The 72,089-nt window shown below is 36.8% G+C and overlaps 1 protein-coding gene across 3 annotated transcripts; it reads right to left on the bottom strand.

Moving 5' to 3' along the window:
- Positions 1–54,774: 54,774 nt before the first annotated feature.
- Mterf1 (mitochondrial transcription termination factor 1) lies at positions 54,775–66,817 on the bottom strand. Of its 3 annotated transcripts, XM_047562924.1 has the most exons (3): positions 66,714–66,804; positions 63,170–63,269; positions 54,775–61,259 (listed from the first exon to the last, which is right to left on the bottom strand). In XM_047562924.1, exon 3 carries the CDS (start codon positions 61,227–61,229, stop codon positions 60,096–60,098), a length of 1,134 nt encoding a protein of 377 aa, XP_047418880.1. In that variant the 5' UTR covers positions 61,230–61,259; positions 63,170–63,269; positions 66,714–66,804; the 3' UTR covers positions 54,775–60,095. The 3 variants fall into 3 exon arrangements, with proteins under 3 accessions (XP_047418880.1, XP_047418881.1, XP_047418878.1); XM_047562925.1 differs by lacking the exon at positions 63,170–63,269 and having other exon boundaries at positions 66,751–66,817; XM_047562922.1 differs by lacking the exon at positions 63,170–63,269 and having other exon boundaries at positions 66,714–66,778.
- Positions 66,818–72,089: the final 5,272 nt, after the last annotated feature.

Raw genomic sequence — 72,089 nt, 5'->3', positions numbered from 1 at the left:
CGAGTTTTGGGGGATACCTCACATCCAAACCCTAACAGAATCTTCCCTCCATATTGCCTCATTTGCTATAGGTAGGATTACCAAATAAAATACAGGACACTCAGTTGATTTCAACAAATGTTTCAGTATAAAATGTCTCAAATACTGCAAAGGACATAGTTATACCAAAACTTGTTAATTATTTGTCTGAAATTCAAATTTAACTGTACAGTTTATATTTTCATAATGAAATCTGACAACTCTAGCTGCAGGGGAGGAAGAAAACACAGAGAAGTAAGTGATCAGGTGACAATGGCAAGTCTTTAGGTACCTGTGGGACTGCAGTGAGGACCATCTACATGTCAGAACACCCAGACTCAAATTCCTCAGGACATCTCACTGCAGGAGCATAGGTTCTGCTAGAGATGGAATAGAGCCTCCCAAAACTACAGATGAGACCAGTTTTGAGGCAGTCTAGAAGGGAGAGCAGAGGAGGAAATGAGAGAAGAGGAGAGGGGAGGGGAACAGAGAATAGAGAAAATACCAGAGTGTACCATATGTAGTAGAGGTAATTATTGTTTCCTTAACAACAGGTTTGAAATTTTTGTGTTTGTAATAAGTACTGGTATTGAACCACCCCATAAATTGTATTTTTTATTTTTTATTTAAAGGTTGATAAAGTTTTCTGTGGGCCACCTTGCAAAGGTGGCTGTCCTCAGTGCCTGACTGTAAGGGACCTATGTGAGTTGGGAAATATCTACAGGAACTACTTGAGCAGTTTCTACTCCCTAGTACATATCTTTGACATAAGTGATCTTGAAGAATCATCTACTGTGACAGAGACTGGCTCTATTCTTTCCTGACAAATTATTAGCTACCAGATGCCCTGCAGCTCAGTGGGATCATGTCACTGGTTCTCACCAGTGTAATGTAGAGGAGGGGTGACGTATGTCACCTGCAGTGAGATGGTTAAGAGAACGGGTAACTTCATGCTCTCTCTCCACCTTGTCCAACGGTTACATTCAAGCTAAATGTTAAGGCTATAGAGAATAGTGGAATGATTTATTGCAAAAGGTCTGGATCCGTGCCTAGAGTATAGTTCCAACCTGCTTCCAAAAACCTGTATTGTCTGTGATATAAATGAGAAACCATCTTTTATTGGGTTGAGTCACATTTAGAGTTGTTCATTTCAACATCTAACTTGACTACCACAATTTTTTATTTATACAGAAGGCAGATAACACAATTGCAATTATACTCAAGTCAGTATAGCTTGTTACCTGAATGGATTCTGTAAATGTACAAAAGCTTTGAACAAGTTGCAGCAATACTGTTTGTCATTTCATTAGCATAATGACTTCATTGACAGTTACTCATTACCTGTTATTCTATAATTGTGAATGTATATTAATAATATTACCAGTTTGTTCCTGAATTTCTTTTTCCACACTTCAATTTTTATATGAATCATAATAGGAAAATAAAGGCAGTCTATATTGGTTATCATTCACACACACACACACACACACACACACACACACACACACACAGAAATGAAACCATCCATGCCAGAATAGTGAAGAATAAATTATATATATCTAACAATCTTCAAAATAACCTTACACAAAAATACAATTCTAGAGGTATTTAACCTCACTATCTTTCTTTGTTTTTAATATTTTGTAGTTGTAGATGGACAACATGCTTCTATTCTACTTGTTTATTTTATGTGGTGCTGAGGATCGAACCCAGTGCCTCACACAATCTAGGCAAGTGCTCTACCACTGAGCTACAACCCAGCCCCTAAAATTCTAAAAATTTGTTAAGAATTTTTGCATCCATTTTCATTTGGGTGTTGATCTGTACATTTCTTGCATTAATTTACAAATGTTTTGATAATCATGGTAATTCTGACTTCAGATATAGACGTTTTCATACCTCTTTAATTTTCTAGAAGTGTTTGTAGAGAATTCTGATATTTTTTTTTCTTTAAGTGTTTGTTAGATTTTACCAACAAAATTATCTCAACTTGCTATAAAATGCTACTTAAATGCCATTGCATATAGCACTGTGATTCTAAACCTATATTCCAGATTGATCCTATTTGTGTCTGTTTAATACCTTGCTGTCTTATTTCTGTAGCTTTAATAATAGACTGTGATCTTTGACAGAATAACTTCATTAACTCTGACCTTGGTCATTAAATGCACCTTTGATATTGTTTCCATTATTTTATATATTTTTTATTTTATTTTTCCATATTCATTATTGGTGTACTATAGTACATAATGATGGGGGTTTTGTTACATATTCATGCATGCACACAATATAACTATATAATTATGATTCATATAAAAATTAAAATGTATCCTTGCAACTTCCTAGTCTCCTCACCTTGAAATCACCCAAAATCTTAATTAGAATATAGATTTCTGGGCCCCAGTGTTAAGAATCTTGTTCAGTAGATTTGGGGTGAGACTCTGGTCTCTGAATTGCAATAAACATCTTCAGTGCCTCTAATGCAGGTGAATTGCAGTTTAATAGTTTCATAGGAGTGATAAAAATATCTAAATCTTCAAGGTATTTTAGCTTTTTGTTTTTCTCAGTTCTAGGTTACTGAACCCAGAGCCTTGCACATGCTAGGCAAATGCTCTACAACTGAGCTACACCCCTCAGCCCTGGAGATATTTTACATGACAGAATTTTAACAAGGAAAGGATACAAATTTCATTCTTTCTATATTTTAAATATAATAGACAATTTTCTCATTTTATTCATGCTTGAAACTATAAGAATAAATAGGTGGTACATTTCTAAAATATCTATGAATTATTTCCAAAAGGACTACTGAAGTCATTTCCTACTGTAAATACTAACAACTAGTCTAACTTAAAAAAATATGAATCTATATATTAAGAAACAAAATACTGGGTCAGTTTCTATAAAATTAAGCTGATTTTAAAAAAGTAGATAGCAGCAATATAAAGGGATAATATTACCCTCTGACTCATCAGGAATGAACAACCACAGGTAAAATTCAATGGGGAGAAAAAGCAGCCTCTACCTGCCAGAACTCACATGTTTTTTCAAAAGAAAAATTCACTTTCCAAAATTAAAGTTTGGTCCAGAGGACAATTCTATACATGTGAGCTATCCATGCCATATTACAACTTCTTGACCACTGGTTTAGTTCCAAAGCTAGTGAAACTTGGAAACAGAGACCTTAACTTTTATTCCTGACTTTACTTTGATCCACTGTAACAATTTTTGTAAATCAATTTCCCTTTCCTTTTATAGTCCCCATCTATCAAATAAGACTAATATTTGCCAATAACCTTAAGATTTAAAAAAATTAACATAATCATGTTTCTAACAAAATTTGAGACTCTAGGAAATAAATCACTAGATATATCTGCAAAATATAATTATTCTGCAAGTTTTCCCTGTTGCAGAATTGGCAGAGTACATATTTCAAATATAAATATTGAAAAGGCTTGTTCTTATCATTAACATTAATAAATATTTATTGAGGTGCCTATTGGGTATTTGGCAATACACCAGTCAGAGTCTTACATCAATATTGAAATAGATTCACGTGGCAAAGAAATAACCTAAATTAGAGGGTTCAAAACTGGAGACTGGCCACATTCTCCTCTGGGAAAAAAGAATTCAAGCACATGAAGACTGACTGGCTACTTGAGAACTGGACACAAATCTCAATGGCTGAGCTGAACCACTTCAGTCAATCCTACCAGCAACACTTTCAGACTTCTCCTATAAAGTGATGCAGCCATAATTCCCAGGGGACCTGAACAAACATCTCCTTGAAGTCTAGGGCTTCCTTCTCTGTGAACCACATCAGCTCTTCACCACAATCCTCTAAACCTTGTAGCCCAAAGAAATCTCAGTTTTTCTAAAACCTCAAGCCTCCCCACTGAGTATCCTCTGTTTACAATTCTAGATTTGGCTTCTTAGATTAAGAATTCTTTTCACCAATTTGTAGAGATTTAGTCAAGACAAGAAATAACATGTTACCAAGCAATTATGCCAAGAACTCTATGTCAAAGGCTCAAAACCTCATTCTACCTTCGATTCACCCTGGGACTTAGGAAGGTGACTTCACTTCTCTGGAACTCTTTTCTCTCATCTAGAAAAGGGAAAGATGAATAGTAAAATGCTTTGATCAGAAACTTGTTATATGGGGGAAACACATTTGTAAAGGTTTTTGGAAAATACAAAGAGCTATAGAAATGTTAATAGATACTTTGTCTAAGTGAGACAAATGGCTACTTCTCTTCATTTTCATCTTCTGTTGAACCACCTTCCTATTCAGGTTATCAAAAAAAAAAAAAAAGGAACCCTGTATTTCTTCCCTAAGGAAGATTTTTTTAAAGTTATTTTTATTGTACACAAATGGGATATATACTGTTTCTCTGTTTGTACATGAAGTAAAGGCATACAATTTGTGGAGTCATACTTTTACATAGAATAATAGTGTTTGATTCCCTAAGGAAGATTTTTTAAAGCAAAATTCTAAATGCCTTTTACATTCATGTTTCAAGTTCTTCTGGAATTGGCTTTAGTGCAACATTGTAAATGCAAGATAATAAGAAACTCAGAAGAACCACTTGCTAATGAAAATATTCATGAACTGGCCCTACATGCAACAAAGATGACTCTGGACATAGGCAACTGGAGAAATCTGCCTCTTTTTACACAGGAAATTGGGTCCTTCATGTTTTATCACATATGTAAGGCCTCAGCCTTTAACAAATTCTCATAGAATAGGAATACCTTTCCCAAGGGATTTGAATTGGAAATTGGTTGAATACCTTGTCATCTTGGAAGCTTTTTCTTCTCTGATTTACTTCCTGAGAAAAGTTCATTTCCTCTATTTTACAAATCACTTTGGTGTTCTTTAGCACAAGCACAACCAATGTAAATGGGAAAGAATACACTCACACATATGTATGAATTTCTCTATCTACCCAAGTAATGAATGGATGCCCATAGGACCAGGTGATGAAAAAGACAATTGTTCTTCCCTGCCCTCAAATTTTAGTCAATCTATTTGTATTGTGATGGCAAGGAGAAGAGAAAGATTCAAGCCAAGATACTTGTAATGTCTAATTTTACCCAGTCTGAGGCAAACTAAAAACATAAAACACAAAAATAGGATAAAATTTCAAGTTTGAAAGAAAAGTATTGCCTTAATTCTTTTTAACCAATCCAGAAATAACAAATGAAAGCTTGACAGTAATTTTCATAATTTTTCATATGTGAGTACTTAGAAAAAAAGTGAAAAAAGAAAACACTAGACAAACCCTATGTCAATACATGACAGTGAGACAAACTTAAAATTCCTGGAGAACATTCACATACATTATTTAATCTCACAACAACCTTGTAGGTAGGCAAAACTGTTATTACTATCTCTGTTTTTCAGATGGGTAAACAGACACTCACAAGTCTAAAGACATGTTCTTGCCTGTCTAGTAACAAATGGTAGAGCTAAAAGTCAAACCCAAGTCTGAGCTTTCTGAACTGTACACTGCTGCCTTCCTTAGTTATTTTAGGAAAAGTACAAAATAAGATTAGAAAGGCAGGCAGGGGCCAGATCATGGAGAGTCTTAAATGTCAGGGAATGTATAATCATTCTAGGGTGGTAATAGTTTGTTTGGGGTGAGATTTTTTGTTGGTGTTTTAAATCAGAGCTAATTAGATTAATCCAGCAGAGGTTATATATAATAGATTAAGGAAAGGGCAATATATCTGTTTGGGTTTATAGGGAATCCAGAAAGCAGACAGTAATTTCAATAGGGGAAGATTAGTATAAAATCTTCTATGATAAAGTAGTAAATATAAACATGTAAAAGTAGTCTAACGGAAACTGTATGTTTGATGGCGAATCAAAAAGAAGCAACCTAGAAGGGCCTCCTCCCCAAGACAGGATAGAATAAAGACCTCATTGGAAAAGGTACGGTTGCAGCAAACTGGTGAGTGGAGACATTTGTTGGGTTGCCTAGGCCAGAGTTGGTCTAAAGTGACCAGAGAGCAAGACAGAAAAATAAAAAGAAGGAAAAGAAAAGAAATCTCTACCAAGAGATAAAACTCTAGGGAGCAGGAAAACCAAAGCTGGTAGGTGGGCACACACAGAGTTGGGGCACTTCCTCTTTCAGGCCTAGTATGAGGCCTGAAACATAGGGTATCCACAGCAGCAAAGTTACAGGAAACAACTTCTGGAGTACATTTAAGACAAGGCTAAAGGACAGATTCACAGAAGAAATTCAGGCACCACTGTGCCAGCATGAGATCTGGAACATTCCCGTATCCACATTGAGAGGATTGTAGCAAGGCAACCACCAGGTCCAGGACAGGTGTGCAGTCACCAAGGAACTGTGCATTCTGGAGCATATCTGAGGCAGAGCACCAGTGAATGGCCCTGCACAAACACCAATGACAGACTCTACAGCAGGAACAAGGAAAAGCAAAATGTAGCACATAGAACTAGGAAGAGAAGACCCTGTCCTCCTGGAATTCCTTCTCTCCACCATCTCTGCAGACAAAGCTTAACATTGTTCTCCCTGTGACAGAGAAACACCTAGTGAGTCTAATCCATAATTCCAGAGCAGATATTAAAAAGTACAGCTGGAGCTGAGAGACAATTGATAAGTGGCTCAGATAGAGTTCTCCCTTCCCTCTCACCTGAGCCAGAGAAGTTACAATATAAATTGCAACTGATTAGAACCATGATGTAGTAAGGGTCCCACAGTCATTTCTAAGGCCTATATCTGAGTCCATGTAACCATGACCTTCAATAGGTTCCTTAAAAATATTATCCTATTACATCCTTCATAATTCTAATGTAAGTCTCTGACTCTTCGAAAGTTCTCTAAATCTTCCTTTTTTGGAAAGAAGGCAAATAGGAAGAGGAAAGAGTAGGAAGGAAAGGGAGAGAGAGCGTCTGGAGAAATGGAGACTTTTGTTCCAGAATACTGTCCTAGACCACTAAAGATGCCCATGGTAGTATGATCACTGAAAGCAACCGAGACTTAAGTTTTAAGAAAATTCTCTGTATAGCAGTGACTGATCCTTACCTGTTTGACAAACCCTTTTTGCTTGAAGAAGGGGGATCAAAAACCTTTTCCCATTGATCTCTTCAAGTTTAGTCACACTCATTTAGAGAATGAAAGAGACCAAAGGGAAAGGGGAATTAGGGTGGATAGTCCTTACTAAGCAAGCATTGCAAAAAGCATGTTCTTGCTCATAGCTTGGTAAATAAGAGACTATCTAGTGTTAAGTTTCTCCACCCAGAACGTTTATAAGTGGATTTTTAGACGCTCTTTAATGTTTAGTGTTCTGAAAGTCTCTAATGAGGAAGAAAAATAAATCTAAAGGGGGAATAATAAGATGAAATGATACAAAATTGTGAGTCCTTCCATGTAGGTAGGAAATGCACTGTCTTTTCCACAAGCTATCAAACTATTAACTTTCTTTTCCTTTTAAGGTGATTCATCTTTTACAGTAAAAGTACTTCCCAAAATTTCACAACACATAAAATCAAGAATCTTAAACATAATCCTATTTTTCAATGAAGCAATTCCTTTTGATTTGGTTGACCACACATTTCTTCTAGTGGATTCCATAATCTCTCTCCTAATTTTCCTCCTACCTCACCCTTGAACATTGGAATTTCTCAGAGCTCTATGGTAGACCTGTACTCTCTGCACCCTACTCATCCACCTCCTCAGTTATCAATTCCATGGTTTCAATTACCACCTATGTGCTGATGATGCAAATCTGTTTCTGCAACCTATACCTGTCTTCTAAGCAACATGTGAGTGAAGATGAACACAATACGAGTGCTTCTCAGGCACCTTAAAACCAGTATGTACAAAACTAAAGTCACTGCTTTGCCCCAAGCCTTTTCTTGCTACTTCATTCTTTATTTCAGGGAATGGCACCATTATTCACCCAGTTATCAAGCTAGAAACCTAAAGTCATTCTTGATTCCTCCTTTCCCCTCAACTCTTATGGGAAATTCCACCCCCTAAACACTTCTGAAATCCACCCAGCTCTCTCCATCCATCCTGAAAGACCCCTAATGATTGGCACTATCACATGATGCCCTCTTTGGAAGGGTGTTTACATGCAACCATTCTCCACACAGCAGCCAGATACATTCTTATAAATCAGAAGTATCATCATGTAACTCCACGATGAGCTTAAAACCTTTCAGTTACTCATTGATAAAGTCAAACTTAACATAGAAAGCCCTTTATCTTGTTCTACCTCTCCACTCCCATTTTTCCTTCATCTTCCTTCCCCAGCACCTCCAAAGTTTCTTTTTCTCTCTTGCCTCTGAGACTCTGTATAATGCTGCTGACTCTGAAAAAATCCTCTTCCCTTCCACCTAGCCATGTACACTTGGCCTATTTCTACTCATGCTAAGATTAAATGGTACATTCCATGAAAAGTCTCCTCAGATCCCCTGATTTGTGAGGTGACCCTATATTGTAGTGTTTGAGTACAAAACTTCTTCCAATCTAAGCATGTATCTCATTTAATTTTTCTTCATTTTTTAAAATCAGATTTTAGATATAATTTATATACAACAGAATTCTCTGACTTAAGTGTATAATTTAATATATTTTGACAAATGTATAAGTTGTTTAACAACCAACGCAATCAATATATAGATTATTTCTATCAGTCCACAAGTTTCTATTGTGCTTCTTTCAAATCTATCTTCACCCCACACCTCTGGTTTCAGATTAATCACTGATCTTCTATCACTATAGTTTTGACTTTTCCAGAACATTATATAAATGGAATCATACAATACACAGATAGTCATTTGTGTGTAGTTTCTTTCATACAACATAATGCTTTTGAAATTCATCCATGATATTGCATTTAACAGTAATTCATTCCTTCTTGTAAAACTGTTGTCTAGTACTCCATTGTATGAATGTAATAGTTTATTTATGCATTCACCTGTTGTTTCTAAACTATTTTCAGTTTGGAACTCTGAGGAACAAACTTGCTATGACCATTTGCTTATGAATCTTTATAAGGACTTTTATTTTCATTTTCCTAGGGTAAAGACCTCTAAGTATATTGCTGGGTCACATGGTAAGTTTTATATGTTAACTGTGCTTACCTTTATAAGAAACTGCCAAGTTGTTTTCCAAAGTGGCTGTTTCATTTTGCATTTCCACCAATATATGAGAGTTCTAGTTGCTCTACCTTCCTTGATTATCCTCAGTGTGGTGAATCATTTTAATTTTAGCCATTCAAGTATATGTGAAATGATATCACGCTGTACCTTTAATTTGCATTTCCATAATGCCTAATGATGTTTAACATCTTTTCATATTGATTTGCCACTCATATATCTTCTTTAGTGAAGTACCTGCTCAAATCTTTTTCCCAACTTTTATACAGGATTCTTTGACTTTTTATTATTGAGTTATAAGTTTCTCTATACATTCTGACACAAGTCGTTATTAAATGTATTTTAAAATATTTTATCAAAGTCCAAGGCTTACCTTTTCATTTTCTTGTCTTTTAAAGAACAAAAATTTTTGATGGGGTTCAATTTATTCACTTTTTAAATATCACACTGCATTCTAATTACTTTAGTAATTGCCATTCTACTACAGAATAAGATCAAATAATAAAGGTTACATGTTTCTTTTGCTTGCTATTTTGTTTCCCATGCCTGACATGTAAGGCACTTCAAAAATATTTAATCACTTGATTATAATTAGTAAAAAGATGGAGGCACATCTAAGTCTTCTGTTCTTGACAAACCAATCACATTATCTACCATACTCACAATCTGTTTAGCCACCATATTTTGTATCATGTGGTTATATCCTTTCTGTTCCTCTCCTTCTTGGCTAAATATTATTGGGCTAGAAAGAAGCAAGGCCATCCAAAACCCAATCTGACCATCTAACTATATAGAACTCTGATGAAAACTCTGTTCAAACAGAGGCAAGCTAGGCCTCTCAGAGCCAAGTTACTGGGGACTTGAATTGTAAAATACAAATAATAGGTAGATAACAGAGATATAAAATTAAAACAATACAGAGAAAATGACCATAAAATAGAGCAGAAGCCATTAGGAACATGATGTTCTAAAGATGAATCTATGAGGTATGTAAAAGAAACCAGATGTACTATGAGGGTTATCAACCTGACCATACACCTGCATAATTTGAGAAGGTTCTTAAAAACTCAGTCAACTGGGCCCTGGCCTATTCTAGTCATCAATCTACAGTACATAAACTTTTGGGGAAAACCACATCAAATTTAATGAGACTTATAACCTAATGAGGGCATACAGAGTTTAAAAAATAAAATACATGTTTCTGTATACAGGGAAAAAAAGGCAGGATACAAGAAGGAGATACTATTTATTAAGTAGGATTGTCAAAAAGGACACTCTGATGACATCTGTAAGGAGAACTAGATCGTGTGAATAACAACCAGGCAGGTCTTCGGGAAGTGGGCATCCCAGCAAAGAACAGCAGCTACAAAGTCCATGTGATGTTTAGTGTGGTGAAAGATTAGCAAGGTGGTTCCTCTGGCTTGAATGAAGTGCAAGACAGGAAGAGTGGTAGAAACAGAGGTTAGCAAAACAGTGGGAACTTTAAAAAAAATCCTTAACTTCATTGAGTATATATTCTAAGTGAGAATTTAAGAGATGGAACTAAGCATATGTACTTTTTAAAGCTCCATGGATGATTCCTACTCAGATTAAAGAACTTTTGAGTGAGAAGATAGCTGGAAGTGGAAAAAGGGATATAGCAAAGCAATGGTCACCAAAGGTTGCTAAGTTTCATTAAAGGCAGAGATATAGTCTAAAGATCTATGAACTCCTGGTGCTGAAGTCCAAAGAACCACCTGGGATTTTGTTCAACTTTGGTAAGACTGCTTTCCCATGAGTCTTAACTTCTCCCAGACTTCTGTGAGGACTGCCCACTTGCTGGAGATTCCTGATTTATTTACCTTCTACCTCATTATTTGAGGTAATTTGAAAGTTTCTGTTCCTTAGAACTAAAATAAATGAACTAAACCCATGTCCTAAACTCATATCCCTTCTTTCCCTAGATGAAAGGGAAATGTGTAAGAACATGCCTAGACCTTTCCAGGCTTTCTAGCCTATTCCCCAAGACGCTGATTAAGGACCAATAACAACTTAGAGAAGCACCAAGTAGGATACTTAAGACATCTGCATATGAGCATCCCATCTGTCATTCCTGTCTGGCCACTTTGGTTTGACTATTGGCCACTAGTCCTGAGGTTTTCAGGCAGCCTGGCCATGTGAGCTCTGACCATGCCCAGACCCAGTTTGATCCCCTACCCTGTCTCCCAACATAATTTCCTCCAAGTTATTGATTAATTCAACAAATATTTCTTGAGTCCCTAATATATGCCAGACACAATGATAGTCATTAGGACAATAAAAGCCTCAAGATTCTCTTTAACTAGACAGAAAAAAATAAGGGGAAAGTAAACAAAATAATTTTTAATTATGGTAATAAAAAGTCCTTTAAAATGAACTGAAAGTAGAAAAATAAAAAGAAAACAATGAAACCAACTCTAGATAGAGGTGGGGACATTACTGAAGAGATAGCACTTTCCTATTAAGTAGGAAATATAAAGGATGATAAGAAACCAGGCAAGGAGTAGGACATTTATAGGCCCTAAGGTAGGAAAACCATGACTTAATTGAAGAAATGAAAGAGATCCAAATTGTAAGGAGTTAAGGTGGCACCAATATGACCAAACAATTCAATCTGGGGTGGGTTTTTTTTGTTTTTTTTTTTTTTTTTAAGAAAAATGGTTTCCGATAATGAGTTCAGGATAACTACTTTTTTTTCCCCAGAACATTGTTAATTCAGGAATGCTCAAATGGGTGAGCATTCCATCATAATTGACCACTTAATATTCAGCAAAATCAATTTACCCATCTACAGTAATAGAGAAAAGGACAACCACAGAGACTTTGAAGATTGAGTGCCAAAATTCTGCAGTTTTTCCTACATTCTATTGGCCAAAGAAAGTCAGAAAGCATGCCTAGATTCAAGGAGTAGGGAAATAGGCTCCATTTCAAATGGAAAAAAACTTTAAAGCCACACTCACTGATGGCTGTGGGTAAAAAAGACCATTAATTGTGATACTGATACACAAAATCCACCTTGGCTACCACTTCTGCATACAGACTCCTAACTTGCTCTGCTTCCTCCACTGGAAGCTGCCATTCTGGAGTTGTTCTCTGCAGCTGGATCTCTCTTCTAAAGATCTGTCCTGCCATCCTTTACCAACTCTTATTATGGGTTCATTCCCACACAAAGTTTTCTAATGCCTTTAATGGACCAGCAGGCCTTCTACTACAGTTCAGGTGAGTTACAAGAGGCTTAAAACCTCAAAGCCCTGTCTCTGCCAAGAGAACAAACCTGAGCTACCTTTTGAGGATTAAAGACCAACCTATATCCGGCAGACATAAAAACATGAGCAAAGCCAGTCAAGGTCAGCAGAACCAACGAGCCAACCCATTGCTAACCACAAATGCATGAGTCCACTTAAGAACAGAATAACTACCTCACTGATCCACAGATTCCATGACTACCCCATTGGTCCATATACCTCAACTGACCCTGACCTGATTATAAGTAGCAACCATAGCAACACTGCTGTCTTGTAGACTAGACCATGATGGCAGGAGGTGGGAGGAAGCAGAACTACAATTTAGTGCTATCATGAGAACTCAGTAGCAGTAATCCCTAGAATGAAAGTGGCAAGAAGATTTAGGGGAATAATTCAGATACTAATTTGAGATCCTATATATTGCTTGGGGAAAATCATAAGTATGATTTTGATGTACTTGATGAAGATAGTAAGGATGTTTGACAACAGTTTGAAATGTGGACCTGGGGCTTGGAAAACACTTAGGAGTAGGTTAGTTTGCCAAGAGATTAGAGGAAGTAAAGAAAGCTGAGTTCTTAGTCCTGGGTAATGGACCAAATTAGATAATATAAAAAAGAATATGTAAAAAATCAGTTTGAAAAAAAGGACAAAATAAAAAAATTCAGGACATTATAGTGTCATGGAAGACATGAGAATAAAGAATTTTAAAAAGGATATATTAGACATTGTCATAGAAGAAGCAAAATGAAAAAGAAAACTGAAAAATCCTTTCTGAGGATCAGTGAATAAAAATGAACAAATATTTTAAGACCAACTCAGTGAGAAATAAGGTATTTAATTTAACAATTAAATAAGGTAATAAATAAGGTATTTAATTTTGAAACATTTAGGTATTATTTTGAAACATTTAGCAAAGTTTTCAAAATGCCATGCAGGCCCAATATCAACAGAACAAAGTGGATGGGAAAAAAGTGACCAGGAATTTAACAAGCCAGCATGAGGACCTAAAGGAAAAAAGGAGTTTATCAGGAAAATATAACTACCGTTTTTCCAAACTCCCTGGTATTGCTTGTAAAAACCACTCCTTGAAATTTAAAAACATTTGAATGTGCTTAATTTTGTGGATCTGGAAGCAGTGCCCTAGAGAGGACTCAATTTAAATGAAGAAGAGCCAAAAAAAAAAAAAAAAAAAATCAGATTGCATAAGAAGTCAAGTATAATCTTTCTTTTTGATGGCACTCACTGGGCGTCCTCTGAATTTACAATCAGGAGCTTCTAATTGATAAAGCTTTGATAGCACAAAAGGTCATCAAGGATTACTCAGTCCTGTTGTGCAACATACTGTGCTCTTCACAAACATTAGCAATTAACTGCAATAAATAATGGCATGAGTCACCTTTCAAACATGGGACAGCACCCTGAAGCCCCTTACCTGCAAAAAACAGCACTTGGAACTGGCCTTTGTTATAAACACTGATTTTCAGTTACCTTCCATACCACAGTTAAATTCACCTTTGAAGCTTATGTGATATTTTTCCCATTTAATATACACACTTACACTGGAATCTAACAGTATCTCATGATAAGAAAAACATTTTTTTAATTTCTGTATCATAAGCAACATATGTATGATCCTGCCATTTTTGTAAATTCTTTTAAATGATTCTTCCTTTTAACCAAGACCTTTTATTGTCCTAATGATTTATTATTTTAATTCAGTCCAACTGGCAAGAAGGAGTTGGTTGCCATTCTGTTGTAACATGTCTCATTCCCATTCCAATTCTGTTCGCAATAAATGTGTTACAGTTCTTCCATTGGCAGTCAAGGAAACTTCATACAAAAGCAGCATTTACTTGCAGTTACAACAGAGCCAAGCAATACATATGCTATTTGACAGTTTGGAATATCTGTTTTCCAGCATTCATCTGGAGCTGTTATTGGAACCATTAAAATTATTTTTTTACAGTTTTTAAAGGCCCAAGACATATTAATTTATCCTGATGGATGGTATAATGTGTTCATGTAGAAGAAAAACAAGTATTACATAAAACATGACTAACCTGTCAACCACCTCCTCTTTACCTTTCATTTATTCTCCACTGAAAATGGCAACCAGTAAAAAATAACCCACATTTTTATTTATTCTTTACTTTTCACACACCCCTTATCACACTGAGCAATGCCATTTTTTATTCAAAATAAGACTGAAACTTTTGCTTTCACACAAAAGTAAACACAGATGGTTTGATAATAGTAGAGAACTTTATACAAACTGCCTCATTTAAAGTAGGTCCATTTAGTGCCTTATTTCATTAAATATGGCCTGTCTTAAATCAGTCAGGCGCTCCTTCAAGAAGCTAATCTTTACTTTATTTAAACTCAGAGTGTGTGGTTCATCCTGTCTGTCACTATAAAAGACTGCCTTTTTTGTATAGGGGCAGATATTAAAGTTAAAGAACAGGGTGGGCCTCTTTAACTCAACCAGGCCAATCCAACTTACAAACAGATTGCATTCTCAAAGTTTCTTTAGCCGGCCTATTGTGGGATTTTAAAAGCATTTTACCATGGAAACAATGTTATACACATTGGTTAGATTTTTAGGAAAGGTCATAAAAGTTTAATTAACCCACTTTACATAATTGTGCTAATAGTTTAATAGGAACAAAATACATCTGTGCTAAATAATATTGTAGAACAATGTATGATAATGCTTCCATGAGAAAATTCCTTAAAAATTCCAACTGTATTATTTTCCTCACTTTGTCTTGCAAATTCCCACAAGCTGGTGATAAGACTTGGTCGCCAGCCTGTGGTACTATTGAGAGGTGGTGGAAACTTTGGGAGATCAAGCCTAGTGGAAGGAAGTTGAATCACCAGGGGTGTGCCCTTGAGGGGGTTTGGAGATGTTAGTCTCTTCTCTCTCTTTGCTTCCCTGCTGCCATGAGGTGAACAGGCTTCCTCCACCATGTGCTCCTATCATGATACACTGTGCTGCCACAGGCCCAAAGCAACAGGGCCAAGCAAACCTGGACTGAAACTACAAGCCAAAATAAACATTTTCTCTTTATAAGTTGATTTTCTCAGATATTTTTTCACAACAATGGAAGGCTAACAAACACATAGGGTGCCAGCATAGTATTCTCTCAACTGGTGAAGATGGAGAGTGGGTCTGAGGTGTAAAGGTGTGGAACAGCATCTATGAGGTTAGGTCAGAAGTCTCCTGCCAGCATACACTTCGGCCATACTCCTTGATCTAGCCTGTGCACCATCTTTCTTTTCTTCCACCAGCTCTGGGATTGTTCTGATTCCCCTTCAATTGCTACTACCTGTTGCCTCCACCAAAGTTTCACTCTTCCTCCTGGTCTACTCCACCTCAGAACATCACTGTCAGTTTTCTCCTTTGTTCCTGTGTATTCTTTTGAAGTTCCCTAAACTGTTACAGTTGCTAACAAAGGAAGTCAGGGGATAAAAGAGCTATCCTAAATTCACTGTCCAAGTCTTTTTTTTTTTTAGTATTATTATTTAGATTAATTTGAGGGAGACAAAAGTACACCTGGATGATAACAATAAGTTTTGAGGAACAAAAAGAGATACGAATTGGTTTTACAACTTTCAAGAGTAAAAGAAGTCATGCTGAGTGGATATTTGGAAAAAAATATATGGCTCTTCCCCTACCAGCTAGAGGTATCGAGTTATTTTAATTCGCAACTAGGAGACTACTTTCTCCCACTCAATGGCATCCCCAAACTGGGGGACAGGGTGTTACAATGAAAACAGGGTAAATCTCTTCTTCCAATCCTCAGGCCATCATGCTCATATATGAGTGGTTCATTGCCTGAGCTCACTAGTACATTCAAAAATGGGACACACCATTCTGTGACAAGAATCCTTTAAGTTAGTTTCTATGACATTTGTAAATGCTCACTGTCCATAGCATCAACACAGCCAACTCAATTCACCATCTTAAGATTTCACTACAAAGGCAAGGGGCAGGTTTCAACCACTCATAAAGCAGTCACCTACATTGGCCCCATTTCTGAAAGTTAATCCCACTTCTGCTGTTTCTTCTACTTCCCCCCCCCCAAAATCCCACCCCTTCATGGTGCCATTACTACCCTTTTCCCAATATCCCTAATATTCAAAATAAAAACCTAGGTGGTGGAATTTTATTCCATGGACCAAGAAACTCTCATTTTATCCCTATTCTTTTTCAGGCCTACCATACAAAGACTATTTACAACACTCTGAAATTAGGAAGCCCAGAATCAGAACATAATAGCTTCTGGGGATAGTAGAAAGAACAAAAACTTATGTCAATTAATTATCTTGCCAAATATATTTCAGAGGAATACCTTAGCCTCAGGTTTTCCAGTTATATCATGATGTGTGTTTGCTGGGAGGATCAAGTCAAGACCTGGGACGTGAGCATTGAGAAAATGGCAGGGGCTGAGAGTGCTACAGACAAAAAGAACACACCAGGTTGGAAAGACCCTACCAACCACAGGAGATGAAGAAAAGCTTTAATCTTCCTTCTCCTTTAAATCTGCTTTTCTTTCTGCTTTATGGCTTCATCACTCATTCATCCAGAAGCCCTAGAGCCAATATTTATAATAGGCTTACCATATGCCAGGCAGTATAATAAATGATTAACAGATTATTTTAATCAATTCTTACAAGAACCCAGTGAAATATAGTATTTACAGATAAAGAAACTATCTCTTAAGTCTCAGGTAAAAAATATATATATATAAATTTATAGCTAAAAAGAGATTATGTAAAAAAAAAAACAAAAATAAAAATAAACCAAAGGAAACATACCAACCATATGGCAAAAAAAATTAAAGCAATAAACACAGATATTAGCACCTAAAATACAAAGTTAAAGCAAAGACCAAAAATATCTGTCATATGACTAAATGTATTAAGCTCTACTTAAAGTTATCTGATACTAGTCAAAGGTGTCAAAAACACATGATGGAGAAAAGATAGACTTTTTAACAAACGGTGCTAGGAAAACTGGAAATGAATGAAATGAAATTTAACCCCTTGGAGGAAGGAAGGACTGTATAGATGGAGGGGAAGGGTGGGAGGGGAGGGGGGGAAGGGAAAAAATGGCAGAATGAATCAAACAACATTACCCTATGTAAATTTATGATTACACAAATGGTATGCCTTTACGCCATGTACAGACAGAGAAACAACATGTATCCCATTTGTTTACAATAAAAAAAAAAAAAGAAATTTAACCCCTATCTCTCACCCTGCACAAAACTCAACTCAAAGTGGATCAAGAACCTAGGCATTAGAACAGAGACCCTGCATCTACTAGAAGAAAATGTAGGCCCAATACTCCAACATATTGGCTCAGGACCTGACTTCCTTAACTCCTAAAGCACAAGAAGCAAAATCAAAAACAATAAATGGGATGGCACCCAATTAAAAATCTTCTTCACAGCAAAGGAAACAATCAAGAGAGTGAAGAAAATAGGAGAAAATCTTGGCCATCTGCTTCTCAGATAGGGCATTAATATCCAGGATATACAAAAACCATAACACTAATAAATAACCAATTAATAAATGGGCAAAGGAATTAGACACTTCTCAAAAGAAGAAATACAGTCAACAAATATATGAAAAAATGTTCAAATCTCTAGCAATTAGAGAGATGCAAATTAAAATTACATTGAGATTTCATCTCACTCCAGTCAGAATGGCAATGATTAAGAAACAAGCAAAAAAAAACTGTTGATGAGGATTTGGGAGAAAAGGAACACTCATACATTGCTGGTGGGACTGCAAATTGGTGAAACCCCTATAGAAAGCAGTATGGAGACTCCTTAAAAAACTTGGAATGGAACCACCATTTGACCCAGTTATCCCACACCTTGGTTTATACCCAAAGGACTTAAAATCAGCATTCAACAAGATGCAGTCACATCAATGTTTATAGCAACACAATTCACAATAGCCAAAATATGGAACCAACCTAGGTGCCCTTTAACAGATGAATGAATAAAGAAATTGTTGTATATATACACAATGGAGTATTACTCAGTCATAAAGAAGAATGAAATTATGTCATTCAGATAGAACTACAGACTATAATGCTAAGTGAAATAAGCCAATCCCAAAAAGTCAAAGGGTTAATATTTTCTCTGATATGCAGAAGCTAATCCAAAATAAGGGTGGGGGGATAAAAAATAATAGAAGAAAGATTAGTGGAGTAGACAAAGGGGAATGAAGGGAAAACAAGGGAAGCAGGGATGGGATAGGCAAAGAGAGTGAAATGATTCTGACCTAACTTTCCCATGTACATATATGAATATACCACAGTGAATCTCACCATCATGAATATCCACAAGACACTAATTTTAAAAAAATGTAAATAAATAGAAGAAAGATCAGTAGAGTAGAAGGAAGTGAACAGGGAAGGGAGAAGGAGAGGGGAAGGGGAAATATTGGAGACTGAATTAGAACAAATTATATTCCATGCTTTTGTAATTATGTCAAAGTGAATTCTATTGTCATGTATAATTTAAAAGAACCAATAAAAATAAAAATAAATTTTAAAAAAGAGTTCTATTTTCAATAAAGTTGTCTAGGAGCTGGCAACCTCACTCAGAGTTGAGCTTTTCCTGTTTTGAGAGTGGTTGCCTTCTAGAAGTATTTAATTATTCTGAAAGGGGCAGCTGAGAAGCCAAGCAAAGCTTTGACAGTACTATTCTAGGGAGAGAAGCTAAACTACAGAGCCTGGAGGGAAAGGAGGACTGATGAATACTCTTAATTTTTGTTTTTTCAGACCAAGGAAGATATTCTAGATGTAAAGGTAAACCTAAACTAAATAAACCTTCACAGTTTCAAATTGATTCAATCCCTAAAATTAGATTGTGGTAAACCATAAGTCACTAGTACCCACTGGCATTTGGCATAAATAAATCTTCTATGGAAGAAGTTAGCATCATTCTATGTCTCAAATTATTTCTGGAACTAGACAAATATGATGTCAGGCATATGATAAAAAATAACCAGGCACATAAGAAAGAAAGACACTATGAGTAAAAACCAAAACAACAGGAAATACTGACCAAAAGTGGGGGAAGGAGGAGGAGATCCTAATATCAGATCTGGACTTTAAAATAACCATCATGTGAATGGCTAAATGATGGATGGATGAATAGATAAGACAGATGATAGAGAAAATATGTAAAATGTTAATGGTATTATTTAAGACTATACCCTACATGTTTTAAAGTGTCATACAAAAGATATTCTTACAGGGGTACTTTTAATAGAAATTTGATAATAGAACAATAAATTCGGACAAGTTAAGCAAATTTGGTACATCCATACAAACTACTATGCTTCTATTAAAAATGAGGACTACACTAGTACAGAATAATCCCTAAAATATGATAAAGCAAGTTAAAACAACAGTATATTTTATATTACAATGTGGATTAAACAACAGCGTATATTTTATACTATGATGTGGATTTAACTAAGACAGATACATATGTCTTGTGTAAAGATAGAATATCTCTGAAAGGCTTCACAATAAACTACACAGAATTACCTATGGAAAGAGGAATTATATGAAGACAGAGATGAGGGAGACTTACTTTGCATTCTAAATCCATTTGTATCTTCAGAAATGCATTCCAAGTGTAGTAATGAAGGGCACTGTAACGGATGCATAAAAGGTGTTTTAGTCTGCTTTTTCACTGCTGCAACTAAAAGACCTGACCAGCACAATTGTAGAGGAGGAATAGTTTATTTGGGGGCTCACAGTTTCCAAGGTCTCAATCCAGAGACAGCAGACTCAATTCCTCAAGGTTAGAGGTGAGGCTTAAGATGGTGGAAGAGTGTGGCAGAGGGAAGCAGCTCACATGATGATCAGAGAGCAGAGAAGGAGACTCCACTCTCCAAATATAAAATATACACCCCATAGCCATGCCCCTAGTGAACCACTTCCTCCAGTCATACCCCACCTGCCTTCAGTTAAATCCATCAGGGATTAATTAACTGATTAGGTTAAGGCTACAAACCAATCATTTCCCCTCTGAACCCTCTTGCATTGTCTCACATGTGAGTTTTTGGGGGGCACCTCATATCCCTACCATAACAGCAGGGATCAGTTAGAGATAAAAAGATTAGAGACTGGGGGCAAAAAAAAAAAGCAAGAAATGCTTAGAGAAAAATATATAAGAATTAGAATTAATTGGTGATCCAGCAATCCCACTACTGAGTCTGTTTCCAAAGGTAATGGAATCAGTATGTCAAGGAGATATTTGTATTCCCATATTCATTGCAGCATTATTCACAATAGCCAAGATATGAAGTCAACCTAAGTGTCCATCAACAGATGAATGGATAAAGAAAATATGGTGTACATATGCAATGGAATATTGTTTAGTCTTTAAAAAGAAGGAAAGCCTGTCATTTGTGAAAAGGTGAATAAACCTGCTGGTCATTATGTTAAGTGAACTAAACCAGGAAGAGAAAGACAAATAATGCATGATCTCACTGATAAGTGGTATCTTAAAAGTAATACAAACTTATAGAAACAGAGAATAGAATGGTGATTGGGGCAGGTAGGGGTGGGAATTGTGGACATGTTGGTCAAAAGATTCAAAATTTCATTTATATAGGAGTAAATTCAAGATCCATTGTATAACATGTAATTATAATTAATAACAATGTGTATACTTTAAAATTGCCAAGAAAGTATACTTTAAGTGTTCTTACCAAACAAAAAAATAAATGTGAGGTAATGCATGTTAATTCACTTAATTTATCCATTCTACAATGTATAGTTATATGAAAACATCAGGTTACCTATCATATATACAATTTTTACTTTTCTACTAAATTTTTAAAATATTAAATTATTAGAAACTTCATTTCTGGAAAATTATTGGCAAAATTAGATTTGAATATGCAATTCAACATTCTAATATATTTTCTTTATAAATATTCCAAGATTAGCCAAAGGATCCAATCATTCTTTTCATCACAGTATTAATTCATTGTATGATTTGGAGATAAATTTTCAGTTACACCTCCCATGTGCTCCTCTTGCTTTCTACTATTGTTTGATAGTCTTTCCAGGAGCTTCCATCATACTTAATAGAAACAAGATGGGATCTGCTGAACAAGCCCAGAGCACAATAACATATGGTGACCATTCAAGCTCACACCAGGTCTCCTAGGAGCCCAATTCTTTTCCCTGTTGTTTTCAAATGACACATTCCCTTAACCACTGTGAACCACGATTGTCAAGTCTCCAATATATCTAAAAACAGGTTATAAATAGTGTGTGATGTGGAAGAATGCGCATCATGTATTTACAAAAATAGGTTTAAAACACACATAGCAATTCATTGTTAAATGCAGTAGTGCACAATTTACAAATATGTGTTCAATTAATTAATTTTAGTTAGAAAAGAGATTACGGGCTGGGCATAGTGACTCATGCCTATAAGCCCAGTAACTTTGGAGGCTGAGGCAAGAGGATCACAAGTTCAAGTCAACCTCAGCAACTTGGAAAGAACCTCAGAAGTTTAGCAAGATTCTGTCTCAAAATTTAAAATAAAATTAAATTGATCCTAGGTTCAATTCCCAGTACCCCCAACTCCCAAAACAAAGAAAGAAGAGATTAAACATATTTTCTACATGTAACATATATACATAAGAAAAACAGAAAGAAAGTTATATACCACCATGTTAACAAGTGCTATTTCTGAGGTATTGGAATCATAAGTACTTTTTGTGTGTTTGCTTTTCTGTATTTTCCAGTGCTGTATAACCACATAATCAATTTACAATCAGGAAAAAATGTTTTTATAAATAAACCAATAAACTATCCAAGTTACTAATGAGCTCTACCAAAAGTCCTCAACTATAACAATGACTTAATACTGTGGCAGTTATATAAATAAAAATGATAACCAAATTATGATTGTTTGACACATCATTTTTCTACTTTACAATGGTATGAAAATGATACATATTCAGCAGAAAGCAGATTTTGAATTTTGAATTTTGATTTTTTTCCAGACTAACAATGTGCATTCTAATACTCTCTTGCAATGCTGAGCAGGAGCAGCAAGTCACAGCTCCCAGTTAGACATGTGATTACCTCCTGAGACTCAAGATACTCAACAGTGTACGGTGTTGCAAATTTCTGATGTTCTGTAGATGAGATATATCAAATGAACTTTTACTTACTATATTAGTTTATTGGGAGTTAATTAACTCCACTGTAAGTTGAGAAACATCTATATAAGTTTAACTGGAAATAGAAAGGGGAAGAAAATATACCTAAGTTATTTGAAGGTCCTAGTTGATCAAGTCACACCACAATGTCTCCCTTGCTTGCTACCTCTAGGGAAGAAAATAAAGGAGCAGAAGGTAAAATTTACCTAAGAAAGTACTGACTTCAGCCTGGGGGACAGGAGTATGAGGGGCAGGGACCTTGTCTATCTGATAACTATTCCATTCCAGAGTCTACTGTCAGGTCTTCAAATATAGTGTGACCAAAATTCAATTTGATGAGGGCCTAATGCAGACATTAAGACACGATATTACTTAGCTGCTGAGGTTTCAACCTCTTTAAAGCCACTAAGCTTGTAGTGCATACTTTGTACATTTGGGGCTTTACAATACAGATATTTTACTTTTATTTCCAATTTGATCGTTCTCCCTCTGTATCATTCCTCATATCTAGAATTATTCATTCAATCATAGTTAAGTGGGCCAAGGTCATTAAAGCAGCTGTACTAGATGCTAAGAGAGACCCAAGATTACATACATTTGTATTTTCAGTGTTTTCTAAGCAGTGGAGAAATCAAGGATATCTTGTAATGTGTCTATTTGATCTATAACATTTATTCTCACAACAAAATCTGATTCCCACACTTCAGATATCACAATTAGGATCTTTATTTTTAAAAAACTCCTCCTCCTCAATCCCTTAAAAAAGTGAAAAAGTTAAAATAACTTTCAATGAATAGAGAATGTACCACCTTATGTTGGGGTTTGTGCACAGACAACAACTACCACAGAGGTTTTAAGGTGAGAGTTATGGGCAAATAATCTGAAAGTGCAAAGTGCAAACACACAGCTATATATTTTTAATCATTAAGATCATGTAACAAACAAAAAGAGTTTTAAGCCTACATAAAAATGTGAAAAATACCCTTACATACATCATTTCAGAACTCTCCAATTAAAAAGTGTTGTTTTAAATAAGTAACAATCATTAAAAGACAACAGTTTTTGCATTCCTTTAAACAGGCATTGAACTAAAAGGGGAAAATATGAGAATATCATTGAATTTTCTTTCAGTTTGAGGCTGACAGAACCTACAGATAAAATAGTCCGCTACCAACTCTCTTGGTATTTAAGACATGTTTCTTAGTATGAATCATCAGCCAGACTTATAGCTAGCTGACTTTAGAAAACTGTTTAGCCAAAATGCTGTCTACAGTTCCCCCTGCAGTTCATGAAGTTCTTTGCACAAATAAACACAGCATGATTGCGGCCTAATTTTAATCTTTCTGTCAGTGATCAGTATAACTTTTTAAATCTTGTTATTAGTTATTCATCACACTAAATTAAACTTTAATTCTTTAATAGTTTATTATACTAAGCTAAAGCGGTAACCTGTAGTCATATGTATTCTGCTTACATAAAATGCAGTCATGTAGCCTCATTCAGGAAAAACAGGCATTGTGCAGAAGTTGAGCAGGTCTGAGAGATACAGCCACATATAGTAAGCAGAGTGGGATAATGTAGACGTAAGTGCATTTAATTTGTTATGGACACTTTAGTTAATACTCAGGGCATGATGAGCAGTGTTCCCTAACTTCAGGAAAGCAAAAACAAAGGGCTGCCTCCAATTTCAGTTCTTGCATCCCACTTTTCTTAGAAAAGGCACATGTGTGCTGATAAAAGAGAAAATCCAGACAGTTTCCAAATTAAAGAAACACACCAGTTCTCCACAAGGCATGGGGCTTCATAATAGCTCTTGTGGAGATACTGGGAAGATGGTGGAATAGAGGGGTCACTTTCCAGGTGGATCCCTGGCATTAACCTAGAAAAGCAGACAGGCAGCATTTCAACAAGATGGGTAAATGATCAAGAATTGGGGGAACTTTACTGGAATTTAATACTGGACACTCAAAACATATTGGGAACTCAGGAGATCTTGTATAATAAAATAAGGGGGAAAAGATCCCCAGTCCCACAGCTACAACAGTGGCAGGAAGTACAAACCAGAAGAATCCCTATGTAAACACAACAAAGCAATAAAGGAATTAAAGGAATCCCCATTCTTGGGAAGACTGAGATGTGTCAGGGAACGGAGAACTTAAAGATCAGAGACACTGTTTGAAAAAAAAAAAGTAAGTCATGCTGCACAGTATTCATGTACAGGAGGGAGGGCACCATCTCTCTTAGTGGTGTGCACAAAGGACAGTGGAAGGAACCATGCAGCCATGGCATGGGGGCCAGCAGCTGGGGGAGCTGATTACTGGCAGACCCAAGTCTGACCTGAAAAAAGAGTCAGGCAAACCCATGCTGTGTGACAGAAGAGTGTGCCCACCTGACCAGGAGAAAATCAAGCATGCAGAGAGGTTTACACAGGAAAATACTGGTCAAGGAAACCCACCTGGTTTCCCCCTCCTCCTCCAATCCAGCTGCCTGCAGGACCAGCTGGGAGAGAAGCACCTGACCAGGAATCCAAAAGGGCAGGGACAGGAAAGATGGAGTTCCAAGACCAAATCAGAGACCAGGAATCATGGGGTCCACAGGCTAGGTAGTGAGCTAAGAACAGGCTCTCCTATACCACACCAGTAGAACCCAAAGGAGATTCCTGAGGTGCAGTCTTCCAGCATGGACAAACAATTGCTGGGTCTTGGAGATGTGCCAATTTAAAATCTCTAGACCAATAGACTCCCAGAGAAGAGTCAGGAGCATACCTAAGCCTACACACTGCCTCCAGGAGTTCCACTTCTAAGACTAAGACTCTCACCCTAGCAACACCAACCACACTGAGGGTGGAGCTAGCATCAGATTCCAGATATCACCTAACTGGTAAGAAGGAAAGCTGAGAAACTTCTGAACTCTAGCAGAAACAGTTGTTAAATTTTTCATCCAGATCCCTTTTTTCTTTTTTTATTCTCTCATATGTGCACCATTTTTGAAACCAACTATTTTTCATGCATCACTTTATTGAGGACTGGGATGTCTGAATAGTATATTACAGGTTTTTTGTGTATTATTTTATTTTTACTTTTTCTTTTTATTATCTTTTTTCTTTTTAAAATTTTTATCTTATACATATTTGTCCTCTCACTTATCTGTTTCCATGGATTTTCTATTTTCTCCTGCTAACAGTCAACCTCTATTAATTCCTTTTTCACTCTCCCTCTAAATTTTTACTTCTAGCCTCCCTCTTCCTTCCTCATAAACATTACATCCTATACACTTCCATTTGCTATGCCCACCATTTTAAATTGTAAACCCTTTTACAAACTTACTGTATAACTGGGAACAACAACTGAACATATCATTTCTGATTAATGCAACAGAACTGTAATATCCTAATAGGAACAATTTGGTATAAGGTTGTACATTGTTTGCATTGGGTACTTTTATTATTTGTCTCCCCCTTGAAGGCAAGGTACTAGAAACTTTCAGGAACACTCTAAATCTACAGGGTATAAACTGTACTGCCTCAGCTCCACATTGCTAGATGGGCAGACACACAAACAACATGAAAAAACAAGGGAACAAAGCACCCCAAACAAATCAAGATGCTTCAATAATAGAAATCATTGTCAACACGGTAAAGAAATTTCAGAGAGGTAGTTTAGAATGTAAATTGTTAAACTGATCAGTGACATAAAGAATGATGTATCAAATGAAATCGGAGATAAATTTAAGGAGGTGAAAATCACTTCAATAAAGAGATAGAGATTCTGAAAAGAAATCAAGCAGAAATCCTCAGAATGAAGGAATCAATAAACCAAATTAAAAATTCAATGGAAAGTATCACCAACAGACTAGACCACTTGGAAAATGGAATTTCAGGCAATGAAGACAAAATATATAATCTTGAAAATAAAGTTAACCATGGAGAGAAGATAATAAGAAACCATGAAGAGAACTTCCAAGAATTATGAAATAACATGAAAAGACCAAATTTAAGATTTATCAGGATAAGTGAAGGCACAGAGATACAAACCAAAGGATGCACAATCTTCTCAGTGAAATAATATCAGAAAATTTCCCAAATCTAAAAAATGAAATGAAAAATCAATATGAGAGGCTCACAGGAACCCAAATGTACACAATTACAAAAGACCCACACCAGGGCACATTGTAATGAAAATGCCAAACATACAGAATTTTAAAGACTGGGAGAGAAAACTATCAGATTATGTATAGGGAGAAACCAATTCAGATCTCAGTTCATTTCTCAACCCAGACACTCAAAGCTAGGAGGTACTGGAACACTACATTTCAAGCTCTGAAAGAAAATGGATGCCATCCCAAGAATTCTATATCCAGCAAAATTAAGCTTCAGATTTGAAGATGAAATAAAAACCTTCCATGAAATAAAAGTTAAAAGTATTCACAACTAGAAAGACTATGCTACAGAACATTCACAACAAAATATTCCATGAAGATGAAATGAAAAACAAAAAAGTGAAAACCTGCAAAGGGAGGAACCACAATAAAGGAATAGTCAAGCAAAGGAGAAACTAATTCAAATTAAAAACTAGAAATAAACTGAAATTACCAGGAATACAAATCATATCTCAATAATAATCTTTAACATTAATGGTCTAATTCATCAATCTAAAGACATAGAATGGCCAGGCACAGTGGCATGTGCCTGTAATCCCAGAAGCTCAGGAGTATGGGGCAGGAGGATTGCAAGTTCAAAGTCAACCTCATCAAAAGCAAGATGCTAAGCAACTCAGTGAGACGAGACCTTGTCTCTAAATAAAATACAAAATAGGGCAGAGGATATGACTCAGTGGTTGAGTGCCCTGAGTTGAATCCCTGGTACTCACCCCCACAAAAAAGACATAGACTGGCAGATTGGATTTAATAACAAGAACCAAAAATATGCTGTCTCCAAGACACTCGCTTCCTAGGCAAAGACATCCACAGACTGACGGTGAAAGGATGGGATAAAACATATCACTCACGTGGATCATGTAAACATGCAAGTATTTCTATCCTCATATCAGATAAAGTATACTTCAAGCCAAAATTAATTAGAAAGGACAAAGAAGGATATTTCATACAGCTTAAGGGAAATATACATCTTACAAAACTTAACAATCATAAATTTTTATGCCCCAAACAATGGAGCATCTACATAAATCAAACATAGTAATACTGGGTGACTTTAACACACCTCTCTCACTACTGGATAGATCCTCCAAACAAAAACTAAAATAAACTATAGAAATAAGTGATACAATCAATAATTTAGAATTAAAGACATATATAGAATATTCCATCCATCGATGAGTGAATACATTTTTTTCTCAGCAGCACATGGATCCTCCTCTAAAATAGACCATATGTTATGCCACAAAGCAACTCAGCAAATACAAGAAAATAGAGATACTATCCTGCATTCTATCAGGTCATAATGGAATGAAATTAGAAATCAATGATAAAATAAAAAATAGAAGCTACTCCAACACCTGGAAACTAAATAATATGCTATTGAATGATACAAACATAGCAGAAGACATCAGGGAAAAGATTTAAAAAATTCTTAGGGGCTAAGGTTGTGGCTCAGTGGTAGAGGATTTGCCTTGCACATGTGAGGCACTGAGTTTGAACCCCAGCACAACATAAAAAACTAAATAAACAAAATAAAGGTATTGCATCCATTACAACTAAAAATATTTACAAATTCTTAGCGGTAAATGAGAACAATGATACAACATATCAAAATCTCGGCAGTCGCAAAGCAAGCTGGCAGGTGAGCCAGGCTGCCTACAACACAGAGGTAGGCGGCGGGCAGCTATCCCACCCAGCCAGCAGGCCAAGGACAGAGGTCATAACTGAGCGACCCTGCCTGACCTCTGCACCTAGGTTGGTGCCATCACTGGTTGGTTGCAGTCGTGGAGCAGCTGGTGGGCAAGTCAGGCCGCTTGCATCGTGGAGATAGCAGGCAGGCATCCAACCTGCCTGACTTGCAGAGTTGGGCGGCAGGTAGCCAACCTGCCAAACCACCAGGCCAAAGACAGACACCATCACTGAACAACTCCTCCCGACCACCACGCCAAGGTTTGTCGCCATCACAGAGTTAGCCAGAGGCTTCTTTATACACTGGTACAGGCATTTTGAGTTATTCCTAAAGGCGTGACCATCATCATTGGAAGGGCAACTCCCTTCCTGAAACACCTACAGGAGGCTAGAGGACCTTTGACAAGACCCAGGAGCCAAGAAGAGGAGGTATTGAGAGACTCAGGAACAACTCAGAGCCACCAGGGAATATACCCCACCTGAAGCCCACCACCCCTAGAAGGTCAGCTTCCTAGTGGAGCATGGCATTATCAAGTTCCTCCAAGACTTCAGGCTACTGAATGCTAAGAGGTGAGTTATTGGAAATCTACAGAGACAATATTAGTCGATAGAGGAAATCGCAATATCCCAGAGTTTCACTACTAGAGGAGTAGATACCTGAGCAATATGAGAAAACAAGGGAAGAAAATGTCCCAAACAAACCTAGATACTACATCAATAAAACCCAATGACAGCATGGCAAAAGAAATGTCAGAAAGGGAGTTCAGAATGTACATAATTAAAATGATCAGGGAAGCAAACGAGGAGATGAAAGAGCAAATGCAGGCATTGAAGGAGGAGATGAAAGAGCAAATGCAGGCATTGAATGATCACACCAATCAACAGTTAAAAGAGAAAATACAGGAAGCAAAAGATCATTTCAATAAGGATTTAGAGATATCGAAAAAACACCAAACAGAAATCCTTAAAATGTAGGAAACAATAAACCAAATAAAAAAAACTCCATAGAAAGCATAACCAATAGGATAGAACACCTGGAAGACAGAACCTCAGATATCAAAGAAAAAATATTTAATCTTGAAAACAAAGTTGAACAAACAGAGAAGATGGTAAGAAATCATGAACAGAATCTACAAGAACTATGGGATATCATGAAAAGGCCGAATTTAAGAATCATCGGGATTGGGGGAGGCTTAGAGAAACAAACCAAAGGAATGAACAATCTATTCAATGAAATAATATCAGAAAACTTCCCAAATCTGAAGAATGAAATGGAAAATCAAGTCCAAGAGGCTTATAGGACTCCAAATACACAAAATTACAACAGACCCACACCAAGGCACATTATTATGAAAATACCTAACATACAAAATAAAGACAGAATTTTAAAGGCTGTGAGAGAAAAGAACCAAATTACATTTGGGGGAAACCAACACGGATATCAGCAGATTTTTCAATCCAGACCTTAAAAGATAGAAGGTCCTAGAACAACATTTTTCAAGCTCTGAAAGGAAATGGATGCCAACCAAGAATCTTATACCCAGCAAAACTTACCTTCAGATTTGACGATGAAATAAAATCCTTCCTGATAAACAAAAGCTAAAAGAATTTACAAAAAGAAAACCAGAATTACAGAACATTCTCAGCAAAATATTCCATGAGGAAGAGATGAAAAACAATGATGTATATCAGCAAATGGAGGAACTATCCTAAAGGAAAAGCCAAATAAAGGAGAAATAGAGTCATGTCAAAAAAAGAAATGAGCCAAATGACCGGGAATACAAATCATATCTCAATAATAACCCTGAATGTTAGTGGCCTGAACTCATCAATCAAAAGACATAGACTGGCAGATTGGATTAAAAAGAAAGATCCAACAATTTGCTGCCTGCAAGGGACTCATCTCATAGAAAGAGATACCCACAGACTAAAGGTGAAAGGATGGGGAAAAACACACCATGCACATGGACTCAGCAAAAAAGCCGGAGTATCCATCCTCATATCAGATAATGTGGACTTCAAGCCAAAGTTAGTCAGAAGGGATAAAGAAGAACATTTCATACTGCTTAAGGAAAGCATAAATCAGCAAGACATAACAATCATAAATATCTATGCCCCAAACAGTGACTCATGCATATACATCAAACAAATCATTCTCAATGCCAGAAATCAAATAGACCACAACACAATAATGCTAGGTGATTTTAACACACCTCTCTCACCACTGGACAGATCCCTCAAACAAAAATTGAAGAAAGAAACCATAGATCTCAATAACACAATCAATAATTTAGACTTAACAGACATTTATAGAATATACCATCCAACAAAGAGCGAATATAGTTTCTTCTCAGCAGCACAAGAATCCATCACTAAAATAGACCATATTTTATGCCACAAAGCTAATGTTAGCAAATACAAGAAGATAGAGACACTACCTTGTATTCTATCAGATCATAATGGATTAAAGTTAGAAATAAATGAAAGAGTAAAAAACAGAAACTACTCCAAAACCTGGAGATTAAACAATATGCTATTATATGATGAATGGATAACAGAAGATATTAGGAAGGAAATTAAAAAATTCTTAGAGGTAAATGAGAACAAAGAAACATCATTTCGAGGGGTTTTCAAGATGGCGGACTAGAGGGTGGCTGCATTTCATGTTGCTCCAGGACTCAGGATTCAAAAGAGGAGATATTGAGAGACTTGGGACCAACTCAAAGCCACCGGGTGAGTCTCTCCTGTTGGGGAGGCGTCCCGGATGGGGCAGTAGTCCCAGAACGCAGGGAACTTTGTGAGGTAGAGTTGCCCAACGAGACACCCCTCCCCATGCTGGAGTGGTGAACATGGACAACTGGGAGCATTGTAGAGGAGGCCGCTCAGCACAGCGCTTGGACTCAGAGCAACCACTGGGGCTCCGGACGGCTGCCCAGGGGAGGAGCTGCACAGCGAGCTGTTTGGACTCAGAGCAACTGCTCCTGAACACCAGGGAGCTGCCCGGAGGAGGAGGAGGAGGAGCGCAGCGGGTCGCTTGGACTCGGAGTGACTGCACCAGAGCTACAGGCGGTTGCCACAGGAGGAGCTGTGCAGCGAGCTGCTTGGACTCAGAGCGACCGCCCCTGAACACTGGGGCCTGCCCAGAGGAGGAGGAGGAGGAGCGCAGTGGGTCGCTTGGTCTCGGAGTGACTGCATCAGAGCTACAAGCTGTTGCCACAGGAGGAGCTGTGCAGCGAGCTGCTTGGACTCAGAGCGACCGCTCCTGAACACCGGGGCCAACCCGGAGGAGGAGGAGGAGGAGGGCGGAGGGTCGCTTGGACTCGGAGTGACTGCATCAGAGCTCCAGGCGGCTGCTCACAGAAGGAGGCGAGTGGTGAGTTGTTTGGATTCAAAGCGACCACTCCTGAACACCGGGGGCTGCCCGGAGGAGGAGCGCAGTGGGTCACTTGGTCTTGGAGCGGCCGCACCAGAGCTCCGAGCTCTGCAGCACTGCGAGCATGCAGCTGGTCGCTTGGACTCAGAGCAACTGCTCCTGAACATCCGGGGGGCTGTCCGGAGGAGGAGGAGGAACGGGGCGGGTCACTTGGACTTGGAGTGACTGCCCAGGGCTACGAGTGGTTGGCGGGAGGAGGAGGTGCACAGTGAGTTGCTTGGACTCCTAGTGACCGCACTGGAATACCAGGTGGCTGCCCGGAGGAAGAGGTGTGAGGCGAGTCACTGGGACTCAGAGCAACTGTACGGGGCTCCAGGTGGCTGCTCAGTGGAGGGGCCGCATAGCCAGGTGATTAGGAGCTGAGCAGGATCCCAGGACCTAGGAGGCTTCTTGGTGTAAGAACCGCACAGAGACACACTTAGGGGCAGAGTGAAGTTTCAGGACTACGGGCAGATTCTCTGAGGAGAGGCAGCCTAAGGAGACTCGTCTGCAAAGGGTGAGGCTCCCAGGCCAAGGATGTAGTTCCGGGCCCCTGGGAATGTTGCAGAGGAAGACAGCACAGCCTAGGTGGTAGTTGGGGATTGAAGGGAACCTCTAGGAGGGGAACTGACCAGCGAGACCTCCCACCAGGTGAGTCTTCCCTGCCAGGTGAGGTTTTCCCACAAGGATGGTAAAACCAGAGACACAGGCTCAAACAGTCCTCGCCTCAGCCCGCAGACTAGTTCCCCTTTGGATGGCCATTGGTCAACAAGTGGAGGCACCTCTGTCCACTAGCAGGGAATATAACCCACCTGAAGGCCACCACCCCTAGAGAGGCAGCTTCCTTGTGGAGCACTGCATTATCAACTTCCTCCAAGACTTCAGGCTACTGAAGGCTTAGAGGGGATATACTAGAAATCTTCAGGGACATCATAAGTCAATAGAGGAAATCTGTAATATCTTAGCTGTCCACTGATTCCTGAACAATATGAGAAAACAAGGGAAGAAAATGCCCTGAACAAATCTAGACGTTACATCAATAAAATCCAATGACAGCATGGCAGAAGAAATGACAGAAAGGGAGTTCAGAATGTACTTAATCAAAATGATCAGGGAAGCAAATGATGAGATGAAAGAGCAAATGCAGGCATTGAATGATGAGATGAAAGAGTAAATGCAGGCATTGAAATGATCACACCAATCGACAGGTAAAAGAGCAAATACAGGAAGCAAAAGACCATTTCAATAAAGAGTTAGAGATATTGAAAAAAAACCAAACAGAAATCCTTGAAATGAAGGAAACAATAAACCAAATTAAAAACTCCATAGAAAGCATAACCAATAGGATAGAACACCTGGAAGACAGAACCTCAGATATTGAAGAAAAAATATTTAACCTTGAAAACAAAGTTGAACAAACAGAGAAGACGGTAAGAAATCATGAACAGAATCTACAAGAACTATGGGATATCATGAAAAGGCCAAATTTGAGAATTATTGGGATTGAGGAAGGCTTAGAGAAACAAACCAAAGGAATGAACAATCTATTCAATGAAATAATATCAGAAAATTTCCCAAATCTGAAGAATGAAATGGAAAATCAAGTCCAAGAGGCTTATAGGACTCCAAATACACAAAATTACAACAGACCCACACCAAGGCACATTATTATGAAAATACCTAACATACAAAATAAAGACAGAATTTTAAAGGCTGTGAGAGAAAAGAACCAAATTACATTCAGGGGAAAACCAACACGGATATCAGCAAATTTTTCAATCCAGACCCTAAAAGATAGAACGGCCTAGAACAACATTTTTCAAACCCTGAAAGAAAATGGATGCCGATTCCACAGGGCGATCCAAGATGGTGGACTAGAGGGTGACTGCATCTCCAGTCACTCCAGAACCTAGAAGTTAAGAAGGGGAGGCATTGAGAGACTCGGACTAAAATAGAGCTACGGGTGAGTCCGCCCACTGGGTAAAGCTCGGCCCGGGTGGCAGGCCTAGATAGAGGTGGCTTATCGGAGCAGGGCAGGGCAGCTAGAGTCTGCCACAGGCAGCCCTGTGCACTCCAGTAGTGGGCCCCTCCCACACAGCCAGCTTCTCTAGGTTCTCGCAGCAGGCTCCCTAGTTAGAGCCTTTCTGATCAGAACAAGCTCCAAGTCCCGGAGCCAGCACGGCATGCTCTGGCCTACAAGCAGCTTCAGGGACCAGGACAGGGCAGCCAGAGACTTCCCCAAGCAGCCCGACCCCTGCGGTGGGAGGCACCTTTCAAGGCTAGCTTCTCAGAGCAGACCGCCCAGTGAGAGCCTTTCTACATAGAGCCAGCCACAAGTCCCCAAGCCAACGGAGAGCTTTGATCCGCAAGGAGCCTCTGGGAACCAGGCAGGGCAGCCAGAGACTTCTCCAGGCAGCTCCGCCCACTCCGGCCACAGGCTCTTTCCACGGGGTGATCCAAGATGGCGGCCAAGAGGGTGACTGCATCTCCAGTCGCTGCAGAACCCAAAACTCAAGAAGGGGAGGCATTGAGAGAATTGGACAAAAATAGAGTCACGAGGTGAGTCTCCCCCACTGGGCGATACTTGGCCTGGGCGGCAGGCACAGATAGGGGTGGCTTATCAGAGCAGGGCAGGGCAGCTACAGTCTTCCCCAGGTAGCCTTCCACACTCTGGCGGTGGGCTCCTCCCACACAGCCAGCTGCACGGTGCAGGCCCCCAGTGAGAGCCTTTCCGCGCAGAGCCAGCTCCAAGTCCTGGAACCAGTAGGGGACTACGGGCAGCTTTCTTCGGAAGCACTGCCTTATCAAGTTCCTCCAAGACTTCAGGCTAGTGAAGTCTGGGAGGTGATACACTGGAAATCTATCGGGACACTATAAGCCAGTAGAGGAAATCTGCAATATCTCAGGGTCCCACTGACAGCTGACCAATATGAGAAACCAAGGGAAGAAAATGTCCCAAACAAACCTAGATACTACATCAATAAAACCCAATGTCAGCACAGCAGAAGAAATGTCAGAAAGGGAGTTCAGAATGTACATAATTAAAACAATCAGGGAAGCAAATGAGGAGATGAAAGAGCAAATGCAGGCATTAAATGATCACACCAATCAACAGTTAAAAGACCAAATACGGGAAGCAAGAGATCATTTCAATAAAGAGTTAGAGATACTGAATAAAAAAACAAACTGAAATCCTTGAAATGAAGGAAACAATAAACCAAGTTAAAAACTCCATAGAAAGTATAACCAATAGGATAGAACACCTGGAAGACAGAACCACAGACACTGAAGACAAAATATTTAATCTTGAAAACAAAGTTGGCCAAACAGAGAAGATAGTAAGAAATCATGAACAGAACCTTCAAGAATTATGGGATATCATGAAAAGGCCAAATTTGAGAATTATTGGGATTGAGGAAGGCTTAGAGAAACAAACCAAAGGAATGAACAATCTATTCAATGAAATAATATCAGAAAATTTCCCAAATCTGAAGAATGAAATGGAAAACCAAGTACCAGAGGCTTATAGGACTCCAAATATACAAAATTACAACAGACCCACACCAAGGCACATTTTTATGAAAATACCTAACATACAAAATAAAGACAGAATTTTAAAGGCTGTGAGAGAAAAGAACAAAATTACATTCAGGGGGAAGCCAATACGGATATCAGCAGATTTTTCAAACCAGACCCTAAAAGCTAGAAGGGCTTGGAACAACATTTACCAAGCCCTGAAAGAAAACGGATGCCAACCAAGAATCTTATACCCAGCAAAACTTACCTTCAAATTTGACGATGAAATAAGATCATTCCATGATAAACAAAAGCTAAAGGTTTTACAAAAAGAAAGCCAGCATTACAGAACATTCTCAGCAAAATGTTCCATGAGGAAGAGATGAAAAACAACGATGCAAATCAGCAATAGGAGGCGCTAGCCTAAAGGAATAGCCAAATAAAGGAGAAACCAAATCATGTCAAAAAACAAATATGAGTCAAATGACTGGGAATACAAATCATATCACAATAATAACCCTGAATTTTAATGGCCTGAATTCATCAATCAAAAGACATAGACTGGCAGACTGGATTAAAAAGAAAAATCCAACAATATGCTGCCTGCAAGAGACTCATCTCATAGAAAGAGATATCCTAGACTAAAGGTGAAAGGATGGGGAAAAACATATCATGCACACGGACACAGCAAAAAAGCTGGAGTATTCATCCTCATTTCAGATAATGTGAACTTCAAGCCAAAACTAGTCAGAAGGGATAAAGAAGGACATTACATGCTGCTTAAGGGAAGCATAAATCAGCAAGACATAACAATCATAAATATCTATGCCCCGAACATTGGCTCATCCACGTACGTCAAACAAATCCTTCTCAATTCCAGAAATCAAATAGACCACAACACAATAATACTAAGCGATTTTAACACACCTCTCTCACCACTGGATAGATCTTCCAAACAAAAATTGAATAAAGAAACCATAGATCTCAATAACACAATCAATAATTTAGACTTAACAGACATTTATAGAATATACCATCCAACAAAGAGTGAATACACTTTCTTCTTAGCAGCACATGGATCCTTCTCTAAAATAGACCATATATTATGCCACAAAGCTAATGTTAGCAAATACAAGAAGATAGAGACACTACCTTGTATTCTATCAGATCATAATGGATTGAAGTTACAAATTAATGAAAGAGTAAAAAACAGAAGCTATTCCAAAACCTGGAGATTAAACAATATGCTATTATATGATGAATGGATAACCGAAGATATTAGGAAGGAAATTAAAAAATTCTTAGAGGTAAATGAGAACAAAGAAACATCATATCAAAATCTCTGGGACACTATGAAAGCAGTACTTAGAGGAAAATTTATTTCATGGAGCGCATTTAATAAAAGAAGTAAAACTCAAAAAATAAACAACCTAACACTACAGCTCAAAACCCTAGAAAAAGAAGAGCAGACCAACACCGAAAGTAGTAGAAGACAGGAAATAGTTAAATTCAGAGCTGAAATCAACGAAATTGAAACAAAAGAAACAATACAAAAAATTGACAAAATAAATAGTGGTTCTTCAAAAAAATAAACAAAATTGATAAACCTTTAGCCACACTAACAAAGAGAAGACGAGAGAAAATCAAAATCACTAAAATTCAGAATGAACAAGGAAATATCACAACAGACACGACTGAAATACAAAACATAATTTCAAGCTATTTTTAAAATCTATACTCCAACAAAATAGAAAACCTCAAAGACATCAACAAGTTTCTAGAGACATATGAATTGCCTAAACTGAACGAGGAGGACATACACAACTTAAATAGACCAATTTCAAGTAATGAAATAGAAGAAGTCATCAAAAGCCTACCAACAAAGTCCAGGACCAGAAGGGTTCTCAGCCGAGTTCTACAAAACCTTTAAAGAAGAGCTCATTCCAATACTTCTCAAAGTATTCCATAAAATAGAAGAGGAGGGAACCCTCCCAAACTCATTCTATGAAGCCAATATTACCCTGATACCTAAACCAGACAGAGACACATCTAGGAAAGAAAATTTTAGACCAATATCCTTAATGAACATCGACGCAAAAATTCTCAACAAAATTTTAGCAAATCGCATACAAAAACATATTAAAAAGATAGTGCACCACCATCAAGTGGGTTTTATCCCAGGGATGCAAGGTTGGTTCAACATCAGGAAATCAATAAATGTAATTCACCATATCAATAGACATAAAGTCAAGAGTCATATGATTATTTCAATAGATGCAGAAAAAGCATTTAATAAAATACAGCACCCCTTCATGCTCAAAACACTAGAAAAAATAGGGATAGTGGGAATAAATACTCTTTAACATTGTAAAGGCCATCTATACTAAGCCCATGGCCAATATCATTCTAAATGGTGAAAACTGAAAGCATTCCCCCCCAAAACTGGAAAAAGGCAGGGATGCCCTCTTTCACCACTTCTATTCAATATTGTCCTTGAAACTCTAGCCAGAGCAATTAGACAGACCAAAGAAATTAAAGGGATATGAATAGGAAAAGAAGAACTCAAACTAGCCCTATTTGCTGATGATATGATTATATACTTAGAGGAACCTGGAAATTCCACCAGAAAACTTTTAGAACTCATAAGTGAATTCATTAAAGTAGCAGGATATAAGATCAATGCACATAAATCTAATGCATTTTTATACATAAGTGATGAATCTTCAGAAAGAGAACTTAGGAAACTACCCCATTCACAATAGCTTCGAAAAAAATAAAATACTTGGGAATCAATCTCACAAAAGAGGTGAAAGACCTCTACAATGAGAACTACAGAACACTAAAGAAAGAAATTAAAGAAAACCTTAGAAGATGGAAAGATTTCCCATGTTCTTGGATAGGCAGAACTAATATTGTCAAAATGGCCATGCTACCAAAAGTGCTATACAGATTCAATGCAATTCCAATTAAAATCCCAATGATGTACCTTGCAGAAATAGAGCAAGCAATTATGAAATTCATCTGGAAGAATAAAAAACCTAGAATAGCTAAAGTAATCCTCAGTAGCAAGAGCGAAGCAGGGGGTATCGCAATACCAGATCTTCAACTCTACTACAAGGCAATAGTAACAAAAACGGCATGGTATTGGTACCAAAATAGACAGGTAGATCAATTGTACAGAATAGAGGACATGGACACAAACCCAAATAAATACGATTTTCTCATACTAGACAAAGGTGCCAAAAATATGCAATGGAGAAAAGATAGCCTCTTCAACAAATGGTGCTGGGAAAACTGGAAATCCATATGCAACAGAATGAAACTAAACCCATATCTCTCACCATGTACAAAACTAAATTCAAAATGGATTAAGGACCTCAGAATCAAATCAGAGACCCTGCAAATTATAGAAGAAAAAGTAGATCCAGATCTTCAACATGTCGGCTTAGGACCAGACTTCCTCAACAGGACTCCCATAGCACAAGAAATAAAAGCAAGAATTAATAACTGGGATAGATTCAAACTAAATAGCTTTCTCTCAGCAAAGGAAACTATCAGCAATGCGAAGAAAGAGCCTACAGAGTGAGAGAAAATCTTTGCCAATCATACTTCAGATAGAGCACTAATCTCCAGAATCTATAAAGAACTCAAAAAACTCTATACCAAGAAGGCAAATAATCCAATCGACAAAAATGAATAGACACTTCACAGAGGAAGATCTACAAGCAATCAACAAACATATGGAAAAATGTTCAACATCTCTAATAATAAGAGAAATGCAAATCAAAACCACCCTAAGATTCCATCTCACCCGAAGTAGAATGGCGATTATCAAGAATACAAGCAACAATAGGTGTTGGAGAGGATGTGGGGAGAAAGGTACACTCATACATTGATGGTGAGGCTGCAAATTAGTGCAGCCACTCTGGAAAGCAGTGTGGAGATTCCTTAGAAAACTTGGAATGGAACCACCATTTGACCCAGCTATGCCACTCCTTGGCCTATACCCAAAAGACTTAAAATCAGCATACTACAGAGATACAGCTACATCAATGTTCATAGCTGCTCAATTTACAATAGCCAGATTGAGGAACCAACCTAGATGTCCTTCAATTGATGAATGGATAAAGAAACTGTGATATATATATATATATACACACACACACACACACACATATATATATACAATGGAATATTACTCAGCCATAAAGAATGATAAAATTATGGCATTTGCAGGCAAATGGATGAAATTGGAGAATATCATGCTAAGTGAGATAAGCCAATCTCAAAAAACCAAAGGACAAATGATATCGCTAATAAGTGGATGATGACACATAATGGGGGGTGGGAGGGGTTAGTGTTAGGGTTAGAGTTAGGGTTAGGGAGGGGGGCAAGAATGGAGGAAGGAAGGACTGTATAGAGGGAAAAGAGGGGTAGGACGCGTGGGGAGAAGGGAAAAATAACAGAATGAATCAAACATTACCCTATGTAAATTTATGATTACACAAATGGTATGCCTTTACACCATGTACAAACAGAGAATCAACATGTATCCCATTTGTTTACAATAAAAAAAAAGAAACATCATATCAAAATCTCTGGGACACTATGAAAGCAGTACTTAGAAGAAAATTTATTTCATGGAGTGCATTCAAAAAAAGGAGAAAAAATCAACAAATAAACGACCTAACACTCAAAGCCCTACAAAAAGAACAGAGCAACACCAAAAGTAGTAGAAGACAGGAAATAGTTAAAATCAGAGCCAAAATCAACGAAATTGAAACAAAAGAAATAATCGAAAAAATGACACAATAAATAGTTGGTTCTTTAAAAAAATAAACAAAATTGATAAACCCTTAGCCACACTAACAAACAGAAGGAGAGAGAAAACCCAAATTATTAAAATTTGGAATGAACAAGGAAATATCACAACAGACACGATTGAAATACAAAACATAATTTCAAGCTATTTTTAAAATCTACACTCCAACAAAACAGAAAATTTCAAAGACATCAACAGGTTTCTAGAGACATATGAATTGCCTAAACTGAACGAGGAAGACATACAGAATTTAAATAGACCAATTTCAAGTAATGAAATAGAAGAAGTTATCAAAAGCCTACCAACAAAGGAAAGTCGGGGACCAGATGGGTTCTCAGCCAAGTTCTACAAAACCTTTAAAGAAGAGCTCCTTCCAATATTTCTCAAAGTAGTTCATGAAATAGAAAAGGAGGGAACCCTCCCAAATTCATTCTGTGAAGCCAGTATCACCCTGATACCTAAACCAGACAGAGACACATCTAGGAAAGAAAATTTCAGACCAATATCCTTAATGAACATCGACGCAAAAATTCTCAACAAATTCTTAGCAAATTGCATACAAAATACATTAAAAAGATAGTGCACCACCATCAAGTGGATTTTATCCCAGGGATGCAAGGTTGGTTCAACATCCGGAAATCAATAAATGTAATTCACCATATCAATAGACTTAAAGTCAAGAGTCACATAATTATTTTGATAGATGCTGAAAAAGCATTTGATAAAATATAGCATCCCTTCATGCTCAAAACACTAGAAAAAATACGGATAGTGGGAATATTCCTTAATATTGTAAAGGCCATCTATGCTAAGCCCATGGCCAACAACATTCTAAATGGTAAAAAACTGAAAGCATTCCACCTAAAAACTGGAACAAGGCAGGGATGCCCTCTTTCACCACTTCTATTCAACATTGTCCTCAAAACTCTAGCTAGAGCAATTAGACAGACCAAAGAAATTAAAGGGATATGAATAGGAAAAGAAGAACTCAAACTAGCCCTATTTGCTGAATGCATGATTATATATTTAGAGGAACCAGGAAATTCCGCCCAAAAACTTTTAGAACTCATAAGTCAATTCAGTAAAGTAGCAGGATATAAAATTAATGCTCATAAATTCAATGCATTTTTATACTTAAGTGATGAATCTTCAGAAAGAGAAGTTAGGAAAATTACCCCATTCACAATAGCTTCGAAAAAAATAAAATGCTTGGGAATCAATCTAACAAAAGAGGTGAAAGATCTCTACAATGAGAACTACAGAACACTAAAGAAAGAAATTAAAGAAAACCTTAGAAGATGGAAAGATTTCCCATGTTCTTGGATAGGCAGAACTAATATTGTCAAAATGGTCATGCTTCCAAAAGTGCTATACAGATTCAATGTAATTCCAATTAAAATCCCAATGATGTACCTCGCAGAAATAGAGCAAGCAATTATGAAATTCATCTGGAAGAATAAGAAACCCAGAATAGCTAAAGCAATCCTTAGCAGGAAGAGTGAATCAGGGGGTATCATACCAGACCTTCAACTATACTACAAAGCAATAGTGACAAAAATGGCATGGTATTGGCACCAAAACAGACAGGACCAATGGTACAGAATAGAGGACATGGACATAAACCCAAATAAATACAATTTTCTTATACTAGACAAAGGTGCCAAAAATATGCAATGGAGAAAATAGAGCCTCTTCAACAAATGGTGCTGGGAAAACTGAAAATCCATATGCAACAGAATGAAACTAAACTCCTATCTCTCACCCTGCACAAAAATCAACTCAAAATGGATCAAGGACCTTGAAATCAGACTAGAGACCCTGCATCTTATAGAAGAAAAAGTAGGTCCAAATCTTTAACTTGTTGGCTTAGGATCAGACTTCCTTAACAGGACTCCCATAGCACAAGAAATAAAATCAAGAATCAATAACTGGGACAGATTCAAACTAAATAGCTTTCTCTCAGCAAAGGAAACTATCAGCAATGCAAAGAAAGAGCCTACAGAGTGGGAGAAAATCTTTGCCACTCATACTTCAGATAGAGCACTAATTTCTAGAATATATAAAGAACTCAAAAAAGTCTACACGAGGCAAGTTGGATCCAAGATGGCGGCCTAGAGGGAGACTGCACCTCCGGTCGCTCCACAACCCAGGAGTTAAGAAGGGGAGGCATTGAGAGACTCGGACTGAAGTGGAGCCACGGGTGAGTCTGCCCACTGGGTAAAGCTCGGCCCGGGTGGCAGGCCCAGATAGAGGTGGCTTATCGGAGCCGGGCAGGGCAGCTAGAGTCATCCACAGGCAGTCCTGCGCACTCCGGCGGTGGGCCCCGCCCACACAGCCAGCTTCTCCAGGTTCTCGGAACGGAACTGGCCCGCTAGTGAGAGCCTGTCTGAACAGAGCACGCTCCGAGTCCCGGAGCCCCTGCAGTGCAGTGTACTCCTGCAAAGAACCAGCGGAGAGCCTCGATCTGCAGTCAGCCTCAGGGATAAGGGCAGGGCAGCCGGAGACCTCTTCAGGCGGCTCTGCCCACTCCGGCTTGAGTCTTCCCAAGGTAGTCTTCCACACTCCGGCAGTGGGCTCTTCCCACACGGCCAGCTGCACGGTGCAGGCCCACAGTGAGAGCATTTCCCCACAGAGCCAGTTCCAAAACGTGGAACCAGTAGGGGGCTAGGGGCAGTATTCTTCGAATGAGCTGCTTTATCAGATTCCTCCAAGACATCAGGCTACTGAAGGCTGGGAGGTGATACACTGGAAATCTACTGGGACACTATAAGCCAATAGTGGAAAACTGCAATATCTCAGGGTCCCACTGACAACTGACCATTATGAGAAAACAAGGTAAGAAAATGTCCCAAACAAACCTAGATACTACATCAATAAAACCCAATGACAGCACAGCAGAAGAAATGTCAGAAAGGGAGTTCAGAATGTACGTAATTAAAACGATCAGGGAAGCTAATGAGGAGATGAAAGAGCAAATGCAGGCATTGAAGGAGGAGATGAAAGAGCAAATGCAGGCATTAAATGATCGCACCAATCAACAGTTAAAAGACCAAATACGGGAAGCAAGAGATCATTTCAATAAAGAGTTAGAGATACTGAAAAAAAACCAAACTGAAATCCTTGAAATGAAGGAAACAATAAACCAAGTTAAAAACTCCATAGAAAGCATAACCAATAGGATAGAACACCTGGAAGACAGAACCTCAGATATTGAAGACAAAATATTTAACCTTGAAAACAAAGTGGAACAAACAGAGAAGATGGTAAGAAATCATGAACAGAATCTCCAAGAACTATGGGATATCATGAAAAGGCCAAATTTGAGAATTATTGGGATTGAGGAAGGCTTAGAGAAACAAACCAAAGGAATGAACAATCTATTCAATGAAATAATAACAGAAAATTTCCCAAATCTGAAGAACGAAATGGAAAACCAAGTACAAGAGGCTTATAGAACTCCAAACATACAAAATTACAACAGACCCACACCAAGGCACATTATTATGAAAATACCTAACATACAAAATAAAGACAGAATTTTAAAGGCCACGAGAGAAAAGAATCAAATTACATTCAGAGGGAAACCAATAAGAATATCAGCAGATTTTTCAATCCAGACCCTAAAAGCTAGAAGGGCCTGGAACAACATATACCAAGCCCTGAAAGAAAATGGATGCCAACCAAGAATCTTATACCCAGCAAAACTTACCTTCAAATTTGACGATGAAATAAGATCCTTCCATGATAAACAAAAGCTAAAGGAATTTACAAAAAGAAAGCCAGCATTACAGAACATTCTCAGCAAAATATTCCATGAGGAAGAGATGAAAAACAACGATGCAAATCAGCAACAGGAGGCGCTAGCCTAAAGGAATAGCCAAATAAAGGAGAAACCAAATCATGTCAAAAACAAATATGAGTCAATTGACTGGGAATACAAATCATATCACAATAATAACCCTGAATGTTAATGGCCTGAATTCATCAATCAAAAGACACAGACTGGCAGATTGGATTAAAAAGAAAAATCCAACAATATGCTGCCTGCAAGAGACACATCTCATAGAAAGAGACACCCATAGACTAAAGGTGAAAGGATGGGGAAAAACATACCATGCACACGGACACAGCAAAAAAGCTGGAGTATCCATCCTCATCTCAGATAATGTGGACTGCAAACCAAAACTAGTCAGAAGGGATAAAGAAGGACATTACATGATGCTTAAGGGAAGCATAAATCAGCAAGACATAACAATCATAAATATCTATGCCCCGAACATTGGCTCATCCACGTACGTCAAACAAATCCTTCTCAATTCCAGAAATCAAATAGACCACAACACAATAATACTAGGCGATTTTAACACACCTCTCTCACCACTGGATAGATCGTCCAAACAAAAATTGAATAAAGAAACTATAGATCTCAACAACACAATCAGCAATTTAGACTTAACGGACATATATAGAATATACCATCCAACAAAGAATGAATACACTTTCTTCTCAGCAGCACATGGATCCTTCTCTAAAATAGACCATATTTTATGCCACAAAGCTACTGTTAGTAAATACAAGAAGATAGAGATACTACCTTGTACTCTCTCAGATCATAATGGATTGAAATTAGAAATAAATGACAGAATAAAAAACAGAAACTTCTCCAATACCTGGAGACTAAATAATACACTATTATATGATGAATGGATAACAGAAGACATCAGGAGGGAAATAAAAAAATTCTTAGAAGTAAACGAGAACAAAGACACATCATATCAAAATCTCTGGGACACTATGAAAGCAGTACTTAGAGGAAGATTTATTTCATGGGGTGCATTCAAAAAAAGAAGTAGAAATCAACAAATAAACGAGTTAACACTACAGCTCAAAGCACTAGAAAAAGAAGAGCAGACCAATACCAAAAGTAGTAGAAGACAGGAAATAGTTAAAATCAGAGCCGAAATCAACGAAATCGAAACAAAAGAAACAATCGGAAAAATTAATAAAATAAATAGTTGGTTCTTTGAAAAAATAAATAAAATTGATAAACCCTTAGCCACACTAACAAAGAGAAAGAGGGAGAAAACTCAAATTACTAAAATTCGGAATGAACAAGGAAACATCACAACAGACACGAGTGAAATACAAAACATAATTAGAAGCTATTTCGAAGATCTATACTCCAACAAAACAGAAAACCTTGAAGACATCAACAAATTTCTAGAGACATATGAACTACCTAAACTGAACGAGGAGGACATACACAACTTAAATAAACCAATTTCAAGCAATGAAATAGAAGAGGTCATCAAAAGCCTACCAACAAAGAAAAGTCCAGGACCAGATGGGTTCTCAGCCGAGTTCTATAAAACCTTTAAAGAAGAGCTCATTCCAATACTCCTCAAACTATTCCATGAAACAGAAGAGGAGGGAACCCTACCAAACTCGTTCTATGAAGCCAATATCACCCTGATACCTAAACCAGACAGAGACACATCAAGGAAAGAAAATTTCAGACCAATATCCTTAATGAACATCGATGCAAAAATTCTCAACAAAATTTTAGCAAATCGCATACAAATATATATTAAAAAGATAGTGCACCACGATCAAGTGGGTTTTATCCCAGGGATGCAAGGTTGGTTCAACATTCGGAAATCAATAAATGTCATTCACCATATCAACAGACTTAAAGTTAAGAATCACATGATTATTTCAATAGATGCAGAAAAAGCATTTGATAAAATACAGCATCCCTTCATGCTCAAAACACTAGAAAAAATTGGGGTAATGGGAACATTCCTAAACATTATAAAGGCCATCTACGCTAAGCCCATGGCTAATATCATTCTAAATGGTGAAAAACTGAAAGCGTTCCCCCTAAAAACTGGAACAAGGCAGGGATGCCCTCTTTCACCGCTTCTATTCAACATCGTCCTTGAGACTCTAGCCAGAGCAATTAGACAAACCAAAGAAATTAAAGGGATACGAATAGGAAAAGAAGAACTCAAACTATCCCTGTTCGCTGATGACATGATTATATATTTAGAGGAACCTGGAAATTCTACCAGAAAACTTTTAGAACTCATAAGTGAATTCAGTAAAGTAGCAGGTTACAAGATCAATGCTCATAAATCCAATGCATTTTTATACATAAGTGATGAATCTTCAGAAAGAGAAATTAGGAAAACTACTCCATTCACAATAGCATCGAAAAAAATAAAATACTTGGGAATCAATCTCACAAAAGAGGTGAAAGACCTCTACAATGAGAACTACAGAACACTAAAGAAAGAAATTCAAGAAAACCTTAGAAGATGGAAAGATCTCCCATGTTCCTGGATAGGCAGAATTAATATCGTCAAAATGGCTATACTACCTAAAGTTCTATACAGATTCAATGCAATTCCAATTAAAATCCCAATGATGTACCTCGCAGAAATAGAGCAAGCAATTATGAAATTCATCTGGAAGAATAAAAAACCTAGAATAGCTAAAGCAATCCTCAGTAGCAAGAGCGAAGCAGGGGGTATTGCAATACCAGATCTTCAACTCTACTACAAAGCAATAGTAACAAAAACGGCATGGTATTGGTACCAAAATAGACAGGTAGATCAATGGTACAGAATAGAGGACATGGACACAAACCCAAATAAATACAATTTTCTCATACTAGACAAAGGTTCCAACAATATGCAATGGAGAAAAGATAGCCTCTTCAACAAATGGTGCTGGGAAAACTGGAAAACTATATGCAATAGAATGAAACTAAACCCCTATCTCTCACCCTACACAAAACTCAACTCAAAATGGATCAAGGACCTCGGAATCAGACCAGAGACCCTGCATCTTATAGAAGAAAAAGTAGGTCCAAATCTTCAACTTGTTGGCTCAGGATCAGATTTCCTTAACAGGACTCCCATAGCACAAGAAATAAAAGCAAGAATCAACAACTGGGATAGATTCGAACTAAAAAGCTTTCTCTCAGCAAAGGAAACTATCAGAAATGTGAAGAGAGAGCCTACAGAGTAGGAGAATATCTTTGCCAACCATACCTCAGATAGAGCGCTAATTTCCAGAATCTATAAAGAACTCAAAAAACTCTACACGAAGAATACAAATAATCCAATCAACAAATGGGCTAAAGAAATGAACAGACACTTCACAGAAGAAGATGTACAAGTAATCACCAGATATATGAAAAAATGTTCAACATCCCTAGTAATAAGGGAAATGCAAATCAAAACTACCCTAAGATTTCATCTCACCCCAATTAGAATGGCGATTATCAAGAATACAAGCAACAATAGGTGTTGGCGAGGATGTGGGGAAAAAGGAATACTCATACATTGCTGGTGGGGTTGCAAATTAGTGCAACCACTCTGGAAAGCAGTGTGGAGATTCCTCAGAAAGCTTGGAATGGAAACACCATTTGACCCAGCTATCCCACTCCTTGGCCTATACCCAAAGGACTTAAAATCAGCATACTACAGAGATACAGCCACATCAATGTTCATTGCTGCTCAATTCACCATAGCCAGATTGTGGAACCAACCTAGATGCCCTTCAGTTGATGAATGGATAAAGAAACTGTGGCATATTTATACAATGGAATATTATTCAGCCATAAAGAATGATAAAATTATGGCATTTGTAGGCAAATGGTCGAAATTGGAGAATATCATGCTAAGTGAGATAAGCCAATCTCAAAAAACTAAAGGACGAATGATCTCACTGATAAGCGGATGAGGACATATAATGGGGGGTGGGAGGGGCTAGCATTAGGTTTAGGGTTAGGTTTAGAGTTAGGCTAAGGAGAGCAGTAAGAATGAAGGAAAGAAGGACTGTGTAGAGGGAAAAGAGGGGTGGGAGGGGTGGGAGGGGTGGGGAGGGGTGGGGGGGAGGGGAAAAATATAATAAACATCATTACCCTATGTAAACGTAAAAAAAATAAAAAAATAAAAAAAAAAATTGTGCAAGTTAAAAAAAAAAAAAAAAAAAAGTCTACACGAAGAATACAAATAACCCAATCAACAAATGGGCTAAGGATATCAACAGACACTTCACAGAAGATCTACAAGCAATCAACAAACATATGAAAAAAATGTTCAACATCTTTAGTAATAAGAGAAATGCAAATCAAAACCACCCTAAGATTCCATCTCACCCGAAGTAGAATGGCGATTATCAAGAATACAAGCAACAATAGGTGTTGGAGAGGATGTGGGAAAAAAGGTACACTCATACATTGATGGTGGGGCTGCAAATTAGTGCAGCCACTCTGGAAAGCAGTGTGGAGATTCCTTAGAAAACTTGGAATGGAACCACCATTTGACCCAGCTATCCCACTCCTTGGCCTATACCCAAAGGACTTAAAATCAGCATACTACAGAGATACAGCCACAACAATGTTCATAGCTGCTCAATTCACAATAGCCAGATTGTGGAACCAACCTAGATGCCCCTCAATTGATGAATGGATAAAGAAACTGTGGTATATATATACCATGGAATATTACTCAACCATAAAGAATAATAAAATTATGGCATTTGCAGGCAAATGGATGAAATTGGAGAATATCATGCTAAGAGAGATAAGCCAATCTCAAAAAAACAAAGGACGAATGATCTCACTGATAAGCGGCTGATAACATATATATGGGATGGGAAGGGGGCAAGAATGGAGGAAGGAGGGACTCTTTAGAGGGATAAGAGGAGTGGGAGGGGTGGGGGGAGAAAAAAAACAGAATGAATCAAAAACTATTACTCTAGGTAAATGTATGATTACACAAATGGTATGCCTCTAGTTCATATACAAACAGAGAAAAAAGATGTATCCCATTTGTTTACAATAAAAATGAATTTAAAAAAATCTCTGGGACACTATGACTATGAAAGCAGTACTAAGAGGAAAGTTCATTGCATTGAGCTCTTTCATTTAAAAGAATAAAAACTCAATAAATAAATGACCGAACATTACATCTCAAAGCCCTAGAAAAAGAAAAATAGATCAACACCAAAAGTAGCAGAAGACAGTAAAAAATTAAAATCAGAGCTGAAATCGAAATTAAAACAAAAGAAACAATTGAAAAAATTGACAAAACAAAAAGTTGGTTCTTTGAAAAAATAATTAAAATTTATAAACCTTTAGTCACACTAAAAAAGAGGAGAGAGAAAACTCAAATTACTAAAATTAACAATGAGAAAGGGAATATCATGATGGATACTACTGAAATACAGAAGATAATTAGAAACTATTCTGAAAATTTGTACTCCAACAAAATAGAAAATCTTGAAGTCATCAACAAATTTGTAGAGACATATGATCTACCCAAATTGAATCAGGAGGACATATACAATTCAAACAGATCAATTATAAGCAATGAAATAAAAGATGCCATCAAAAGCCTAACAACCAAGAAAAGTCCAGGACCAGATAGATTCTCAGCCAAGTTCTATAAGACTTCCAAAGAAGAACTAATACCAATACTCCTCAAAGTATTCCATGAAATAGAAAAGGAGGAAACCCTTTCAAATTCATTCTATGAAGTTAGTATGACCCTGATACCAAAATCGAACAAAGACACATCAAGAAAAGAAAATTTCAAACCAATATCCCTGATGAACATGCAAAAATTCTTAATAAAATTCTGGCAAATCACATTCAAGAACATACTAAAAAGATAGTGCACCATAATCAAGTGAGGTTCATCCCAGGGATGCAAGATTGGTTCAACATATGGAAATCAATAAATGTAATTAATCACATCAATAGACTTAAGGAATCATATGCTCATATCAATAGATACAGAAAAAGTATTTGATAAAATAACAGCACCCCTCAGGTTCAAATCACCAGAAAAAACAGGGATAGTAGGAACATACCTCAACATTGAAAAGCTATCTATGCTAAGTCCAAGGCTAACATCATTTTATTGGAGAAAATTTGAAAACATTCCCTCTAAAAATTGGAACAAGACAGGGATGCCCTCTCTCACCACTTCTATTCAACATAGTCCTTGAAACTCTAGCCAGATCATTAGACAAATGAGAGAAATTGAAGGGATACAAATAGGAAAAGAAGAACTCAAACTATCACTATCTGCCAAGGACATGATTCTATATTAGAAGATCCCAAAAATTCCACCAGAAAACTTCTAGACCTAATAAATGAATTCAGCAAAATAGCAGGATATAAGATCAATATCCATAAATCTAATGCATTTCTATACATTAGAAATCCTCTGAAAGAGAAATTAGAAAAACTACCCCATTCACAATAGCCTTAAAAAATAAAATACTTAGGAATCAATCTAACAAAAGAGGTGAAAGATCCCTACAATGAAAATTACAGAACACTGGATACAGAAATTAAAGAAGACCTTGGAAGATGGAAAGATTTCTTATATTCTTGAATAGGCAGGATTAACATTGTCAAAATGGCCATACTACCAAAAGCATTATGCAGATTCAATATAATTCCAAATAAAATTCCAATGTCTTTCCTCACAGAAATAGAGAAAGCAGTCATGAAATTCATTTGGAAAAATAAGAGACCCAGAATAACCAAGGAAATCCTTAGCAAAAAGAGTGGTGCAAGAGGTATCACTATAGCAGACCTTAAACTACACTACAGAACTACAGTAACAAAAACAGAATGGTATTAACACCAAAATAGACAGGTAGACCAATGGTAGAGAATAGAAGACATGGAGACAAACCCCCATAAAGTGATCTCATACTACACAAGGGTGCCAAAAACATACAATGGAGAAAATATAGCCTCTCAACAAATGGTGCTGGGAAAACTGGAAATCCACATGCAGCAAAATGAAACTAAACCCCTATCTCTCACCCTGCAGGAAACTCAACTCAAAGTGGATCAAAAACCTAGGAAGAAAAAGCAAGCCCAAATCTTTATCATGTTGGCTTAGGATCTGACTTCCTTAACAAGACTCCTAAAGCACAAGAAATAAAATCAAGAATCAATAAATTAGAGGGATTCAAATTAAAAAGCTTCTTCTCAGCAATCAATAATATGAAGAGAGAACCTAGAGAATGGGAGGAAATATTTACCACACTCACTTCAAATAGAGCACTAATCTCCAGGATTTATAAAGAACTCAAAAAACTTAATACCAAAAATACAAATAACTCAATCAATAAATGGACTAAGGAACTGAGCAGCACTTCACAGAAAAAGATATACAATAGATCAACAAATATATGGGAAAATGTTCAACATCTCTAATGTAGAAATACAAATCAAAACTAAGATTTCATCTCATCTAATCAGAATGGCAATTATCAAGAATACAAGCAACAATAAATATTGGTGAGAATGTGGGGGAAAAGGTTCACTTATACATTGTTGGTGGGACTGCAGATTGGTACAACCACTCTGGAAAGCAGTATGGAGATTCCCTAGAAAACTTGGAATGGAATGGAACCACCATTTGACCCAGTTATCCCACTCCTCAGTCTATATTCAAAGGACTTAAAATCAGCATACTACAGTGACACAGCCACCTATGTTTATAGCAGCTCAATTCACAATAGCTAAACTGTGGAACCAACCTAGCTGCCCTTCAACAGATGAACAGGTAAAGAAATTGTGGTATATATACACAAGGGAATATTACTCAGCCATAAAGAAGAATAAAATTATGGCATTTGCAAGTAAATGGATGGAATTGAAGAATATCATGCTAATAAGCAAGATAAACCAATCCCAAAAATCCAAAGTCCAAATGTTTTCTCTGATAAGTGGAAGCTAATCCATAAATAGGGGAGTGGGGAAAGGGAAAATTGGAGGAAATTTAGATTGGGCAGAGGTTAATGAGGGGAGAGGGGAGGGATGGGAAAAATGGTAGAATGAGACAGACATCATTACCCTATGTACATGTATGATTGCATGAATGGTGTGACTCTACATCATGTAGAATCTGAAGAATGAGAAGTTATACTCTATGTATGATGTGTCAAAATGTATTCTACTGTCATGTATAACTAATTGGAACAAATTTTTTAAAAAGCTTCACATACAATTACTTCTGAAAGTTCATACTTGTTGAATAATTGAATTCTACATAAATGTATATATAATAGAATTATAAAATGTATATTATACATATAATATATAATGGCTATACATAAGTAAAGAGAGATTGAGAGAGACAGTTTTTCAAAGGAAGAAGTCTTCACACATAACCATTTCACTGAGATATAGCTCTCTTCTTTTGGGAAAAGCACAAGAATAGAGAATGACCTGACTAGTTAGGCTTTTTTAAAAAATATTTTCAGTTGTAGATGCACATAACTTTTAGTTATTTTTGTATGTGGTGCTGAGGATCGAACCTGGTACCTCATGTGTGCTAGGCAAGTGCTCTTTCAGAGCCACAACCCCAGCCCTAGTTAGGCTTTTGTTCATTTTTTTTTTCCTCTCTTAGATAATCAACCAAGATTAAGAGTAGCCACTATGGGTAAATGACAAAAAGATCAGTAGAGGGAAGGGAGCAGGACCTGGGAACAGAGAAGAAGGAGAGGTACTGGGGTCTGAATTAGGACAAGGTACATTCCATGTTTGTGTAACTGTGTCAAAATGGATTTTACGGGCTGGGGATGTAGCTCAGTTGGTAGAGTGCTTGCCTCGCAAGCACAAGGCCCTGGGTTCAATCCCCAGCACCAAAAAAAAAAAAAAAAAAAAAAAAAAAAATGGATTTTACTGTCATATATAACTAAAAAGAACCAATAAAAATAAGAGAAGTCAATTTTGTTTCTCAACAAATAATAAACATATGCATATTATGCTATAATTTATGTGTTAAATAAAGAGTGACTTGGAAGGTATGGGCTAAGAGGGAGATTTATTTTTCACTGTGTATATTTTTGTGTGATTTGAATCTTGGTCAACCTTTATATGTATGTACATATGTATGTATTTTCCATTTAATAGCTTTCCAATGCCCATATTCTCTGACCTCATATTTTGGACAAATACTTAAAGACATACAGGCTATTTCTTGAAGCATTGTTCATAATGGTGAAAACTTGAAAATATATAGTGTTCAGCAAAAGTACACTGACAAACTGTGATATGCCCACTGGGTGGAAGAGGCCTCACATATGAAGTATAAACTTATATATTTATTTAAATGGAAAGATGTCACAAAGTATTATAGACTGAAAAAAGAAAATTATAAAACAATATGTCTAGGATTATCCTGTGTTCATACATATGCATTTCTATGTATAAATGCAAAGATGTAAATCTATAAGGACACACACCAGAATATCAATGGTGATTATCGTGGGGTGGTGAAAGTTTGGGTGGCTTAAATTTTTTTCTGTTAATATAACTTTATTTTCCAATTTTTCCTCAGATGTTCTATGCTATTTGTGTGTGAGAGTCTCTAAGCAAATTGTAATGACAAAAATTTTCTTAAATCCCTAAGAACTGAAAATACACCAAAATGTTAATGATAGTTGTCTTTGTGAGGTGGCACTGGGGATCAATTTTCTTCATTATACTTTTGTTTCTTCCAAACTTTCTATAATGAATATATGTAATTTTGTGATAGTTTTAAAAGGTTGGAGAATGACAGGGACCTGCTTTCACTTTTTAATTTATTCATTTCTGTATTGTTTGAATGTGTGGTAGCAAGCATGCTTTACTTTGCAATGAAAACTAATATCAAAATGTAGTTCAGAAAAATTATTTTTCAAATAAAAGATAAATCATCCACATTTAAAAAAGAACTCTTGCTTTCATGTGACAGAAAGATCAAAGTCTAACTTTATCTGAAATTCAGGTATAGTGAGAGCAAAACTGCACTTGCTTTCCATAGAAATTCCATCCCACTGGTCTTAGTCAAGGTCCAGGAAGTCCCCTAGAATGAAAAGAAGCCTTAGGCACAATTCATACCAAGGCTCAACTTGAGTATAGGTCAGTAAGGGTAAGGCCAAGGTCCAAGAAGCCTTCTAGACTTATAGCTGCTTTTTGGGGGAGTTTATCCTGGTAAATAAGTAGGAATCCATCAATATTTTTTTCCAGATGGCTTCCATGGTCTCCCAATACCTTTATTGATACTGTTTAATTCTTGATATGGATATAGAAATATAAATTCAAATCCACTCACTTAAGAGAGTTGAAGAAGGTCTAGAAATATGCACATACATACATGTAATTTATTATCAGATAATGATGGAACTTTTAAAATATTTTTTGTGTGGAACTGAGGACTGAACCCAATGGCAATCTACCACTAAGTCACATCTTTACCCCTTTTTAGTTTATTCTTTAATTTTTTTATTTTGAGACAGGGTCTCCAAGGCTGGCCTCAAACTTGTGATCCTCCTTCCTCAGCCTCACTAGTCACTGGGATTACAGGCATGTGCTACCATACCCAGCATCATGATGGAACTTTAAATCAGTGTTAAGTGAATGAATTGTTCAACTTCACTGAGTTATAAATGAAGTATACTAAGCCAAACACATTTCAAACATATAATTTGATACGTTTTGACATATGTATACACTCACAAAACCATCACCACAATCAAGACAATGACGATATACATCATTTCCAAAAGTGTCCTTGTGCTTCTTTGTAGTCCCTCCTTCATATCCTTCCCCATCCAAACACCCTGATCCCTCTAACAATTATCTGCTTTCTGTCACTACAGATTAGAGAGCATTTTCTAGAATTCCTTATAAATGACATTATATAGATTGTACTCTGGTTCCTTTCATTCAGTACGATATTTTGAGATTCACCCATGCAGTTACATACATCAAAATGCATTAACTAAGAGAAACCTTCATACTGATTTTTACCAAAAAGATACAGGTCAAAAGCTTTTATATAAGCATTTACAACTTTGTATTGTTGTCAATGATGTATCTGAACAATACACCAGACTCAGATGATTTTATATACAAGTTCTGCCAAACTTTAAAGAAATGGATAATATTTAGTTTTCAAACAGTTAGAAGGTATAGGGTAAAAATAGTACGTTTTCAAATTTATTGTTTGAGGCTAACACAGCTCTTATCTAAAAACCTGACAAAGTGGTAACCTCCTTAACCTTAAAATACAAAGAACCTACCCACCCAAACATTCATAAGTAAAGGAGGAAATGTGTAGAGAGGTTACCACCAATTTATCTTATGAACACTAATGAAAAATCCTAAGTTAAATATTAGTAAATTAAACACTGCATAGGTTTCATTTCAGTAAAATAAAGGATGATATGAAGAAATTCACTGATAATCATTCATTAAATGATTTTAAAAGATGACTTTTAAAGGGCTTTCTTAAAAATCACCAACTGTCCATTTATCTCTGATTTAAATAAGCAAACCACTCTGTGAATTAAGAATAAAAGGATATTTCCTCAACCTCATGATAAATTTCTATGTTTTGTTCAAAGGCTTTTATGATGATTGTGTATTATCAGAGAATAAATTCATTTCCATTGTGAAATTTAAAAAAGAAAATCATGGTGGGCATAAATTGAAGGTACCATGATAGCTGGTGAAAGTGGCACTAGATATTCAAAATGGATGTGGAAAAATTCTCAAAACACCATATTAAATTTCTTCATAATTAGGGGCTGGGGATTTAGATTAGTGGTACAGTGCATGCTTAGCATGCATGGGGCCCTGGGTTTGATCCCTAGCACCACCCACAAAAATGTTTCACAATTAACACAAAGCAATGAATGTACATAAATTCATCAAATCTTTACACAATATTGCTGTTAAGGAAAAACAAATTCCAAATACTGGTCTGATTAATTATGAAACTAAGAGAATGAGATTCCATCGATATGTTGTTTAGCTCTGTACCAAATTCCACTCAGAAATTAATCAAAAGGCTTAAAAACCCCACCAAGAATAGGTTTAAATCATAACAAAAAAATCTACATGCATTTTGACTTCTTCCTTTTACTTAACTAATCTCTGTGAATTGAAAAGGGGGGAAAAGTACGAAAGCAAAATAGTAGATGTCATTCTTCTGGGAAGAACAGAAGAAAGTAATGGCGAAAGCATCATTTGGGGGGTAACAGAAAAATGGAAATGAGCAAGAAGACAGGTAAGACCCAGTTATGACATTCACCTGGTTATGACAGTCAGTTGAGGAATGCCTTCCCCAACTCAACTCCTCAAAATGATCCTATTACAGCTCAATCCTACACCCAGTTCCTGAGGCAAGAGGGCATAAACGGAGACACTACTGTGAAGAACCTCAATCCAGGGACATGCTGGCCATTGTAGAATAACTATTCTAAGTCACATGGTAGGCAATCAGAACCAGGACCTTGTAGCCCAGAGATGATCTCTGGAAGAACATAACTGTGAATCGTAGCATATCCGCTTCCCCCTCAATGCTGAGTAACTAGGCTTCTGCTATAATATCTTCCCAAAATCTAATAATTATATAGTCCTGCTATCCTACATGTGCCAAGCTTTTCCTGTATTGTGTAACAATGGGCTATTATCAAAGTTTGTAGTTAGGGTTCTACATCAACAAATTCTCCCCTAGATCTCCACTAGATCATACTTTTGGGTATGAAACATGGGGCATTACATTCTAAAGGAAGAAGCCAATAGTCAAGCATTTTAGGTGAAAGCTGAGAAAGGACTAGTTCAGTAACTCAACAAACCTTTTACCATATATATCCCTCCTTTGTTTTCCTGCTTAGTTGACTATGAATAAACTCACTTTTTTCTCTTTAATCTTTAATATTATCCTAATTCCTGCAGTTATATGAAAGTCCTTAAATATACGCCAGGAATTCAGAATGCACAGATGGTTTCCCCTTTTTAAAAAAATTAGTTTTGTGGATCTGACATTTAGAAAACAGTACAATGCAATTCTCTCAATCTTTACATTTTCTACAGCAGACATAATTTCTAAAGAATACCAATGGTTAAAAAACAGTCACTATGTAGAATGCTAAAATAATCCAGACAAGATACTCAAAATATTACTAAAATTCATTTGCTCTGCACAGTGGTGAAAGATTGAGTACAGAAATTACGGTTTATCCAACAACAGAATTTCATCATGCAACCATTAAAAACCATAGTAATAGGTGAATACTTACTTGATTCTTTAAATACTGAATATGTAATATGTTTAAGATCTATTAGGATAAGAAAAAATTATAAAATGTATAGTTCAATCTCTATTTAAATATATATACCACATAACTACTCATATTACATCTAGGTATAGATATATTCTGCAAAGAAAAACAACAGAAAGTCACCAAAATACTATCTCTGGGAGTTTTTCTTCTTTTTGTGATTTATTTTCCCATTAAAAACATGGATTTTCCTTTCACATCTGACAAAAAAATAGGTTACTTAAAAAATTATCAAGTATTGTATTACATTCCTGTTAATCCTATATTCTCCTTGGGCACTTCCAACTATTGTTGCTATACAATTATCTCAATCCAGGTATAATCCTCACGACCTGTTAATGCCAAAAAAACTTTACCTTCTCTATCTCCCTCAGGTTCCATATAAATTTATTAGATTCCCAAGAGATACCTTGGGAAATTCTCCCATACAATTCAGAAGACAGGATTTAATTCTTTGTTTTTCAAGCCATAACAATAAAATTTATTACCAGCAACACTACTGTGTCTACACAATAGAATACTATTTGGCAAAAAAAAAGGAATGCTGATATAAGCTACATGGATGAACCTTAAAAAGATTATGCTAAGTGAAAGTAGTCACAAAACTACATATGTATGATTTCATTTATATGAAATGTCCAGAAAAGCCAATGTATAAAGACAGCAAGATTAGGTTTTGCTTAGTGCTCTGAGTGTGGGAGGGCGATAACAGGATTGGCTGCCCATGGGTACAGGTTTCTTTTAGAGGACACGAATTCTAAAATTAGATTGTAGTGATGGTCACATATGTTGCCTTAAATTGTATAATTTAAATAAATAGATGTTTTTTAATTTAAATGAATAAATTATATGGTATATGAATTAGATATCAATAAAGTTATTTTTTAAAAAATACTACTGTAACTTTTTTCTTGACTGAATAGCTATTATGAACAAGAAACCCTACAGACCCTATATAATTTGATTTGTACCAAATCTGCAAGGTTGATTTTTAATTTTATGAGAAAACAATTTCAGTGAATTTAAATTATTTATCACTCTGAAGAAACGTGTCTACAAATATTGTGTTTTCTAAACTATGTCAAATTTGCCATCAAATAGCTTACTGGAGATAATTACAAGAATAAATATAAATGGCTTTCAGAAAGCAGGCACTTTATTTCTACCAATGGTATAAATTAGTGGGGATTTTTTTTGAGACATTAATGATTGCAAATATAGTTTAAATGGTTATGTGACTCAATTCAAAACCCACATCTAGAAAATAAATGACTTTAGAAAAAAATCTAATTAAGATCATAAAACTTGTTTCTTCTCTCAGTTTCTATCAGAGCTAGATTATGAATATTTTCAAAATATAGACATGATCTAATTTATCAATTTTAAGTCAATGCATCCAGAAATTCCTGTTTAAATTAGATGAAATGCCAGCAAAATATAAAAGTACATAAATGACCACCATTTCCTTAAGCTACATTCATTAGGCAAAAATATTCCTTTATTTAGATCATATTATTTACACTTAGCTTTTTATCCACATAGACTTCATAAACACTAACAATAGTAATTCCAGAAAAATAAATCTTAATATAATTTACTCTTATAAGAGGAAAAACTAGAAATGATAAAAGACCACATTTTGTGACATCCTCCTTTAATACAACTTATCAATCTAGTTGCTGTAACAAGTTATCAAAAACTCACTGGTTCAAAACTATGATTTACTCTGAAGGTTCTGTACATCAGAAGTTCAATTCTGTTCTCACTGGGCTAACAAAGTGCCAGCAGCACTGCACTTCCTTCTAGGGGCTCCAGGCAGAACCAGTTTCCTTGCCTTTTCCATTTTTTACAGGCCTTGCCTCACGGCTTCTTCCTCCTTCAAAGCCAGCAAAAGTGGTCAAGTGTTTCATCACTCCGTCACTTCAACCTCCTCTTTTGCCTTTTTCCCCACTTTTCAGGATCCTGTGATTCCAGTGAGCCAACCCCGATAATTCAGGATAACCTGCCCATCTCAAGACCCTTGACTTAATCATATTTGAACTTAATCACATATACAAAACCTGTTGCACTATAACATGACCTATTCATGGGTTCTGGGAACTAAGACTGATAACTTTAGGTAGCCATTATGCCTCTTCCTACCATAGTTGCCCTTGTCAGGGCACACTCATAGTAAATTCTAAGTTGTGGGGCACACTAATGGTTTAAATGGAGAATATGGAATTTGGAACTGAAAAATCCCTCCTGTCTATGTTGTCAGACTTTTAGTGATGAACCATAATTTGATACTTTGGAATAACAGAAGAAACTGCTTGCCAATCAAAACCATGAGGGATCTAGGCAAGACCTCTACCACTGAGCAGTATCTCCAGCCTGAATCTGTTGATTTTTTTAATCTAAACAGAAACCACAAAAGTTTATTCTATATATCTTTCTACATTTGTTCTGCGTGGTTCTCAGGAACTACCACTACTATACAGCAGCCATTAATTCAAACTACATTAATTCAAACTACAGTAGTAGGTAGGAAGACTACACTTAAGAATGCCAACTTTGGGTTCTTACGAACCTTTAAGACAAAATACCCAAAGGATTATTATACGTATGTTTGTGGTTAAGAAATCAAAACCCTCCTTTCTGAAAGGCCCAAATTCAAAATTAAAATATATAACTACAATGTAAGATTTTTTTAAAAACTCCCCAGGCACTGTTTTAGCTGCTTAATTTTTTCAATTTAGCTTGATATCTTTTCTGACTCCAAGACAGAAGTGTGATCTTAGATACACTCAAGTTATAGCCAGCATGTACCAATTCTTTGATTCGACTTTTCAAAGTACTTATGCTTGTATCCAGAACCCGAGGACTTTCAATTATTTGCAAAATACTTATTTTTTCTTCTATGAGGCAGTCTATTTTATCATTAAACTTTTTATCTGCCAAGAAGATCATATCCGGATAGCTGAAGACAAATTTCTGTACCTCTTCTTCAGTACATCCAAGAGAAAACAGCTTCTCTTTAATATTTGCATAGTTTCTTTTGGCATAGTCAGTGGAAAGGTCTAGAATTCCAGCTCCTGGACCACAGAGCAGATGCAGCAGTTCTCCCTTGTTCAAGTTGAAAGTTGACTGCAAAAATTCAATGTTAGCTTTCACCCGCTTGGTGCTCTGAATTAAGATGAAAGGATTTTTAGAAATTATCTTCCTGACAAAATCTGTGGGATCATTGTGACCCAAGGATAGACAGACTTCCTGCAAAACTTCAACCATCTGTTTATTCAAATCAAGACTATTGGAGAAGGTACGAGGGGCATTGGCTAACAATCTACAAAGGCATTTACGGGACAATCCAATTGAGTAGAGGAACTTTATATTATTTTCTAAGTTTATATTGTTATCGGACCGAAAAAAGGACTCAGGAGAACGTTCCAAAATATTTACAATTTCAAGGTCTGATGTCATAATCCTCCTCCACAGATCCCACCGTTTTGAAAGACTTTCAGCTGTGCGTGTTATAGCTCGTGGATATCTTGATATGATGCTAGCAATTACTTCTTTACTGGCTCCTTTGGACAGTAGAAACATCTTCAGGTCCTGCTCATTAGTAACCATCCTATGAAAAACCCCAGGCTGTCGTTTCTTTGCCATGTCAATATCAACTCCCATAGTAAGTAAGTTGTTTAGTAGGTCCTCATTCTCCAATGGTTCACTGTCTCCGTTAACACATTTCACACCAAAAAGCCTAAATGAAACTGATTTGAGGAGGATTTCTGCTGAATATCGGATCATCCAACATCTTGAACCAAAGAGAAAATTACTTCTCATGTACCAGAGGTTTCTTGATGCCATAATCTCAGGTATCCCAAACCTTTTGGAAAGCTGCACAAAACAACACAATAGTATTATACAGAAGCCTGCATTAAATAACTAAAGGACCATTTTACAATCCTACAAGTATCACAGTCCTTTTTGTAAGAAAATAGCTATACTTCTGGCTCTCCTGATGCTAATGGTAACAATTCAGCCATGACACTCTTCACTCCCTAGCTCACTGCTTCTGTTGGTTATCTGTGAACCCAAGGCTGCTATCATTCTTAACATAAAGAAGAGCTGGATGGCACTATCGCTGCCCTAGAATTATTCTTGTTTTCATCTTGCTCTATTTGACCTTACCTGCTTCTCTACCCAAAACCAATAGTCCTTCTCCATCTCTGCTTTGTCCTCCTGGTTTCCAACCTTTGGTTTATTCCTAATAAATGACATTTTCATTTCTGCCTTGTCTTCCAACTTCCCAGGTGTCTGATCTTTCCCTACCCTTAGATACTAGGCTTCTTTGCCTCTGATCTCCTGCTTTTCAACCGCTAAATCCAGTCCTGAAAACCAATACCTCAGACTATCTGATTTCTAACTAAATATATTTTACTAGATTTAATATTTTACTAGATTTATGGTATCCTTTAAATCCATGCTGGCTTTATAGCTTTAATTCTTAGCTTATATAGATCTCTGGTCAACAGCTCCTGATTCTAATGTCCATCTCACTCAGTTTACCTGATTGCCCCCTTGGTTGTAATGCAACAATTTTAAACCAATTTTCATTTCCAAAACTATGCAGTTTGGGAACTGGGTATGTATCTCAGTGACAGAGTATATGTTCAGCATGTATGAGGCCCTGAGTTTTCAATCCCTAGTGTACAGACACAGACACACACACACACACACACACACACACACACACACAATAATTGGGATAATTAATCCATTAGTCCATGATGAGATCTCTATGTTGCTCAAGCTGGTCTCAAATTTCTAGGTTCAAGTGATTCTCATGCCTCAGCTTCTCAAATAGCTGGGACTGCAGGCATAAGCCAATGTACCCAGCTTTATATAAATATTCAAATGTAATTTTTGCCATTTTCCTCTACCCCATCACCATATTAAAGACTAACCCAGGACTGTCTACAACTGTTGCACAACACTTTCAAGGGATTAAAATCTTAATAACTAATTTTCCTGATCATTTATGGGACATTAAACATATGAACTTATATATGATTATAATCATAGGTCACTATTAAATGAGCATCTTTGTTCATAGGAAATATTTTAAAATGAAGGTAACAAAAAAAGTGTTCTTCTGTTTCTTAATCTATCAGAGGATTTGTTCCTAGGCTACTTATGCTCTGAATCATACAACATATGAATTTTTTTAAAAATTACTTTCTCTTTTTTAGAATATATGGCCGCAACAAATTTAGTTCGTGATTTCTAATTACTTACAATGAGATCTTACTTAGAGGAGGCAAGTCTCTCTGCCCCTTCTCTTAATTATGCATAAAACAGAAAAATAAAGATAGATAATTCCAATCCACCACTATCCACCCACTATCTTGGGTTTAATATACTGTTTTTAGGAGCAATTTCAATGAATATCTCTTTGTATGTACTGTGTCTTTTCAATTACTTCAATTTGAACAAAAACTTGGATTGTGCCTACATACTAGAAACATTCCTGTGGCTCACATAGTCTACAGATTCTCAAATGAACTAGGAAAAGATTCTAAAACTATAGAATCAAGTAACATTCAAACTCAAAGGCAAAGCACTCACAAAGCAAACATCAAACAAAAACAAAAGCACATTTTAGATTGAGCAAAACTCTACTGAGTTTACATTCTTTAGTTCTCCATAATTCCACATACTGTTCTATAAAAACATCTATTCCAAAAGTGCATTAATTAAGAAATTCAGAAATAAGATCCTTCTTCTAAATCACAAATGAAGACTACCTTTTATAGCTCAACGGCCTGTTCTTTCTTCCATGTGCTCACAGGTGACCTCTACTGGAGAATGGGACAAAACACTGTCAGCTGGAAATCAGATCAATATCTACAGAAGAATGCAAGGTGATCCAGTGCAACAAAGAGGAAAAAATCAGTAAAACTCTAACGTATACTTGTTTTAGCCTTCGAAAATATATACTTCTACGTGTTGTATAATGTATACAACATAAAGACACTGTATGGCATATAACTAATCAATCACTATTTTTGAACTTTTTTTTATTGACAGTGTATACAAGTTTGAAGTGCTACTACCTAAACAAGGTATTATCTTTAGACTTTTAGCACCATAATAAACAGAGTTGAACAAAGCACAGAACATTCAGCAGAAATTCTAACAGCAATCCAAAAATAAAAGAAAATATATGCTGAGTCTTTAAAAAGTAACAAATCTATTAAGAATTTTCCTAAATCTTTCACAAGTAGATTTTATCTCTTTGAGTGTAATTCAGAGTAGCCCATGATAAAAATCTAAGTAAACTTTGCTTTCTTCCTCTTCCTCAACCCCACAGTCATCAAATCATGTAGATTCAGCTTCTTCAGCATCTCTGAACTCCAATCTCTCCACTCTTTTCTGTTCTTATTGCTCTTAAAAGTCTTCATATTATCTTTCCCAAGCCATACCAGCTGCCTAACTTGCTTTCTACTCCAGTCACTCAAAACTGCCACAATACTGATATCTGTGAAATATCTGATTGTGTCCCTTATCCTGTGATGAAAGACCTTTTTAGCTCTCTCCCAGAAAAACCATTAGACTCAACTTTCAAAGCCCTCACCACTTAGTTCAAACTACCTTTCCAGCTATCTCTTCCGTTATCTTCAATTAAACTCACTGCCTAGCATCATCACCTCTCAAACCTCTGAACCCATTCCAGTCCCCCTACCTTTGCTTATGCCATCCATTCTTTCAGGAAGGCCCATACTCCTGATGCCTACCCATCATAAATACACTTTTCCCTCAAATCTTTAACTTAAAAAACTTACTGTTAAATCAAATCACTTGATAATAATTTAGGACTAAAGAATCTGAAGCTAAGTGTTCTGCTTATATAGGGAAAAAAAGCACTGAAATGGACTTAGAACTAGCAACTGAGATCTGATCTTGATTATAACACTAACATGAAATAGTGACCTCAAAAACTGAAATGAGCTGTCTCTGCTAAACTGAAAATCAATGATAATTAACAATACTGACCATTAGTGAACATATGAGAAAACAGGCAAGTCTCAGATACTGTTATTGGAAGATAATTTAGCCCCCCTGTCACAATTTTAAGTATTCATATCTTTTTTCTTTATCTGTTTGTTTGTTTTGTTTTGTTTTTTGGTTTCTTGTTTCAGAGGTAAACCATGGTCATTTGGCTCCATCACTGTGGGCTTGGGATGAGGCAGGACATCATGACTGGGAGTTTTTCTAGTGAAGAAAAACTAGTGGGATTCAACTCAGGGGCACTCAACCACTAAAGCATATCCCCAGCCCTACTGTGTATTTTATTTAGAGACAGGGTCTCACTAAGTTGCTTAGTGCCTCACTTTTGCTGAGGTTGGTGATCCTACTGCCTCTCCCAAGCTGCTGGGATTATAAGCATGCAACATTGCATCTAGAAATCATTCATGTCTTTTAACCCAACATTTCTACTTCTTTGGAATTACACAAAGGAAATAAAAGGACAACAAATATAACAATATTGTTATAAAAAAGTATGCCCATCATAACGTTATTTGCTATAGCAAAAAGAAGCCCAAATGCCCACTAATAGTAAAATAATTAACAAATTGGGGTATGCTATGTAATATAATACCATAATACTAGACAGTTGCTAAAAAAAATTGTACCATATCTAATGCAATTAAAAGATGTCCAAGGTATTCTAAGTAGTTAAACTGCACAATAGTATGGATTACAATTTTTAAAGAGAAGGAGCATTAATGCATACAGAGAAAAGAAAAAGTGAAATAACATTTCTGAAAGTTTAATGGGGGCTCTACTATTTCTGAAATGCTATGATTTTATTTGAGTATGTGTTATTTTGCAATCAGACAAAAAAAATAAACAAATTAAATTGGCCTAGGGGTGAAATATGCAATGGAAATGTTACCTTTATTTTTTGATTTATAACACAAAAAATGGATGACTTCAAAAATACATTAGCAACCGATTATCATTCAAAATACAATACTCATACAACATCTAGCAATGTGAATGAAGAGCCTGTTATAATTTGGATCTGGAATGTTCCCCAAAGGCAAATGTGCTGAAGGGTTGGTCCCCAGCTGGTGGCACTTTCTGGAAAGTAGTGGAAACTTTAGGAGGTGCGACCTAGCTAGAAGACATAAGTCAGTGTGGGGGAAGGGTGTTTTTGAAGGACATAGTTTGTTCCAGGACCCTCCTCTGCTCTAAGGAGCAGTTTTTCTCCACTAGGTGCTCCCAGTCATGATGTTCTGCCTCACCCCAAGCCCACAGTGATGGGAGCCAAATGACCATGTTTACCTCTGAAACAAGGAACCAAAACAAATCTTTCCTCCTTTAAATTGATTGTCTCAGGTATTTTGTCTTAGTGACTCACAAACAGCCTACGAGAAGTAATTAACTTCCTCAATCAACAAATTACAAAAATAATATTTCACAACTGTCTTTAATTTGTCTCTCAAACTGATTCAATTTCTCAAAACCATATATTAAGGACTAATGTTAACACACTGAAAATCTCTGTACTTGTAACTTATGAGGTCTAAGGAATAAAATAAGAGGATTTGTTTCCTTCTTCTCTACAACTGGCCTATTTAAGGGCTTCTAACTGAAATGGCTAATCACAGGCCCTAGGGCACTACATTCCAGCTGATCTTTAGACACAGCAAGGTAAGTATGGAGACCTTTAGAACAATGCAGTTCTCCTCCTACTGGTCTTAAGAGGACTTTGCATCCCTCCAGAAAAGCAGAAATCACTGTTTCTATAAATGGCACCCCCAAAATAGAAATGGCAAAACACTACCAAGATTCATGATAGAGAATAAAGAGATCAATTGCAGCTAACAATGCATGACATTTTTGTGAGATGCATTACCTCTTGTAAACTGAATATCAAACCTCTTGTAAACTTAAGTCATACTGAGAAGAAAACGGATAGTATACGACTTAATGTGATGGGGAAGTGTAGTGGAATCACGAATGTTTGGTAAAACCAGAGCTAAATGCATAATACACATTGTCTTAACCCTACGTACAACAACCTAGAAAGTAAGCGTTGCTTCTAAAATTTCAAAATCTAAAACAGCACTGAGTCCCCTTACTAGTTTGTGTAGAGTTTGAATCCTGCTAGATCTTTCTTAACTCAAAAACCACAGTAATGGTTCATCATTGGCTCTTCTCATCCCTCTTTTTCCCCCAAGGGAAGCTCTGCAAGGGATTGAGTTTAAGTCAGAGACACCCAGGCACGCTTTCAAAAATAAATAAATAAAACGGTACAGCGACAGCTTGCCCCCATCTCACCTGAATAGTACACAGTAGCAATGCTCACGATAGATACCTTTTACTTCCGCCTCAGGTATCCTAACTGGGCAGAAGAGCGGAAATGAAGAAGACGAACTTCCTGCTTCGGGCCGCGCGCATATGTGACGTCATCTGCCTGCGTCCCGTAGGTCCTCCGTAGCCCGACGTAAAAAACCCAGCAGGGGGCGGCACGAGACCGCTGTGAGTGCGTGAGTAGGCCGGTTTTGAGGGCGTGACAGAATAACCCCCTCTCCGGGATAAGGGGCTTGTTTTTGTCAATGAACCAAATCTGTTTTATCCTTAGTCTTCCTCTTAGATTACTCTTATTTGTTGTCACTTTGAATTTGTTTTGTTGGTTTGTAGGATGAAGAGTTATCTTTGCAAATTGAGTCCCTAATAATCAGTTGGTCCGGTAAGTGAAATTACTTACTGCGGTTCCTCCAGGTTTAAAAAAAGATGACACTGAAAAACTCGAAAAGATTCCTAAGTGCATTTCTAAAATCTGCTTCTGCATGGAAGTAACTCCAGTGTCTGCATTAACGTTTACTATTACATGACTTCTTCTTTTTTTTTTTTTTTTTTTTTTTTCTTGTGGTGCTGGGGATCGAACCCAGGGCCTTGTGCTTGCAAGGCAAGCACGCTACCGACTGAGCTATCTCCCAAGCCCACTATTACATAAAAATATATAAATTTATGTCTACAAACTGCTTTACCACCAGAATGTAAAACAAAGTCTATTTTAGGAATCATTAAAGAAGGTCTTTGAGATTATGGAACCACAGCCCTCTTGCTTCATAGATGAAAATATTGAAACCCTTAAAAGTAGGAGCCAGCAAGAGAATGTATTCCTTGGGGATGGGGGCTGTAGCTCAGTGGTAAAGGGCTTATTTAGCATGCTTGAAGCCTTGGGTTCAATTCCCCTGCATCACATAGAAAAAGAGAGGGCGTGTCTTCTGTGTTTCTTATACCACACGCTTTCTTGCACTGACAGATTATCAAAGGTTACTTCAGATTAGGTAACATTACCTAAATTTGTTTTTGTCTCTCTTGTACGTAAAGGAAATTGGTTCTTCTGAAAATAAGTTTCATATTCTATCCAAAATTTTCTGATTTCAGATAGATTGTAAGTGCATATTATAAAATACTGAAATAACAATAAAAGTGAGTAATGACTAGTTAAGATGGTATGTTATTGAGTTTTTTCTTCTATTTCTGCAATGATTTTTGAAATGTTCTCATTACTTCTAATAAGAGAAGTGACTAGTACCTTCCTGTAATGTATGATGCATTACAGTAGAAATGTATATATTTTGCCTGTGTTTTATTCATTTATTTAATGAGCATTTATTGAACACTGCATTGTAAGGCCCTATTTTCAGGCTTGTGTATATAGTGGAAAACAGGACAAAGTTCCTACCCTCCTGGACCTTAGTTTCTCAGATTGAGTGTCTTGTTCCTCTACTTGCTTCTCCCATCTGCCTTCCCGATAGCTGACCCATATCCCTCATAAACTGATGAAATTAAGAGAAGAAAGTGTGGTTGAAATAGTGCAACATTTGAGGACTGGGGAGAAGACCAAAGGCAAGAAGTAAAAGATGAAGGAACAAAGAGGAAAAGGAGATGAAATAGACTAGTAGCAACATGGAGAAGAGTTTTTCCTAAAGTCTTCATCTTTCTGGATGTTTTATGAAGGCTAAATCAACTCTATTTTTATTTCAAATTTATATTATCATCTTACATCTCCCTTACAAATCTTTTTCTTTTCTGAAACAATGGTGTTATTACCTGGTATTTATTTTTTTGTTTTTTTTTTTCTTTTTTCTTTATTTATTTGTTTTAATTAGTTTTACATGACAGTAGAATGCACTTTGACACATCATAAAATAAATGGAGTATAATGTCTCATTCTTCTGTACATGATATAGAATCATGCTGGTTGGGTATTTGTTTTTAAATGACCTTTCTTGGGAAAGAAAAGTCAGTATCATCAATACCACCACCAACCACCTTTTTTAATACAAAAGACTGTCACAGAGGACAAGCACAAACTCTGGAGTCCACCATCTGTAAAATGGATTTAAAGCTCAGGAGCTGAGCCGAAAGTCAAGTTCACATACAGCATCTGTGCTATAGTTTGAATTGCCTCCTGCCATCTACAACTAAAGACTTCCCGCTGTGCCTACCGTGTCTGCTGCCTTGCTCTGTCACAAAGGTTCACAGACCCTCATTTGAGCACTCATGTTTGCATCTCAGCAGATAATTAAGGTCAGAAAGGAAGTGGCCTTCCACTGCCCTTGCTGTTGATATTGCACCACTCCTGAGACTCCTGGATTCAATAAACAAATGTATCTCCGACCCCCTCATCAACTTCATAGATCTGTCAACTTCCTACAGTATCACTTGAGGGCTGTCAGAGGAGGGTCATGTCTCTACCCAAGACCCGGCCTACTCTCTTCTCTTGCCTGTGGCTGTTTCATTTGCATAGGAAAACTAAGGAAAGATCTGCAAGGTGATCAAGTCTGATTAAAGCAGTAGGTAAAAGTTACCCAGAGATTTTTTTCAAGTAGTTAACACTATTTGTTTGCAAACAAAAAACATAGCTCAAAAATTGCCTTCCTTTTCAAAACAATTGCTTTTTAACAACCTTACATTTCTAAAGATATTACTTCTGGCAGATTTCTTTCTCTGAAATGCACCTAACCAGGGTCTTAAAACACTTCCTGGGTCAGCTTTCCTACTCTCACATTCATTACCACAAGCGTCTGTGGCAAAGAACTAGACACTTTGCCTGACAAACTTGCTGATTCCAGACCTGATGTGATCCTGAAGTCCTCTGGAAGTTGGATTGCCAACATCAGCAGGACAGAATTGACCAGAATAAACAGATAATTTTTGTGGTCCCGGTCTCAAGTTTAAATAACTTTGAAATTGTTTTATTCTACCATGCTGTTAATTACCCTGAAGTGATTCTAATCATTGGTAGAAAAATTTGTCTCACCACAGAACTGGGAATTCCCCAAATATTCAAAAAATGAAATAAAATCTTCCTTGTCCAAAATTATCCCTCTTCCTGTTTTCAGTGTTTTGAAATTATACCTTAAAGATTTATTCCTTGTTATCTATACCATGGTGATTTTAAATTTCAAATGTATTTGAAAGGGGAAATGTATTAAGCCAATGTTGGGCAAAATTTTTATACAAAGGGCCAGATAGTAAATATTTTAAGATTTACAGGTCTATGTTGCATATTCTTCCTTCCTTCCTTCCTTCCTTCCTTCCTTCCTTCCTTCCTCTCTCTCTTTCTTTCTTTCTTTTTAAACAATGCTTTCAAAATGTAAACACCATTCTTAGCTTGAGGGTGACCTGACCATGAACCATAGTCTGCCAACATCTGCACTAAACTATAATGAGCTACTCTCATATAACTAGCTTAGTATGTTGACCACTGTATTATAGGCATCCAAAGAATAGAAATCTTAAGAGAAAGGACATACTAGAGGAAAATATTTAATTATATTTGAAAACATTCATCCAATACTATCTTTCAGGTACTATTCCCTTTACTTCACTTATATTAATAACTATTTAGTTCTATGATGAAAGTAATATCTTCATTTTACAGATGAAGAAATTGAAATAAAAAGACTAAGTGCCTAAGTTCACACATTTAATAGATCTAGCAATGGAACCTCACAAATTGGGCTCCAGAGTCTATGATTATAATTGCAACTCTATGCCTACTTCAGGGAGAAATAACACTTTAATTCACTTTTTAAAATACAAATAAAGGAAAAAGGGACAAAAATATTCACCCACAGTTCCATCACCTTAAAATAATCACTATTTACATTTTTAATATTTTTTGGATTATAGTCTTCCAGAATATTCCTGAGTATAATTATTTTCCTTGGTCAACTGTATGAGGTATATATCATAGTTTTGCAAAGGGGAAAACTGAAGCCTACATGGATTAAGTGACTTTGTCAAGATCATAAAGCTGATATGTATGTGGAACTAGGATTTGAAACCAAGTTGTTGCTTCTAGAACCTGTGCTCTTACCCCCTGGCTTCTGCTGCATTTGAATTTATACTTACTTGCTGCAATCTTTTTAACCTACTGTTTATTTTATTTATTTGTGATGCTTGGCATCAAACCCAGGGCCTCACACATGCAAGACAAGTGCCCTACCACTGAGCTGCATACCCAGTCCTTCCCCTGGGTTTGTAAAGAGCAGTTACCCCTATTTTCTACCAGCACTTTCATTACTTTTTTTTCTTTCCACATTTTAAAATCGGTGCATTACAGTTGTACATAATGTTGGGATTTGTTGTTACATATTCCTATATGCACACAATTTAACAATAGAATTTGGTCAATATCACTGGTCAACACTTCCCCCTTTCCCCCCACCCCTGATCCTTTTCCTCTACTGAGCTCCCTTTGATTTTCGTTAGATCCTTGCCCCCCTCACCCTTCTTTTTCTTTTTCTTCTGTAGCTTCCACCTATGAGAGAAAACATACGACCCTTGACATGAATTTAGCATATTTCATTTAACATAGTGATCTCAAGTTCCATCCATTTTCCTGCAAATGACATAATTTCGTATTTCTTTACAGCTGAGTAAAACTCCATTCTGTGGATATATACCACATTTTTTTTATCCATTCATCTGTTGATGGACACCTAGACTGGTTCCATACTTTGGCTATTATGAATTGTGCCACTACAACTATGGGTATGTATGTTTTACTATAATATGTTGATTTTAGGACAAATAACAAAGAGTGGTATAGCAGATAATATGGTGGTTCCACGTCTAGTCTTTTGAAAAACTTCTATATTTAGCTCCATAGTTGTTGTACTAATGTAGAATCCCACCAATAACATAAAAGTGTTCCTTTTTCTCCAAACCCTCTCCAGGGTTTATTATTTGTATTCTTGATGACTGCCCTTCTGACTGGTGTGAGGTGAAATCTCAGTGTAGTTTTGATTTGCATTTTCTTAATTGCTAATGACGTTGAGCATTTTTTACTGTATTTGTTAGCCATTTGTATTTCTTCTTTTGAGAAGTGTGTGTTTAATTCATTTGCCCCTGTATTAATTGGGATTTTTTGTGATTTTCCAGTTCTTTGTATATTCTAGATATTAATCCTCTGTCAAAAGAGTAGCTAGCAAAGATTTTCTCTCATTCTTTGGGTCCTCACTTCATATTCCTAATTGTTTGGTTTGTTGGGCAGGTTTTTAATTTGATGCCATTCCATTTATTAACTCTCAGTGTTACTTCCTGAGTTTGGGGGGTTCTTTTGAGAAAATTGTTGCCTGTGCCTATATGCTGGAATGTTACCCTACATTTTTTTCTAGGAGTTACATGGTT

The sequence above is a fragment of the Sciurus carolinensis genome, chromosome 8 (genome assembly GCF_902686445.1).
Source record: "Sciurus carolinensis chromosome 8, mSciCar1.2, whole genome shotgun sequence".
Classification (NCBI taxonomy): domain Eukaryota; kingdom Metazoa; phylum Chordata; class Mammalia; order Rodentia; family Sciuridae; genus Sciurus; species Sciurus carolinensis.
Note: the sequence above shows the minus strand (reverse complement) of the source record. Positions and strands in the feature narration are given on the sequence as shown.

Bases quoted from the DNA above. Each gene is read 5' to 3' on its own strand.
- Mterf1 (XM_047562925.1), bottom strand. From the start codon at position 61,229: ATGGCATCAAGAAACCTCTGGTACATGAGAAGTAATTTTCTCTTTGGT.